Source organism: Amborella trichopoda, chromosome 12, assembly GCF_054954075.1.
Source record: "Amborella trichopoda isolate Santa Cruz 75 chromosome 12, AtrichopodaSantaCruz75HAP2 v2.0, whole genome shotgun sequence".
Lineage (NCBI taxonomy): Eukaryota > Viridiplantae > Streptophyta > Magnoliopsida > Amborellales > Amborellaceae > Amborella > Amborella trichopoda.
This window is the reverse complement of record NC_142347.1, coordinates 37727290-37788237: the sequence shown is the minus strand read 5'-3', so window position 1 is coordinate 37788237 and position 60948 is coordinate 37727290. Positions and strand designations below refer to the sequence as shown.

At 35.1% G+C, this 60948-nt stretch overlaps 1 protein-coding gene and 1 non-coding gene across 2 annotated transcripts; one reads left to right on the top strand and one right to left on the bottom strand.

Moving 5' to 3' along the window:
- Positions 1-964: 964 nt before the first annotated feature.
- Positions 965-1046, top strand: TRNAS-UGA (transfer RNA serine (anticodon UGA)). Its single transcript has one exon. It is a non-coding gene; the product is annotated as a tRNA-Ser (tRNA).
- Positions 1047-5641: 4595 nt separating this feature from the next.
- ALATS (Alanyl-tRNA synthetase) lies at positions 5642-33981 on the bottom strand. The gene is made up of 23 exons (XM_006826608.4): positions 33700-33981; positions 31455-31693; positions 24132-24272; positions 22529-22675; positions 22289-22441; positions 21924-22053; positions 20872-20968; positions 20243-20363; positions 19758-19817; positions 19380-19430; positions 19179-19274; positions 13481-13582; positions 11627-11749; positions 11007-11147; positions 10784-10855; positions 10623-10698; positions 10157-10299; positions 9967-10075; positions 9192-9379; positions 7812-7901; positions 7323-7508; positions 6396-6572; positions 5642-6017 (listed from the first exon to the last, which is right to left on the bottom strand). The coding sequence occupies exons 1-23, from the start codon at positions 33974-33976 to the stop codon at positions 5946-5948; spliced, it is 2991 nt and encodes a 996-aa protein (XP_006826671.2). The 5' UTR covers positions 33977-33981; the 3' UTR covers positions 5642-5945.
- Positions 33982-60948: the final 26967 nt, after the last annotated feature.

The window sequence follows — 60948 nt, the reverse complement described above, 5'->3', positions numbered from 1 at the left end:
TATGGACAAAATTTAGTCTGAGCACATGACCTTTCTTGACAGGAGTAATATTGGGCCCCACCATCTTTATTGTTCTATGATTTTCCTACTATATGTAACTTAAGATGAAGTTAAGGAACCTCTTACAATGATTAAGCCTAATCCCAACATCGTACACACATGATATACCTTGTCTTGCATGCAAATCGAAATTAGAGGACATCCACTCCTAAGCGGTATCGATCATCTCCTTGTCATTTTTTGCCATTAGGACCTCTGGCAATTGTAGTGAATACAAGCCATCTAGATTGCCTCCTATCATGCAGTCTCGACCATCCTTCCTATACTATTTCACAATCTAAATGGCTCATAAAATAATTATCCTTAGTTTCGCAACCTTTCTATATTTCCCCTCCTTATCTAGCCGTCCGATCTAAATGAGCTGAGATGGATCCAATTACCATGTCATCCCTCTACACTATTTTATTTTTAATATTTTTTTTACGAACCATTTTAACGCCAACTTTTGGGTGTCCACTCCTCTCTTAAACTCATATGTGGAAAAACTATAAAACAAATATTCCCAATAAAATAAAATAACCACAATACCTTTGAAAGTTTTATGGGAAGTTTGGTCATTTTATTTTATTGAAAATACTTTTTTATATTTCTTTTAGGTGTCTCCCAATGAGATGATGGTACATACCAAATTTCACATTCATATAATTTGTAAAATAAAATAAAAATACTTTGAGATATCGGATTTAGATCAAACAGCCATTGACTTATTTGCTTGGCTGGATGGGGAAGTATAGAAATCTCATCCAATAGCGAAAGTAGATAAGCCTTTCTCTTTACTATTCATAAATATCTTGAATATTCTATTCCGAAATATCTTGAACATGCTAGTTGAGTGAGTCATAAAATCGCTGTCTATGGAGATTAAATGATATATATAAATAAGCTTGCCAGTTAAATTACATATGTCGATATGTCCGAGTGGTTAAGGAGACAGACTTGAAATCTGTTGGGCTACGCCCGCGCAGGTTCGAACCCTGCTGTCGACGTTTTTATTTCTTATTATTTTATTTATGTTTGCTTTCATTTCGAGTTTCGAGCCGTCCATATGGCCATAGATTTTTATTCCTTTTTATTTTATTTATGTTTGCTTTGATTTCGAGCCGTCCATATGGCTATAAATAAATGAAAAAACAAATCCATATGGCTATAAATAAATGGAAAACCAAATCTCCACAGTTTGGTGTAAACAACACGCGCACCTCCAAATTTAATCGTAACATATAATTTTGGTGTAAATTTTTTTTAGAATTATCTAAAAATATATTTTTATATCTAATTATAAAAATTTTAACTTCAAAAATGGTTTAAAAAACGGATCGGTGACCCAGATCGGGCACCTAAAAACCGATTCGGATCTGGAATCAACGATCCGGATAGGAAATCGGGTGAATCGGTCAGAATAAAGCTTCAAAAAAATCCAAAAAAATTATTAAAATTCATTATAAATATTATTTTTTAGGAATTCAATAAGAAATGAAGGTAAAATGGACACTATTTATGGGACTCAAAATCTCTTCTTTCTTTCTTTTTTTCTTCATATTCATACGTCTCGATGTCGAGATGATCAATTAGAGGGTTTTTCAACTCTAAAACAACCCTTTTTGATGGATTTTTGAGATACATATGTAATTCTATATTTTAAAATTACAACTTTATATGAACTTTTTTCGTATTTTATTTATTTATAGTTGTGCCCAACATTCAATTGACCCTCGTCGAATGTAATTGTATGGTTGCGTAAGTCTCAAGAATGACAAGAAACCTTTACTCTCGAATAACTGAAAATGCGAAAGAAGATAAGATGAATATGGAAGGTCTCCCTTTAACGTGAGATTTATAAGGTTGTCTCCTAACACTATAGAAGTAAGGTGTTAAAATTTGCTTAGAGAAATCTTTGTTGGATATGATGGCGTGAAAATCTATTTCTGTCCCAAGTTTTAAATTTTAAAAACGGTATTGAGTAGATTAATAAACATTTGGAAATCTTAAAAATAGATGGTCCAAAAAACTTGTTATAAGATATACTACTTTTTGGATTTGAAATTCGTTTTCTTTTTCATGTCCATAAGATCAAGATGATTAATTTGGAGGGTTCTCCAACACTGGAACCAATGAGTTAAAATCATATCGGTGATCCAGATCAGGCACCTCAAAAACCAGTCCGGATTGTTGGATTGGCCAAATCGATTGGATTTGGCTTTAAAAAAATTCCAAAAATATATAAAAAGTGTTAGTGTACTTTTGGAAATCACATTGTTTCTTCAAACAAAAAAAAAAAAAAAAATATATATATATATATATATATATATATATATATCCTAATTTCACATTGAATTTAAAATACATCTCAATTTTATAAATTTCAAATTAACAAATTATAAATATAAGTTTTAAAACATACTTAGTCGAGCAAAGATCTCATTTTACAAGATTGCTAAAATCATTACGTTTTAGGAAAAATAAGTTAACATTATTTATCTATTCTACATGAAATAAAATCATTAGTTTTTAATCAATTAAAGATAGCACATATAATACCTATTGGAAAAAAGAGATTAGGAAAGGTAATCTACAAAGTTCATAGGAATGCACTATGAGAATGGGTTGAGGCCTTGGTGGTAGTAACAATGAACTCTATGATGGAGTCTTTGACTTCATTCTCACCAAGGGGTAGGGCCCAAATCCCCGCTGACTTTTAACCTTTATACTTACCAAAACAATGCAATGCATATTTCTTGTTTATACTTACCAAAACAATGCAATGCATATTTCTTTTTTTTTTTGGGGGGGTTGATTAGTCCTAAAATGGTCTTGGGTAGGGTAATACTCCATGTTAACCTCATGGTCTTGAAGTTATGGGCAACATATGGGCTATAGAAAATAACTCACAAGAACTGTGCAATATCAATTGTAGACCCGGTTTCTATACGATCAAGCCTGCATATGTAGAAGTGCAGGCCTCTTAATAAATCTATTTTAGAGATGGATTTTAGGGCTCAATTTTTAATGACATGTAATCTCTAACATAGAGATCATGAATGTGAAAAAATTAATAAATTTAAAAACTAGATATAATAATTCTAGTAAGAAAACATTTGAACTGTTAGTTTCCATTGTTTTTAGATGGAACACGTACTTGCATCCAACTTTAAGATAGATGCTTTACATTTTCTAGACCGCATATATAGAAATGCGGTCCAGCCCGCATGAAACAGTTTTCCTTTCAATATTGAGGAGAGATTGAAAAGATGAAAACAAATATTACTATGGTTACATAGCGGTATCCTATGAGTCATATGATCATTGTCATAACTATAAATATGTCTTTCATTTATTGTGCAATCAATGGGTCAAATGTTGATGGAGGAGAACGCCTCATCCTCATTGGGTTATGATGAAAAATATAAACTGTATAACACAACATATAGCTAATAGAAATTGCTTAGTGTTGAAATATGAGTGAGGGAGAGAACTATAAATGAGTGGAAAATTACATTAATCAATTCCCTAAAAGAAAAGCAGCACATAAATTACCATCAAGAGATCAGCTCAACATCAGAAGTTCACATGATTATGTAAGAAAGTTCTCTAAAACCTTGCAAGTATTCAAGCTTAGATGTATACAAACTTGCCCAATTGCACATCTTCTCATAACCCTTGCAATTGTTCGAAATTTAAATATAGCATGTGCTAAACTATAAGGGTGGCTTTCTTAGGTAACTTTAGAAAACTGAAGAAAGAAGGGAAATACATAACAAAGAGCAAACGAAGAGAAAAGAAAAGAAATTTTCATGATATAATTTATCAGGATTTCACTATTGAAGATATAGAAAGAATAACATATATATATATATATATATATATATAGAGAGAGAGAGAGAGAGAGAGAGAGAGAGAGTATTTTCTAACAGATGGAAAGATAATCCTGAATGCCCTTTAGCTTTAGCGCTTATTAGATTATATAGAGTATTTCAGATTTAATTGTAAAACATTTATAACCATGTAAAATACTCACTTAAGAGCATTTGTCAAACATTTTGCGTTTTTATTAGAACACAAGAATTTTATTGCTCCTTTTATTAATGAAAGTAGCCGTTAGCATTCCAAAACAAAAAAAACAAAGAATTTAAATAAAAATAAAACTATAAATCTCTCTTTGACAATAATTTTTAACAGTGTATATTTTTACCCGAAAAAACAACACAGGTTAGAACGTGCAGCTCACTGCTGGTTTCTCAAAAAAGAAAGAGAACAACTTGAATATCTTGTGCTTGAATTTCCCGGAGTACAATGCAGCCACCGTAAAAAAAAAAAAACCAGGTATAACATCATATGAGACGGGCTGGCCCTAAAATGGTAATGGCTGTTATATTGGGAAGATGGGCATTTAAACCCAAAAAAAAAAAAAAAGCGTAGAGTCAACGCAGGAAATAATTGAATAAATGGAAAAAACCACTGAAAATGCTTCACAAATTATACTTCTAATTGTTAAATAAGGCTTTCAAAATAACGGATATGTATCACATTTTGCAAATAACAGCTACAAATTCATTCAATTTTTGCTGTCAAAGTATTTTTTTTTATGAATGAAAGCTGAGAGTCACCATCATCGGCATGAGATCAAACAATAACAGTTATTGTGTGTAAAACTGCCTGCAATGGCTTGAATCGGAGAACATCAATTTACGGGTAAAAAACAGGTCAAGTCAACCCGTTAGACAACCTGGGTCTAGGTTCAGCCCGGACCTGGCAGGTCAAATCCGAGTTTAACGTGCCTGGATCGGCTCCCTGATCCTGCTGGGTCGCCCATCTTACCCCCGGATTCCACTACCATGAAGTGGGTATATAAGTTGACACAAACGTAAACGAGTCAAAAGATAGCAACATTAAGGACTCTTTGTTAATCGTGAAAGCACTTTCCAGAAGCCCTGGGAAAGCTCGTTCGCATTTGCTTGGGAAAGAGCTCTGGCACAAACTACATACGACGCTGATTTCTCTGGAAGAGATTGCAAAAAGGGAGTCCCTAGCTGCTCACTTTTCAGATAAACATGCATGTAAACTACCTCACTTTTCCAAAAAGGTCAAATGATGAGCAACGGGGGAACACATTTCTACATTTGCATCCCCCTGGGCATAAACTATCCATCCAAAGATGGGTGGAAATGATAGTTCCTCAAAAAAATAAAAAGACAGTAAAATCAAGAGTTTAATAATTTTCTTCAAAAATTATGCATGTAGAACACCGAAAACTAGCATCTCACATAGCACTTTCTGGCAAAACCAACATGCCCCAAGTTGTGTAGGTACATATGCAACTGCGTACATATATTATTCCAATATTTTTCCATATCAAGTACATCACAAGAATTTAAGAGAGAGACTGTGTGTGCGTGTGTGATTGTGTAACCAGAAACGAAGTTCTACAAAGTATAAAAAACAGACTATCCATGTAGAGTGAATGAAAAAGAAAGTCATAATTTATAAGAGCAACAATAGCCAGGCTGGTAAATGAAGCTGAAGAAAAAGAAGAAACGTAGCACAAACAAAAAAGGAAACGTCTAAAGCCATTGACAGTTAGATGGGGCTAACAAGATGAATACAAATTATATTGTTAAGCAATACTTTTTGGTATCAATGATGCAACATAGAGACTTAAGAGAGCTCATAAAAGAATTAATAAATGGCAGTATAAAGACTTGGCACAACCCTAAATGATGTATTCAATTATCGTTATCAATGTTTCCTTGCAAGGACCAAAAATTCGTTAGTCAAACAACAAAAACAGTGGAGGCATTTGCCTCGATTTGATATGAAATGTTTCAGCTTCTGCTCTTTTCTTCCCTTTCTTCTCTATATAAATACTTCATTAATCACTATGTTTAAAATTAACTGAGCTTCATTTTTGCAAAGTTCTCCGCGGCCTCCAAGGCATCCGTAACCCTCGAAGCATCGCTTCCCTGAAATGACGACACAGAAATTGGCCCACATTAAATGCAATTTCATAGAATTTTTTTTTTTTTTTGGGGGGTGTGGGGGGGGGGGGGGAAGGTTGGAAAACAAAGCTATTTTCTTCTTTAGGGGGTTGGCTGCAAAAATAAATAGTAATTGGGTTAGTTGTGTTGTGTAGTTTTAAAACTATTGTAGGGTCCATGCCTAGAAAGTATGGTCCAAGGGAGTATGCATAGTTTTCCCTAAAACTTACTGGTATGATGGCTTGCATATGGATACTGACCATTACAACCAGGTTTCTGCTGAAAGTTCAATGACTCGGACATTTATGAGCAAAAAATTAAAAGAAATGGGAAAAACAAAAAAGCTACACTCAAGCAAGACACCTGTCCTTGAGCGATTCCACCCTTTCCTCCTCCCCCCTTTCCTTTGAGAGGTTTCAAAGCTGTCCTCAACCACTCCAATGGGAGCAAACCTTTCTTTTCTACAGTGTCCGGTACCCCTGTATAAACCACGGCCTTGTTGGATGTTGCATCAGTGCTTATTATCATGATAGGTATCCCCTGCAAATTCACATTGAAGATGTGACAATATAGTTACATTTCACATGATAAGGGTCATAGCAATAGCAGTTGTACTAATCGTAATATTTAAGTATATACAGTAGTATTAATAGTAGTATTATTTAAATATATATAGTAGTCCTAGGGGCTGAGGTAACCTCATTGAAAATCAGGTCGTCACCATCCAACGAAACGATGGACACTACTGAACATTAGACAGAAAGTGGGGCCCACCAAAGAGCCCCAAATAGTCACTTGATCCTCCATTTCATTGTGTTATAGACTATAAGGTATAGAGTGTAGACTCCAGAGTATAACCTCCTCTCCCAGGGTCAAAAGGGCTTTTCTCTAATATTGCGTATGGAGTATAACCTTGTGCATGGAGCTACTTTATAATGTCCTCAACAATAATAACAAAAACAATAAATACAACTCCGGTTTCCAACAGCTGACTGGCATCTAGTCACCCATCAGACAGTTGGGTTGTATCATTCCTCAACTCAGTCCATCAAAAGTGAATTGTTGCAAATTTAACATGATAACGTAGCAAACCAACATAATAACATAGCAAACTTTAGGTACAACAAAAACAACAACAATCATCACCATCAACAGCAACAATCATAATCATTAGCATCATTGTCATCATCTACGTATTTGAAGAGGCAAGTAACAACCATCAACAGCAACAATCACAATCATCAGCATCATCGTCATTATCTATGTATTTGATAAGAGGCAAGTAACAACCTTTTGCTTTTCCAGGACTTTTACAACAGCCTCACGGACCGCGCTTGTATCCAAACCAACATCAATTTGTGCCACACAGAAAGGCTTTCCCTCAGAAGCAGCTGTCTCCGCAATTTCAATGGCAGCCTTGATTGCCTTCTGTAGGTTTCCCTCTGCTATCTGCTTTTGTGCTTTCCTAACTTGGTCCTGAAGAAATACATATAGTCCACATAGTCCGTGTCAATTTCACAAATGAACGACTAAGAAATGCGAATGACCCACTTGCAACTAGAAATGACAATGACACTTGCAGCTTCTACTTTTTATCTCTTTCATTGTAATGGTTAATTTCTACTTTTTATCCTTGAAATAAGGAAGTTGAATAAAGTACTCGCCACAATGATATTCAGAACTTTTTACACAAAATTATTATTATAATTCTTTTTTCTTCAACTAAGACAATTCTAGAAGATTTTGTTAAAGGCTGGTGGTTATTTGTGAAGGATATACCTGAAGCTGAGAAATTCTGGCCCTTAAATCAGCTTTCATAGCTGCCGGAATAGCAGCTGCATCCAACCGGCTTTTCAGAGAAGCTACTTTCTGAAAAAAGAAAATGAAGTTTAAATATGAAAATCAATGGTTTACCATAAAAGAATGCTGAAAATATGGATGGGTAAAAATATTTGCAGAAATCTTCTCACATGTGTGAAAAAGAAAACATCAGATTTTGTTGAGTATGACACAAATAACCCCGGCAGAAGCTGGGAACCATCAACAATGAACAGCCAGAGGGATAACAAAAAGAATAATGCTACCAATTAAAAACCAAAAAGAAAAAAAAAATGCATTACTCAAGGACTGATATAAAGTGACCCGTATCTTCTAGCACAAACTTTAAGAATGAATGGATGTTGCATTAAATTGTTATAAGAGTAAAAGAGCTAAGCGTTTTGCCAGCTTGAAACTCAGGATTCAAGATAGAACGCAATGCTAAGCTCTTTTACATTCTTATAAAGTGACCCACATGTTCTGGCACAAAATCAAAGAATGAATGGGTTTTGCATTAAATTGTTAAGAGAGTAAAAGTGCGAAGTATTTTGCCGGCTTGAAACTCAGGACTCAAGATAGGATGCAATGCTGCAACTAGATAAACAATAAATTGTTAAAACGAGGATTTTATAATAGGTGATGCATCAACTAATTCTTTTGTTGCTTGAGATCTTTTCCCTTCAAATAATTAAAGAAGAGTAAGGTAGGTGCAATATAGAGAGTACCAGCACCAATGTTTTATCCATTTTTTACCAATTTTCAAACTTGAGCATCGCAAATAGGACTTTTGCAGTTGAAAAAGCATTAAAAGAACTGAGTCATGAAATATCTAAATAGAACTTATGGCTGATCCATCATATCATTTTCTTTTATTGATCAGCTTAACTTTGGGAATGCAAACTAAGCTATATGTAAATATGGGAAAAGTTTACATAGAGCCGAGGTTCTAAACAATTAAATTAGAGCCCACCTCAAAAATATCACTAGAAGAGATTGTTTTCATGCACAAATATCCTCAAATTGATAATCTCGACATCAAGATGCATGGACATGAGAAAAAAGAGATTTCAAGTTTTGGAAACTGTGCATTTTGTAATGCATTTTGGACTGTCAATTTTTAAGTTTTTTCAAGTTTTCATAGATCTGCTCGATCTACACTATTTTTGAAGCTTTATATTTTATAATTGAAGATTAAGATATATTTTAAGGCTATCACAAGGATTTTCAGTATTCAAACTACATTTCTCGACACTATTTGAAAGTGGGCTCTAATTTGATTGTTTAGAGCCTCGGCACTATACAAACCGCAACCATGTAATATAAGGTTCCAGATAACTGTACCTTCTCTAGTAAACTGCCTTCTCCCATGGATGCTTCATTTATTTCTTCATCAAGGGACTGTGCCGTCTCCATAGCCTTGAAAGCACATTCAGTTGTAACAGCTGTTATCCTACGAACACCCTTCGCAATTCCTTCTTCAGATAACAATGCAAATGCTTTGGCTTCTCTTGTGTTTGATATATGAGTGCCTATCACACAAAAAGAACAAAATCAGAAGTGTGAACAAAAAGGAACCAGCTATAAACAAAAAGCAACCCATAACACCTATTATCCTAATTTGAGAGAGAGAAAGAGAGAGAGCAAGGGAGACATGATTGGCCTTGGACTTAATTACTTAAGACATTGATGATTGCAACACTGCCTCACAACTTACAATCCCATAACTGCCCAAAGAAAAGAGAGAGAGAGAGAGAGAGAGAGAGAGAGAGAGAGAGAGAGAGAGAGACGATAGGATCGGGCTTGGGCACGATTAGTTAAGGCCTTCATAATTGCAACACTGCATCCCAAATTCGAATCCTATAGCTGAACTACCTTAAAAAAAAACAAAGAGAGAGAGAGAGGATAGGATCGGGCTCAGGCTTGGGATTGAATAGTTAAGGCATTGATCATCGCCTGCAGCATCCCAAGTTGAACTAGAAAATAAGAGAAGGGGGGAAGTGGGGGGCGGTGTGTGTGCTCCACTGGATCTTGTTATTGACACGATAAATTTTTTTTGATGAAGTTAACTGTTGTTATTGACACGATAATTTACCACATAAAAGGAAAAAACTATTACCCCCACAAAGTTCAGTAGAAATTGATAGCCATTCTTTGTTCCCTGGGTCAACCAGGATCTCCTCCACTTTCTTGCCAATTGATACAACCCTCACGGGATCAGGATATACCTAGATAAAACAAGCCAGTTAGAGGTTACTACAAACCACAAGAGAATGAGCATCTTGCAAAACATAAGACAAGGAGCTCACTTCTCCAAAGACAGCCCGCAACCCATTGATGCGCTTAGCATCTGCAAGACTCGTCTCACTTGCAAATACATCTAATTCATCTTTGATCTGGTCATTTACAATTGACTCGATCTTTCTCAAATCCTCGGGATGAATAGGTTTCCCTGTTCAAATAACATTGCTATATAGGAGCTGATAAACACGATTTACAGATATTTCACAGTAATGGACATAAGAAGCTAGAAGTAAAGTATATTTTGATATGATGGACCGGGAATAAGGACAGCTCATAGCCCATAGGATCAAAGCCACTCCAATAAAATGATGGACATTAATGGAGAGAGAGTGGGGCCCTCGAGGAATGACTCAGGGTCAATCCAGCAATCTCTCCCATCAGTGTCAATAATACTATTGTACAGCGATGACCCAATGAATGTTGACTCTCCATAATCTCTTGAATTATAGTACACTTCCCCTAAACCATTACCATGAGAGAAATCAAACCGCAACTTTTCAGGAAGAACAATAGAACCCTTTTGATCGACATGGTCACCAAGTACAGCCTGCATGTATAATGCAGCATCCGTAAGCTCTCCAGAAGAATGGAAAAGGTCGGCTAACTTCAAAAGTATAATACAGGTTTCCCACCCTTAGAGCAAAGTTTAACATGTGAGTGCAGGTATGATTAGGTGCAATGAGGGTCCTCCTACCATAGTCAACCTGTTCATACCACAAAGCACAAGTTTCAATGACCATTATAAAGAGAAACATTCATTTCCAATGACCCTTAACAAAAACATAATCTCCAGCGACTACAATTGCAAAAACACATCTGAAGTCAAATAGAAAAGGAGGCAACCACAAGCATTACCTTACAAACTACTTTATCTCCTACACTGAATGTACTTGATCCACCAAGAGAACCAATATGAAGAACAAAGCCTCCAAATATCTGAACATTACTAACTTGAAATGATCCAGATGAGCCTTCAATGGATCCAGTGTCATATATCTGCATATTGATTAAAAATATAGTCAAGAGATCAGTGATATGGACTCAAGTCAAAGGTCACATGAGCAAAATGCAAGATGAATTTAGAACACAAATATGAGAAAGGCATAAGAACAGCGGGGATGGTCAAGTTCATCTCTGAAACCTATCAATAGAATCATTGGGATTGTAAGGTACACAAGAAGTAATAATCGTAACAAAAATAGCTTGAGATATATCACAATAAAGAGTTGTGAAAACTGAATTTATCAACACTGTTTCAGTTTCTACAAAAACGTAGGCATCCATTGACTCCTAACAGGTGACTAATGTCCACAATTCCTTGGTCAATTGAAGTTTGAATGGTTCCCATCATCAATCCTTTGTTGCCCATGGGGGGCTGACATTACTTCTAGCCTGCTGAATGGAAAGTACAAGACAAGTATCTACTTTCCTATTTGTTATTTATCCTGTCCCACATGTAACAGTTGACTTCGTACCTGACCACCTTGTTCTGCATAGAAATTTGTGCTATCCAAAACAATGCCAACTTCCGCACCAGCAGATGCACTCTCCAAAAACTCGGCTCCAGTATATATTGCTTTGATAGTAATCTTGTGATCCTGCTAGTAAAAATAACATATTACTAAATGATTATGTATTTAAAAACTTCCATCCAAAGCAAATCAAAATTTTAAAAACCATTAGGTGCCTATGTGATGCAGGGGGGAGGGGACCGTGAGGCAGGCCCTAACTGTCTAAGCAGGTGCCTTGCTGAATATCATGTTAAATTTAACTGCTTTTCAAAATGATTTCCTGAAGTTCCGAGTTTACTTTGATCTTTCAAAAATAGAATTTATTTAATTTATTATTGATGTTCTTATCTAAAGAAAACACTTACACACCGGGATAAGGAAAGGACCGGGGAGGGGGGGTGGGTGGTTTAGAATATACTCCCACAATCCCCAATGTCCCCCTATTTTTTTATTTTATTTTATTTTTTGGCTGGAGGTTGGGGGAGACCATTTTGTCCATGGCCCTGCATTTTCTACCCTCAGGCCATGGGCTGCCCAAGGCAGGAACCTTGACTAAGGTCCAAGATGCCCATATAGATGCCACGTCCAGAGCCTAGGCAAGGGGCCATCTAGCCCTGGAAGAGGCACCTAGGCACCCACCCTGTCTCGAGGCACCAGGGTGGACGCTTTTTAAAACAATCAGCATTTTATTAAGGAAAAAGTTTATATAAGGATGCTACCTTATAATGTAGAACTACGGATGCCCCTCAAAAATCCATCGGAAAAGGTAGTTTTAAAATTGAAAAACCCTTTGATTGATCATCTAGACATCGAGATGTATGACTATGAAAAATAAAAAGATTTTAAGCCTCAGAAATAGTGCATTTTACAACATATTATCTACACCGTCCATTTTCAAGATTTTCATATGTTTATAGATCTACTTGATTTTAACCATTTTTGAAATTTAAAATTTTATAATTACATATAAAAATATATTTTGAGATGATCCTAAGAACATTTTACATCAAAATTATATACCATGATAAAATTTGAAGGTCCACTTTACCTCTACATCTACGGATGCGTCCGTATGCAAACTGCACCCATTTTATTAATCACTCAATAAAACTGATAATGCAATAGAATGAGTGATGTCCAGGAAAATCGTCTAATAGAAATATAGAGCTGTAAGCTTGCAACTACATAATCGATACATGCCATATAAAAATAAACCAACTTCATCATTTTGGTGGGTGATGTGAAACTAGAGGATAGGGAACCGGGGGTGGTCTATTTTTCTTTTTTTCCAATATCAATAATAGACATTTAAATCAAATCGATCATTTATGAGCTAGAGATTCCTTTTATTCCACCTATAAAAAATTCATAATAGACAAACCATAAAAAGTTTACTTTTTGAATTTTCCTTTAATTGCTTTTTGTCTATCGAAAAAGAAATTTAATTATTTTTCGATGTTTTCAGGTAATGCTTAACCTAACCTAGGTTCCTATGCAAATTAATAATAAATAAATAATTCATAAATAAAACAGAACTTACATTTAATGGATTGAGAAACTTAGTACTATGATTCATCTACAGAAATATCCACTCTACAGCAGACTTAAACCCCTTAATCATAATATTCCTATGTTAAGCATTTAAAACTACAGCAGAAGCATCAGAAAGGGGTGTCTCCTTGATACATCTAAATCCTAGGGAGACCATGGCCAGGGTCCAACCAATCATTAACTTCACACCAGTTATGTCACTTAAAAACAGATCAAACTGTTGAGTACTAGAACTACTTTGTTCTGAGAGAATGCCTATATTCAGACCTGAAACCATATAAACTTGCTGCTATCATCAGTAGTAGACACTCCCCTCTTGTGCAACTCTGATGTTGCGTCAGCTTCCATTATTATGGCATCCCCACCTAGCTGCCAAAAATAGACAAGATTCAGAAGTCAGACATAACTAAGTATGAAGTAAAACATTATGTGTATGTGTGTGCATTCATATGTGTGTGGATAAAGATTCCATAAGCCAAAGTACTTATGCTATAACATAGGCCTGAGGAGACGAGGCGATCTGAATGGCCAGGAATGCTACACACTGTTTGCCTCACATTTCTCATGTGTATCCATTTATTTTATTTTTATATTTAGAGTCTGGATGAAGCAGACAACTGCACAAAATTTGGGGTCCATCTAACCCCTACTCAAAAAATAATAATAATAACAATAATAATTCTAGCAGGCAATTTTTGCCGTTCATTTCTGGATCATTACATCTGGCTCGCCAGGCCTAGACTATTTCATAGTATATATACATATATATAAAGGCCCACATTAGGGGTCAACGTTGAGCCCGTACCCCTTTGTTTTAGTTATGGACGAGTTAACTAGACACCTACAAAATGAGGTATCGTGGTGTGTGGTGTATGTTGTTCACGGATGACATAGTTTTTATCAACTAGACTAGAAGCAGCATCAACATAAAGTTAGAACTTTGGAGGGATACTTGAGAATCTAAAAGTTTTGAAAAGCAATTGGACTAAAACAAAATATATGGAATGCAAGTTTAGAAGTATTAGGAGTAGAAATGAAAAAATGGTTAAGATTGTTGGCCAAGAAATACCTACAAGAGAGCACTTTTGATACTTTAGGTCGATAATCTAAAAAAATGGAGAAATTGAGGAAGATGTCGCATATAGAGGGCTTGGTGGGCGAAGTGGAAATGTACGACTAGAGTTTTATGTAATCGCCGCATACCGATGAAGTTGAAGGGAAAGTTTTATAAGATAACTATGAGACCAGCTTTGTTTTTATGGGACGGAATGTTGGGCAATCAAGAAACAACATATCTAGAGGATGAGTGTAGCTAAGAAGAGAATGTTGAGATGGATGAGTAGCAAAGAACGGATAGAATCCGAAAAGAATGCATTTGAGGAAACTTAGGTGTAGCTTCAATAGGCGACAACGAGGGAAAGAAGACTTAAGTTGGCTGACCATGTGTAGCGTAGAAACAATAAAGTACCGGTTAGGAGTACAATTTTGTTCAAGTGGAAGGTTCTAAAAGAGCTAGAGGAAGTCCCAAAAGGACATGGATGGAAGCAATAAGCAATGAATGAAAATTCAGCCGCCTTGTTGACTAGGTGGCCATTTTCTCAAACCGCCTAGCAATGTTTTAAAAAGTGAACCGCATCTGGGCGGCCTCCAAGGCAGTCCAAAAGACCTGGGCGCATCACCCAAGCCCAGGCGGCCAAATCGGGCGGATATCCCTGGGCACCTGCCTGAACCCTCCTAAGCGCCCGCTCGGGCGGCTGCCCAAAGGCGAAAATGCAGCTCCTTGATGGTATTTTTTGGTTATTTTTTTAATTCTAAAGGGGTAAAATTGTGGGTTTTAGGTTCATTTGAAACCTAAAACCCATTAGAGACTATTTTAGAGAGAGAGAACCCTAAAAAAAAAAAAAATTCCATTGGGCCGCCCAGGTTTTTGGCGCCCGCCTAGGCGATGGGAGGCCTGGACCCCCCGACCGCCTAGCGCTTTTTGAAACACTACCGCCTAGGTGTGGACTAGGCGGTATGCTTCAGGCGGGTGCATCTAGGTGCCCACCTAGGCGGCATAAAAAGCAGGCGCCTAGGCGGCATAAAAGGCAGGTGCCTAGGCACCGCCTCGATCAATCGAGACCAAGGGTGGAAAATGCCACTCATCTATTGGGTAAATTCATCATTTCCCCCCCTAAAAGATGGGAAAATTTGGGGCCATTCTTTCCCCCAAAAACATTTTAAGTAATGTTTAGAGTGAGAAAAGCCTTGAAAAAGTAAGATTTGAATTTTGAAGATATGTAGAGATATCGAAAATTTCAACCTCCTCGAATGCTCATGAAATTCAAGGATATTCCATCCCCAATCTTTTTTGGGCTTATAATAGTTGTAAAGGAGGAGATTTGGGAACCAAAACTTTCCAGTTTGGGTCGATATCAATTCCATTTCAAGAAGGTTGGTATATTTCAATATTTTTTATTAGGTTATGTCAATGCCTTATGATTTTATTCTTAACTTTTGTATTTTCTTTTTGATATTTTATGATATATATTTGATTTTTTGTCGCCTATTTGAATTATTATTCGCCCAAAAAAAAACTATTATTTCCCATTTTGATATTTAGTTTGGGTCTTTGAGAAAGCAATTCGATGGAAACAGTCCATTGCCCCAAAACCCAATGAATATAATATTTTTTAAAAATTTTATGCATGAGTTTACTTGTATGATCCATAAACCATAACTTTTATCCCCATAATTTTTTTTATGATTTAGTTTAACAATTTCGTATCAAATAACTGCATGAGTAATACGTTTTTTTATTTTATGTGTTATTTTATTGCAATTTTTATGTGTAGGTTTTACCTAGATTTTTTTTTTTTTTTTTTGCCTTGTTCATGCTTTCCTTGGACTGTTAAGGACTAAAGATATTACGGTCAATGTAACAATTCTTTCTACTTCATTTCCTATTTGTAATTTTTTAGATGACCATTTTTTAATATTTTTTGGATTAATTTGAAATTTCAAATATTTAGACTAGTAGTTGTAAATTAATCTTCTTGCTTTTGTGTATGTATTTGCAATCTTCACTTCTTATAAATGTTTTCAAGTTTGACTATGTGGTTTTTGTGTAATTTTCAAGCTTAGGTGATAAGTTGATACTTGATAGGTAAGGGTTGTAGGCGAAATGTCTTCCTCGGGTTCAAGTAAAAAAAAATAATCCAGGTTGGAAATTTGGACATTGTCCCAACCCGAGTGACTTGTGAGATTTAATGGATATCTTGAGTTTCTTCTATCTTTTAATGTTGCTTTTGAGTTTTAACTATTTCATTTACTGTCTAAAGTCGTGCATGTTTATGTTTGATCAGTACTTATGACTTTTGAACAATAAATTATATACAAAATTTATTAAATAAAAAAATTCTAATTTTATATGCAATAAAAAGGGGGGAGGTGTGGGGGTCCAACAATCCGCAAGGATCTGCCACTCCCCCCAATGCAGGATGCCTTTTTGTCTAGGCGCCCACCTAAGAAGCTCAGACCCCTGGCCGCCTAGGCAGCCGCATCCGCCTCCTTGAACATTGGTAGCGAGAAAAGATATGAGGACTTATGGTCTTACTAAAGGTACGGCCCTTGATAGAGCATATTGGCGGCACATGATTTGTGTAACTGACCCCCAATTAGTTGGGATAAGGCTTTGATGATGATGATGATGATACACACACACACACATCAGCACAAAAAGTAAATCTTCAGGGCAGTATCATAAATCAGAATTCAAATCTATGAATCAGCACCCACCCTAGAAAACTAGCAAATAACACCACTTGTGGGAGTCCAATACCAAGAGCAAAGAAGGGAGAGGAGCTATCCATAGAATTTAAGCGAGTCACAAAAAAAAGAGAAAAAGAAAGCTTGCTTATCTCACTGGAAGCATTGGGTGGTCATCAGGAGCCATGTTTTCGAATTTTTTGAGTTAGGTGGTCATCAAGAGTGATGTCTTGGAAAACTCTAAGAGAAATTCTAAAAATAGAGCAACAATTAATAAGGGGATGAATGCCACAATTATCAATCTTGTCCATAAAAAAGATGGAAACAAAAATAAGAGGATCAGCTTGGTCATAAGCCTCTCCAATATACTAGCTAATACAATCGAACTAAAGCCTAGTGCACTTTAGCTCTTGATATTGCCTTTATGGGGAAAAAAAAAAGCTCTTGTTGTTGCCTTTAATTCACAGATCAAAATATCATACTTGTGTGAGTTTACTGAAAACACAAGTAAAATTTCTAACAGATTTAGTTCATGGATCTGAACTTGCAACCTAGAATGCAACAATAAAACATGCAAACTACAGACCACTAGACAGTGGGTTCACCCTTTTTCAGTGCTTTGGCTTTAAATGTTGACTATCTTTTTCAGTTCCTTATAATAAAAAAAAATGACAATTTTTTGAGAAACTCCTAGTGCAATAGTGGTGGCGAGTTTTTCTGGATGAATTTTGGTAGCTTCAAGTCCGATAAGAGTCATATCAGGGTAAAAAGTTTATTCCCATAGTCTATTAGCTGAACGTAAAAACAACCTCAATAGATTTTTTACATTACTTGAAACTCTTTCATATGTGGGCCAACTTCCTCACAATGCATAAATCTTATTACGGACATGTTAACCAACGAACGAAAATTCGACCGCCCAGCCGCCTAGGCGGCATTTTTTAAAAAGCGCCTAGTTGTGGACTAGGCAGCCTGTCCTAAGCAGCTTTTGCTAGGCGCCCAAGGCGCCGGCCTAGGCAATGTAAAAGGCAAGCGCCTAGGCCGCCTTGACTAGCACCACAAAATAGTATTAAACGTAATTATTAATTTATTGGTAAAGCCAAAAATTTTATTAATTCAGTTTTAATTAATATATTGAAGGATTAGACTTTTTATGCCACATGTCATTTTGCATGTAACAGTAATTATTAATTTATTGGTAAACCAAAACATAGCATTAATTTGTACTTATTAATTTATCGAAAATACTTTTTACATGTGACGGTAATTATTAATTTATTGGTAAATCAAAAAATAGTATTAATTTAGTATTAATTAATATATGGAAGGATTAGAAAGTTGTCGAAAATGTTTTTTGCATATAACAATAATTATTAATTTATTGGTAAACCAAAAAATAGTATTAATATCAAATATATTTTTTGCATGTGATAGTAATTATTAATTTATTGGTATATCAAAAAATAGAATTAATTTGTAATTATTAATTTATTGGTAAATAAAAAATAGTATTAATTTAGTTTTAATTAATATATGGAAGGATGAGACTTTTATGCCACTTGTCATTTTGCATGTAAAAAATAGTATTAATTCATAATTATTAATTTATCAAAAATACTTTTTGCATGCGATAGTAATTATTAATTTATCGGTAAACCAAAAAATAGTATTAATTCGTAATTATTATTATATATTATATACAATAAAATGGGGGGAGGCGTGGGGGATCCAACTTTTAAAAAAAAGACAACACAGGCGGCCTTTGGGTCTAGGCGGCCGCCTTAGCACCTAGGTGGCCCAAAGCCCAAACCGCCTAGGCGGCCCGCCTATGCCTTTTTGAACAATGATGTTAACTTATTGTAATAAGTAGTAGATAGTTACAACAAGAAGTTATAAGAGGCATAAATCTTATTATTATAGGACCAACATGAGTCATGAGTGATAACTGGTTACATGCTTATGCTATTTTCAAGCAAGCTATGGACAAACATGAACTTCTGAGTTAGTCCAATGAATCAAAATATTTTATTCTCTTTCGGAGCTTCTAATTATAGGAGAAACAAGAAAAAATTTAGCACAGCATTGCATCCACTGCTAGACAAAATTCTTATTTCAAAGATTATCATCAATACTTCCCTTACAGAGCAAGTATGGTAACCACTAAAGGAGCGAAAGCAAAGGAGTGAACAAGAAAAGTGAACAGCTTCAATAGCTTTACCTTATTCCTGGCATTTCTCGCCTTTTTCCTAGCTTCTTCCATGGCGACATTAAAACCCTCAACATCTATTGTTAATCCTCTCTCTTCGGCCATCAGCTGATAGAAGTGGTGACAGCAATAAATAACAAAGAAAACAAGCACCAAATTGGATGTACCAAATATATTTCAAGTTTAATATTTAGCATGAAATGCAAAAATCACCTGCGTCAAATCCATGGGAAACCCATACGTATCCCACAAAACAAAAGCATCCTGTTGAAATAATGATAATTAAAATAAATTGAGGAACAAATATCTAAACAAGGAAAGAAGATAAAGTGCCAAAACGACATGATCCAATAACATTATCGCCATTGCAAACTCATGAAATGGGTCCATAAAACCATATATATAGGGCACTAAGACCATAGTCAAGAACAAGATATTCACCAAGAAATGGTACTCAGTGCACTGTATAGGCCAGATATACATGAATCATGCATAAAGTTCCAATATGATACCTCTCAAAATTAAAAAATAAAAATAAAAATAAACTTTCAATATAAGAGACACAATGATAGCATATATCAAGAAACTCACCTGTCCACTCAACTTTTTATCCTGGAGCTCCTGTACCGCCTTCTTAAATTTTTCAATTCCCTACGGACAGAAATCAAAGGCAAGCAATAAACACAAGATAAAATCTAGAGCAAGCATTCCTTCAAACTTCCTTGATTAGCAGTAAGACAAAGGACCTTTTAGCATGTTATGAAATTCAAAGTTGCATGAGCGAAATTATAATACCAGGATAGTGGCTGTAAGCTCATAGTAGGGTGGATTAGATAGTTTTACATATGAGGTGGAAACCAGAATTTAGATACAAATCAACTGAAATAATATTGTTCATGAGCAGCTTCCTAGATATACTAACCAAAAAATGGAAAAAACCTGTACTCCGGTTCTTTACATGCACTAAGATGAACAAAAATAAACAAAATAAAATTCATATTTAACAGTCCCCAAAAGATCAACTGAAAAAGTGAAAACACGCCCAACACATTGGAGTGCTAGAGTATCCAAATTACCTTGACTAGTGTTCTCCCAAAACTTGCCTCCTCCTCTGCAATAATATCCTGGATCTTAACCTCATGCTGCTTCAATTCTGGAAAGATATCCCCCATCACTTTCACAACAACATTGACAAGCCTATAAATCAACATAATCATTAGATATATTCCAGAATGAATGAAACCATTTAACTGTCATAAAAAAAAAAAAGAAAGAGTGAACATCATTCTGACATTCGGTGCTTGAAGAATTGTACTCCGAGAAAGATAACAGAAAAACTTTGAAAGAGAAGCATTGTCACAAGTTCATGCGAGATACTGTGGTGAAAAGCAAAGGGAGTGTATGCTACAATCCTAACAAGTAACAACTATGAATAGCTAGAGTCCATTGGTCATCAATGTCCAAGGACTGCAGCAGAAAGAAAGGGACCCACTGGAAAAATACATGACCCCAATGGCAGGTGCCGTTGCCCTCCACATTCCATTTTATTGGACGGAGATGTCGTAATTGAGCATGGCTTCCGAGCCCATAAGATCTTTTAGTATTACACTATTAGCAAAAATAGGAGCCATAACTCAAAAGAGATAATGAATCTAACTCAGGTATATGGAAAGAGTGGGAAGGAAGCCTATCATATAATTCTCACCCATTAAAAAAACCTTCTTCAGCTTTTAGAACTTCCCTTCCATAACGAACAGCTCTCCGAAGGATACGCCGCAAAACATATTCACGACCTTCGTTCCCTGCAAGGCACAAGCAAGCAACTTAGAAGAAAAATAGCAGTGAGGTAGTTCAGATATAAACATTTCACGAATACTTACTGCAATCTAAATAAGCAACAAAGAAATAATAGTAGGGCATCAAAAATGCCATTTTGTGTATAGCTAAATGTATCCCACCCCAATGTGGAAGCATTATTTGCCAAACCCAGTGAATCACCTTCTTTAATCCACACTACTGGTACAACGACCAACTCATAAGCCCTGCTCTAGATTTTATCAAAGGGTATTGTGCAGTTGTTTGACCTCTTTGTCAAGAACAAGGGACCATTGACTGGGATTGGCACACAAGAATACCTAACATTGACCAATCAATTTCCAAAGTAAAAGAAAAGGCACTCTCTTTTCTCCCCAAAAAAGTTCAAGACAATCCGCTCTCTTTAAGATCACAAGTTTTGTTCTGCAAGTTGACTATGAATTAGGTGTCTAAAAGTATTTTATCACACGTGCACACAAGCTTGTGGACACAAGCTTACAAGCAAGACATCTTTTAACTAGGAACAATGTGCATATATTGAGGAAGCAGAGGTCTTGCCAATCCAAGGGCAAGAACATGTTTTACAATGAAAGAATGGTAACTCCAGACTAATGGTGGAACATCCCAGCAAAGGGAAGCTCAAGGTTTATTGGTTTAAAGGGCTCTTGGACGTAAGGTACCCCTAGCATCAACAGAACCAAATACGGAACAAATGCTATAAAAAATAGGATAAGCAAAATTAAATGCATTTAAGGATAAAAAGAGCTGTTTAAAATACATAACTCCATAATCTAGGACAAATCCACAAGAAAATTACTGGCACATAAAATAAGTGTAATGAAATGCAACCCAAGCATAAACAACAGGGAAAAACAAGAAGTACTACAAATAAATAAAGAACTGCATGCTGATAAATTTGTAAGAAATGTACTGTAGTTTCACCTGGACGAGAACCATCAGCAATTGCAAAGGAAAGGGTTCTTATGTGATCTGCCACAACCCTGTATGCCATGTCTACTTTGTCAGTATCATCTGTTCCAACTTTCGCTGAGTACGGCTGGGCTCCTGTAGCCTGTGAACGATTAACGAAATCATGAGCTTGAGCCATGAGGTGACCAGGACATTCATCTTAATTAGTAAAAGGAATGCCAAGCTCCACTTCTCTTCCATTGATTTCATTTTTCATACAGATGACCACCAAGAGAAGAGAGGGGCGGTGGAGCGCGAGGGGGGAGAGAAAGACTTTTCCAATTACTAAAATGAGGAACAGAGAACCAATAAGAAGGCCTATTGCATCATAGTGATACCTGTTGGATGGCATCAAATATTGGTAAAAACACATCTGTGTCATAATTGCTCATTTTCTTTTGAAGAACAGAAGTAAGTCGTTCAAAGCCCATTCCTGTGTCAACATGTTTTGCAGGTAAAGGCTTCAAACACCCATCACTTTCCCTGTTAAACTGTATCATATTAAGTGGTAAGAACATGGCAAAAAAAGACCAGATAATAACAAAAAGAAAGATAGGATAGATTTAATGCTTATACACCTGAATAAAAACAAGGTTCCAGATCTCAATGCAAGTAGGGTCATCATTATTGACCAAAGAAGCTGCATCTCGGTTACCAATTCTATCAAAATGGATTTCTGTGCATGGTCCACAAGGGCCAGTATCACCCATCTCCCAAAAGTTATCCTATCCAATGTCCAAAATCACACAAATCATTAAGAAACTTACATGAAAATGATAAAGCAGTTAGTGGGTACTGCATCTCTATAAATCATGAAAGTAGTAATAGAATATAAAACAATTATAAAAAGATCGTTTTGTATAAATAACAGATAAAGAAAAAAAAAAACCAATGAACTCTAGATCATATTAGACAATAGGTAACTGACAGGTTATCATTGTTTGCTGACCAAAGAAAACACACATGAAAAAGTTGTTTGTTAAAGAAGAAAACACTGGAAAGATGATAGAAGGCATAAGAAATCAACCCATCCCTCAAGGCAGTGCATGAGAACGCCCAAATGAAATGGCCCATTGGCTACCTGAACAACTACATAAGGTTAATGAGAAGCAATGCATTTTACACAGCCATAACATCTGAAATTTCCTTGAACCAACTCCAAAATGCCAATGAGATTCATCACCATTGAAACCCCACCAGTCTAACAAAAGTACTGGAGTCATCTCCTGAACCTTTTGGGCTTTATTTTTTTTTAGTTTTTTGGTTGATGTCTTCTACATCTCTGTATGAACACACAAAGGGCAATTTGTTGCATACATATCATTTAGACATAAACAATAAACTGTAACTTATCAATAGAAAATGATAGGCATGAATCAAGTGACTGAAGGGCAAAGTTTCAATCAAGAGAGTCACAAAAAAAGAGTTCTATGCTGTCTCTGTTCAACCATCATGCAGCAACTTGGTAGACAGAGAATCAAAGAAACCATCAAAACTAAGAGATATACAGAGATCAGAAATTAACTTACTTAATTATCTCGTTCTTCCTCTTACACATAATACATTTCAAACTTGCAAGTAAAAGCACATTCCAAGTTATTACATCCGTATGCATTGTCCATAAATAATAGTCTCAGATATTTTTCTTTCTTTTGCAATGTGAAAGCTGAAAATAGAGTTGGCTTCAACTGTATATAATAGACTTTATGCAAGAAGTCCTTAATGCATTAAATCACACATTTAACACCTAAAAGAAATACGCATTGTATATCATGAGACCATTTATCTTTGTTACAAGGAGGTCACAATTACTCCTACCCATTAGATGTCAAATTGGATGGCTTGAGATGCGTCACAAAGTTCGATAATTTTTTTGTTTTACTTTTGACTCCAGTCAATAACACGTTTACAACCACCAAATTTGAAATCTGAAGGACAAGAGTAATTGTTACCTCTATGTACCAAAAGTACATGGTCTCTTGGTATATTTTGCCAAAGTAATATTAGTTTTCTTCTATAGACGATTACATTCCTGGTATAGGAAACTTATTCATGTACTACAAAATCAAAAGCAACACAATCTCAATAAGATAGATTGCCAAGGACAAGTTCCAGTTTGAAACAATATGCTAAATGCATATCATGAAAACAATAGAGAAGATAAATCATCAAAATACATACCTTACAACCAAAAGGAAGTACATGTCCAGGTGGCAAAAACTGCAGCCATATATCTCTAGCTTCAATATCAGGATCGAGACCCAATTTCTCATCTCCACCAAAATAAGTGGCATATATGCGGTCTGTAGGCAATTTATAAACCTGCAGAACAATAACAATTATCATACTGCAGGAATAAAAGTTATTCAGCCAATGAAACAACATAATATCATCTTCCCAAAAGAGTTTCTCAAAATCTAATTATTGTCCAATATTTCTTAGTCTGCAATCTATCCACAATTTCAATTCCTTTAATCACAATAATGTCATTGTGTTTTCCTTTTTACAGTACAATATATCATATCTTCTAATCAAATACTGTGAGGACCTAAATAGGAAGAAATGGCATTGAAAAGCTATGCTTTATCACATTGACAAACAAAACTCGAAAGCAATAAAAGGATCCCCAGAACCATGGACAAATCCATTGAGACCTAGCACGAGACCTCAAGCATATAAGAAAACTATAAAGGATGGATGAACACATTGATTGCCTAAATGAATTAGTAACAACTTAGTGAAATCTCAAGTTCTAAATTTTTCTCTAGGGTTCTGAGGAAGAAGAACAGTACAAACCTAAAAAACAACAAAAAATGAGGGAATGATGTATAAAAAAGAATAGATCTTCGAAATTTTTTTCTCGAGTTATGAGGAAGAAGAGATAAGTGACCATGAGTATGCGATATGCCCAAAGAAAGGGCATTCAAAAGCAACGTTCGCAAGTTGGGTACGATAGGAAAAGGTTACAGTGTTGCATCAGTAAGAGAATGGAGGTTGAAAAAGGAAATGGGAAAGACTGGGGAGGATCAAGGCCCTGGAAATGAGTATTGAGGTCAATAAAGATCAGGAAATAGGTGTCTGAGGTGAAAAGTCTCAATCCTTTCAGTCTTAAGGAAAAAAATGACACTGGGAAGCCAAAAGAAGTTCGTGAATTCAAGGCTTGGTAAGGCCGATATGAGAGGAAGAAGTCAGACAGGCATGTTGCTCCCTTTGTTCAGTGGTCAATGCAGGTAGTGAGTACATCCCTGGAAGGTTGGAGTCGAAGTGTATACTTTTAGACAATGATGGCGACAAGGGACTTAGACTACATTCATGTGAACAATCCCTTCTGTAAAATAAGCCATCCCTATTTCTCAAAACAAAAAAAAATGCCATCCCTAGATTTATATCCCTCCATCCATGGAATCAATGATCTGACAAAGAGGAAGGCACTACAAAGAAATTCGTGGACCAAACTGAGGTCAATTGAAACAACTTATTGAAGACAGGATGGATAACCACTAGGCTTTCAAAATAATCCAGACAAAGCCAAGGGTAGGATAGGAACAAAAAGAAAACCAAAAGGTGAGAATTTAGCAACCCACGTCCACATTTTCCCCTCCATTATTGTTGAATTTTTGCTTGTTTAAAATCGAAAGAAGCGAAAGAAGGCCGGATTTAATTCCTAGACTCCTTTTGCATCATTTGATATCAGAGCATGGTTAAAGGGTTAGTGACTACGATGGATGGTCGTGGAGGTTGCAATCATAGGAATGCCGAGCATGACCAGATACACAAGAAAATCGACAACTTGACGGAGATGGTTAAAAAGTTGTTGCAAAAAGAAAGATTGCAACAACGTACATTGAACAAGATGAGGTCTACGGTGTTAGATCCATATTGTGCGAGTTCTAGTGGAGATCGGCATAGATCAGAGCGCGAGTCTGAGTTGGAGCAGCTTGATTTATGCTTGATCACACTTATGGGTTCGATGCACGACGGCAACAACGGGAGGATGAATGCAAAAAAAAGTTGGGCAACCGACAACCCCAAAGCCGATGTCATTGGCATAAGGGAGTAGACCAAAATCAGTGTCGAGATGAGTAAAGAAAGAATTTCCTACATCCAGATCGACCCCTAAAGTTGGATCATCCCAAGCTAGGAAACTGAGGCCTCCAACTTGGGAAGTTGTTGTCCCTACAGCACAACCTGAACATCACACACATAAACAAATAGAGGTATGTAATTTCTTGATCAAAGAAATCCCTAAATTTGTCATTAGAGAGTTTGATACATTGGAAGGTACAAAAGGCCCCAAATCTCACGAGAAAAGAGTGAGATGTAATTGTAGATTAATCTGCTGAAAAAGAAGAGATAATTAGGGATAAGCCTAGTACTTTTATTGATGAAAGTATGGAGGATTCTCAATCTGATAATGAAAAAATTCAGCATTCTATTGATCAGAAGGAAATGTAGACTTTTAACATTATTTCTATTGAAGACAATGTTAGTTTTGTAAATGATTCCTTCCTAGTGAACATAAAAGAGTAACCCCTGACTACAATAAAATGGGATTTGGGATTGGATGAGAAAACAAAGATAGTGGTTTATGATCAAACCAAAGTTTTGATGATTAGACATGAACCATCTTTGTTGTCAATGAGTGAGAAGATTCCACCTAAATCTTCCAAAGAGGAGGGTGTGGCTCAATTCTCAATCCAACTTCCTATCACATGTAATGGAGATGATGAACATTATGTTATGAACATGGAGAGTCGTGACTGGTTGTCTATTTCGAAAAAGCCTACTCATGATGCGTGGAATGGTTGTGATGAATTCGACTGGTTTGGTCGTTTATTGGAACCATTTCATAATCCGAAGTATGGTTTCAACAACATCATTTTGTGTGGCATCCGCTCATTAATGTTGCTGATTTGGGATGTTCAAGAGATGTGGGGATGATAATTTCTGCTGGGAGTATATTGATGTTTAGTCAATGCACTAGAATTAGATTTGATGATAATTACCAAGAAAAAAATCCTCCTAGTCAAATACGAAAACCATTTGACGGCATTTGGCTCATGAAAGAAGTTATTAAATTGTTTGAGAGTTTTATTAAAAGGGCAAATGAAGTTATTATACATGTCACACGTGCAACACGCACCACTCCCACACATGTGTACGTGTGACACAAGCAGTACATACGTGTGTACGCTCACGCGTGTGACACGCACCACTCCCACAAGTGTGTACGTGTGACACGAGCGGTACACACACTCCCACACGTGCCACACACTCCCACACGTGCCATACGTGCGACACGAACATGCACGCGTGCACCGGTTCTAGCCGATTCAGGCCTCAAAAACACTTTCACACGTGTGTACGTGTCACACACCACTCCCGCATGTGCCACACGTGCGACACGCACATATACACGTGCATGTGCACGAATGCCCTAGTGTTTTCACACTTATGTTTGTCTTCCAATTACATAGTTATTTATATAGCATATTTGAATACTCATCTTTCGATGTGGGATAATTTCCAATCATTAAATGAAAACATAATGTAAATATACGCTATTAATAGGCAATTTTAAACACATATACTGAGGAAGCATGATGATGGTTATCACTTATGTTATTTGCTTTGACTTCTCAAATTCGAATCCCCCCTTGGGCCATATAGTAGTTTATCCCTTCTTGAGCTAATTTTTGTTTCCCCTTGGGCATATAATAAATTAAAGTGTTGTTTTCAAAATTTGTACGTATTTTATTAAGTTTTACATTGATAACCAAATCTTTTATTTTATTTATTAATTTTTACATTATAAATCATGTAATGTACTATTTTTCTTACAATTGTCAATAATACATTTTAAATTAGATAATATTATAAAATATTTTAATTTGTTATTATTTGTCTAATAAAATAATTATAAAATGTAAACTAAAAATTTTAATTTTAGTATATAATATTATAATTAGTAAAGTTGCAATAATTTTGGATTATAGTTAGTTAGGCGGTAATAATTGAAGTTTTTTTAGCTGATTAGGGTTTTTCGCCACAACGAGATTTTAATGGCCATTCTTTCATTGATTTAGTCTACTCTTTATTATAGTCCATGTATAATTATATATTTCCATGATAATTCTATGATTTTTCTTTTATGTGATGCAAATTTAATACTTAAGTTTATACAGGGAAAGAGCATCTCAATATTCACAAATTGATGAAAAAAATGAAACTTAATAATGTAGTACCCTCATTTCTTATCGGATTCCTAAAAAACAACATTTATAATGAATTTTAATATTTTTTCGAATTTTTTTGAAGCTTTAATCCTATCGATTCAGCCGATTCCCGATTCGGATTGCCGATTCACCGATCCGGATCCATTTTTGAGGTGCTCGATCCGGGTCACCGATCCGCTTTTTAAACCATTGGTACGCTATTAATAGCAATTTTAGTTTACATTTTATAATTATTTTATTAGACAAATAATAACAAATTAAAAATATTTTACAATATTATCTAATTTAAAATGTATTATTGACAACTGTAAAAAAAATAGTACATTACATGATTTATAATGTAAAATTAATAAATAAAATAAAAGATTTGGTTATCAATGTAAAAATTAATAAAATGCATACAAATTTTGGCAATAACACTTTAATTTATTATATGCCCAAGGGGAAACAAAAATTAGCTCAAGAAGGGATAAACTACTATATGGCCCAAGGGGGGTTTCGAACTTGAGAAGTCAAAGTAAATAACATTAGTGATAACCATCATGCCTCCTTAGCATATGTGTTTACCTATTAATACCATATATTTACATTATATTTTCATTTCATGATGTTTGAGAATTATCCCACATCGAAAGATGAGTATTCAAATATGCTATATAAATAACTATGTAATTGGAAGATAAACACAATTGTGAAAACACTAGGGCATCCGTGCACATGCACGTGTGCATGTGCGTGTTGCACGTGCGACACATGTGGGAGTGGTGTGTGCCGCATGTGTGACGCGTACACATGTGTGAAGGTGTTTTTAAGGCTAGAACCGGTGCACAAGTGCACGAGTGCACATGCGTGTCGCACGTATGGCACTTGTGGGAGTGTGTTGGCTCGTGTGGGAGTGTGTACCGGTCGTGTCACACGTACACACGTGTGGGAGTGGTGCGTATTGCACGCGTGACTCATACACATGTGTGAAGGTGCTTTTGAGGCTAGAACCGGGAGGGAACCGTCTAGAACCGAGAGGGAACCGCTAGAACCGGGAAGGAACCGGACAGAACCGAGTGGGAACCGACGGTTCTGCTAGAACCGTCGATTCCTAATTTTGCGCTGAAACCGGCACGGGCTGTGCCAATTCCCTAGTCGAACCGGGCGAGTCCGGTTCGACTCACCGATTTTTAAATCATTGATTGGAACTGAACAAATCTTATATGGCCCTACAAGTGAAGGGACTGGTTTTGTGATCAAAGTCTTGATGTCCTTGGGAAATAACATGAAAGGTGCTTATGTAGAGATTGTGAAAATTATTGCAAAAGACAATGATCTTGCTATTGTAAAGATAACATCTCCATGTGCCATGCATGATTTAAAAATTTCTCTTGATGTGTTAAAATTTTTCCTTGGGGAAGCATGTTAGCTTAGGCCCAATCGTATGAGTTTTAAGCATCTACTTTTTTATTTGCGATGTGAATGGGAAGGGTTTATTGGATATGTGCTTGAAGCCCTTAGTGTTGATCGACAAAGTATTTCTACACATACCAGTTGTATGATTGGAGAATGCAAGGAGGATGTTGGTGATAACTTTCAAGGGGGGAAACTCACACAGTTTTTCCATGTTATTATTCTCCACAAAACATGGGCTTAATAATTGCGAAAACCAAAGATGGTCATGTGATTTTTATGCTATCGTTGCAGGGAAAATCTATTCTAGAAATCACACAAGGGAATTCACAGCTTAACAAGCTTTCTAAGACGATTGATGTGATAGTTGGCTACACAGGCTTTAGCAAAACTATGCCGACTATCTTGAAAGCTGCATGTCTTGATAGTAATGTTTGCCTCGTGGCAATGGGATACAATGAAATAACAAGGGTCATGTCAAATCTACAACAAGAGTTGCATCCTTCTAAGCAAATTGATGACCTAAAATTCAAGGCATGGTTATCACAAGAGTTCAAAACAACGAAGAAGCCTCAGAAGAAGAAAGCCAATTGGAAGGAAGATGTTTCTTTCATAAGGAATCAATTAGCCGATACAATTAGTCGAAGAGTATATTCCGTGCACCCATATTTGAATGTAGTTGGATGTTTGTCCTGAAGTTGGCTAGATGGATGGAGAATTTCTTTATTATTTAGAGTGTTCAATCTCATGTCTTACAAAGAACATTTGCGTGGGGATGTTGGACTTCACCATCAGCTAAGGGAAGTCGATGATGCCGCAGCAAAAACTCGAGACAAGTTTTTTTCCCAACCCAGGGAGTATGATGCAAATTGTATGCAAGATATTTATTTATTTTTTATTTATTTATTGCTGGGACTGAAGTTTAGGGATATTCATATGGGGGTTAAAAAGGGATTTTTATTTTATTTAGGATGGATTTCCTAGTTTGTAGGATTCCATGATCCTATTTTGGTAGGATTGTTAGATAATTTGAAAGAGAATGATGGGAGAGGATTGATCACGTGAGGAGTAGAGAAATTTCCTAGAAAAGAGGATCTATGAGAGAAAATATGAAAGTTTGGAAAGAACTTGATTTGCTTGAACCAGAGAGATTATGTGGGATATGGATGAGGAGTTAAAGATTTAAGAGAGAGATTTTTATGGGAGATTTTCATAAGAGTGAAGATCTAAGGAAAGATTTGATGGGGGAGAGATTCACGTGAAAAGGAGATGCGCTAGAGAGAGAAAATTGTGGCAGCGAGAGAGGACGAGATTAACATGGGGGACAGAGATTGGTGTGGGAGAGAGAGAGAGAGAGCTTTTTTGGGTTTTTTTATTTCTTTTTAATTGGTTTGTATTTAAGGTGGAACTTTCCCCTTAGAAAGGAGACTGGAATATTTTTGTAGAGATTTTGTTTTTGAATGAAGAAAAAGATAGCTTCTTCTTCTCCATGGCTTAATTTACGGCCATATTTTCCCCTCCATTATTGTTGAATTTTTGCTTGTTTAAGATCGAAAGAATCGAAAGAAAGCCAGATTTAATTTCCCAAACTCCTTTTGCATCACAAATTCTTGTATAATCAAGAGTGTAGCTTCTATATGATGGAATTAGAATATTGTTTTCGCAAATTTAATTTGGATAGAGAGCTCCTAGGCCAAAAACTAGAAGTTCAACTTCACCCTATAAAAACAGGGTAAAGATCGACTAAATATAAACTAGAGAAATATGCTCTAGGAACATAGAAACAATGAAATGAAACAAAGATGCATTCTTTGCAAATAAAACAGCAGACAACAGTACATAATAAGGATATCATAGTCCTGGTGCTATATACCTGTGTGAGAAGCTCCCAAGCCCAACCAATGGCTTCTTTCTTAAAATAATCTCCAAATGACCAGTTTCCAAGCATCTCAAAGAAAGTGTGATGGTATGTGTCCTTTCCCACATCGTCGAGATCATTATGTTTCCCACCAGCACGAATGCACTTTTGGGTGTTGCAAACACGCTTCAGTTTACCCAAAGGAGTGCCAGGGTGAACCGTTCCAAGGAAAATTGGCTTGAACTGGTTCATGCCTGCAAAAAATAATATTGAATCAACTTTCTTCATATGCAGTCCTGACATGGTATAATTCAGATTGACAAGAGGTAAGATATGATTTCAACTCATTCAAACTGGTCAAATGTTTTTAGGGGAAATATCATTTCTCGAAGTCCACATAGTTATTCATAGCATTGGCATAACAAAAACAAAAAGAATGGAATACGAAGTAGAATACACATTTGGTAAACTATATAATATCTTCAAAAAGTACAATGATACAAAGGAGAAGTGCTAAGAAAAAAAATAAAATCTCATAATGCCAAATGCCAAACAAAAACAGTTTTCCCAACAAAAAGAAGAGGTGAGCCACTATTGTCTAGAAGAGATATTAGTCCTCACACTTCCATTGGTTCAGACCATACTTCCTAACAAGTTGGATGCAGATGCAATTTTGTATGTCTTATTCATAGCCAAAGACCAGCAGTAAGAACTGCATAAATCTAGGGGAAGTGCCCTCTTTTTCTGGTGTATGGTCCCACCTTAGAAAGGCAACAAATGTAGATATGCATGATTTCAGTTGTTTATCTTGGATTGGTAACTAGGTTTATATGTGGGTTCATTCCCATGCGTTGCTGTTAATTTCATACCAACTGCTCTCCCTGGGTTCATTGAAGGTAGGTCATACCAACAGGTTCCTCGGAGTTCTCTTCACTAATTCCAGATACAATCTAAAATGTGTTCACTAACAACCTTTTGTAGTTAATAAGCCTGGAAAGGGGAAATGCTTATGATAATAGGGATGAGGACTGTCATTGTTATATGATATTTTCCAGAAAGATTCCACCTTTATGAGATAAACAGAGTGAGGTTTGGCCAGAGTTGGTTTTGAGCAGATTGAAGCTTAAATGCTGATGTCTAGAGGCCCTACTACACAACAAGTGGGCACCTGAAGGGAAGCTTGAAGGAGCCTCATCACTTTTGCCTCACCGCTAAAGATATTGCTCCAATCAAGATATTGCTCCAATCAAGGGCTCAAGTGGAACATCAAAAGTTTCGTCTATTTCTTTCAGCCCTTTCAGGAGAACACATGAACTTCACGCTGTCAGAATTGTGCACCACTGTTATTCTTTTTCCCTTTACGATGATTCTTCTGCTCCAAACTAATCCAAAAGAATGTGATCGTACTTCACACTGATCAAATTATTCATCCATAATATTGTGACTCCTTAAAGATTTAAGCATTTAAAATTTTTTCGATTGGAGTTACATGGTACTCCAAATATGTTCTTGGCATCTGCAAGCTTCAACTATTTGCTATAAGCAATCTTAGTCAAATTTACAAGAGTACTCAATGCGTAAGGAAATACAGCATAAGAGCTAAATTATCGCTATTCTGCCTTTAACAACCAATGGTAGGATAAAAGAAATGACCAGAAATATCCTGGAGATATATACGATAACAGAAATACGTCCCTCAATTTGTGCCAGGTACATAAAACCAGTCACTAAAAAAACAATGACAGGGTACTGAAGAAGACTAGTCGAGCACTACTACATAAGTAGTAACTACTAAACAGTCATATCCACGATTCTCTACGCAACTAGAACAAACCAAATACAGGACATTTTTTTACATTTCCAAACTTAAAATGCAGCTACCCTATCAATTTAAAAGCATTAATCATATTCCTAATATCTTAGTTTTAATTGAGCCAATACCAAAAAAAATACCTACAAATCCAATCCAACCACAACCGGAAAAAAAAAAAGGAAGGGGGGGGGGGGGGGGGGGGGGGGGGGTGGGAAACAGCAAATACCCATAACAAACCCCCACAAAAAAACCCAGAAAAACCATTAAACCCCCAAAAACACCTCTCGCAATTCAAAAACTCCCACTAGACAAATCCAACCACCTCAAACAAAGTACAACAAAATCAGACCCATTTTTCCTCACAAAAAGACCCATTAAGAAACATAGAACCAAACACAAAACATCCATCACAATCTCAAGATCTCAATTCCAGGGCTCAGTTCTCACCTGCGTTAGCAAACAGCAAGGTGGGGTCATCAACTGGTACAACCGGGCTTGACTTCCAATTCACATGGCCCTTTTGCTCAAAGAAGGTAATGAAGGTCTCTCTAACCCTATTGGCCGGCCAATCCATGGCGGCCTGCGAAGAAAGAGACGAGTTTTTGCAGGTCCAAACCCTAGAGTGGCCGGAGGGCCTTGTGCTTAGGGAGATGGCGTCCAATCTCAGCGCAAAAGAATTTACAGCTCTACGCCAATAAAGAGTGCACCACCTCAACCAAGCCATCGTACGCCATCTACACTCTTATTGCTTAATACCCGGCAAATGCACGTGTGCATGCAAGTGTGTGAAATCGCATTTTATGGAATTGAAAGCATAGCTAAGCTGCATTTGGCATACGATTTTCTTTTATCTTTTAGATGGTAGATTAGGGTTTGGGATTTTTTTTTTTTTTTTTTTTGGTAATTATGTGGGGAAGACAAGCCCTACCGTTTTTCATAGATTGGGGAGTCACATTTTGAAAACGTTAATTGGGGGTGTCAATGGTAAGAATAGATATCATGATGTCGCATCTTAGTGTGGGGATGCTACCACCATGACCCAGCCCCTTTTCCTAGGGTTTGGGTTTTTGAAATAGGATTGTGTATCAATACTAGCAATTGTGTTTCCTACAGTACCTAATCAACTTGTCGACAAAGGACTGTCATGGTGAGTCCATTGTGAAAAATCCATGAACAATTTTTTGGCAGATTTGAGCGAAGCGGGATAGCGAACCTATCAAGTTGTTGTTGACATCAGACGGTTGAGGAGGTGATAACAAAATGTAGGAAACCCATAATGCTAGCATAAAGAAGCACTGCCTTTAATTTATCATTAGAGATTTAGAGGTATTTATGAAGTGGGAAGCTATGTGGTGGACAACTTTTATGCATAACAAACTGACTGGTTAGTAAATGGGGCATCGTCGCGTCTAAGCCTTTATACTTTAGAGTAATTTATGTGCACTAAAGCTCTGTTATTTAAGAAATATTTCACATTATTATATTTATACTTAAATTTTCAACATTTCTTTGTAATTATGACATTACCCCTACTTTGGATCCTGAAATTTTAAAGTTTAATATTTGTAATAAACACGCTTGGACATCTTTTTAGGTGGTTATAAGGCTTAAAAATACTTCATACCATGAAATTTTGAAGTTCTCTAAACTTTATATTAAAAACAACTGAAATTTTCTCTGCAAGAGAGAACTTCAGATTTCAAAATCTGATGTTTTTTAAAATAATTGAAAAATCCAAAGTTCTATCTGCATACAACAAGCCTAAAAACTTGTTGGATGCCATAGAGAACTTCCACTGAGAACTTCAGATTTAGGAAAGTTTTTTAATAATAGTAATTTAAAGTGATATGCACATAAGACGCTCTATATTTTGTGTCATTGCTATCCAAGGCACGGGATGCACTCCAATGGGTAGCCTATGATTGAATCTGGTGTTTTTTTTTTTCACACACATCATGCATAGTAACTTTCTTAATGTGTAGGTAGTTTATATTATTGTGAGAAGTTAAAGATTGTTATTGATTTTTCAAATTATTTTGATAATTTATTAGGTTGTCATCAAAATAATTTCGAAAAACAACATTAGTCTTTAACTTCTCACAACAACATAAACCACTTGAGCATTAAGAGAGTGGGTTGCAGGTATTGCTTAAAATTATGAGATGTGTGGGTTTTGAAAGTAAGTGGTGTAAGTAGATTTCTGGTTGTTTCTCTAACTCACATTTCTAAGTTCTCATCAATGGCAGTCCTTAGGGGTTTTTCAAGGCCACGAGAGGCTTAAAGCAGGAAGAACCTTAATCCCAATTTCTCTTCACTCTAGTTGTAGAGGCGTGGAGTAAATTACTATAATGTGATTAAAAAGGGACGAGTGGATGGTTTTTAATTGCAGTTAGGGGCCCTTATGTTCTTTGATGCACATCCACAACAAATCATCAAATATTGTTTGTTTTCTCGGGTGTTGTGAGGTGGCTTTGGGTCAAAGAGTTAACTTTCAGAAAACTTCCATGGTTGAGATGACATGTGATGATATGCTAATTAGTTCTTTGCTAACACATTTGGCTATAAAGTGGAGAGTTTCCCCCATCAAATACCTTGGTTTACCTATTTTGGCTTCAAGGCTATCAAGGGCAGTGTGGGATCGGGTTATTCAAATATTTCAAGTTAGGTTGGATATGTGGCAAGGAAACATCTTTCATTGGGTTAATGCATCACTTAGATAAGGTCTTCATTGGCACATCTTCCTCTTTACCTGATATATTTGCTCCAGATTCTTAGCTCGGTAGCTAATTATATAGAGAAATTGATGCCAAAATTTCTTTGAGGTTCTTGTTAGGATGGCATAAAATATCACCATGTTAGCTAGTATAAAGTATGTACTCCGAAGAGGGATAGGTGTCTGGGGATTAGAAAAATTAAGCAATTTAAAAAAGTGTTACTTGCTAAATGGTGGTGGAGATCAGTTCAAAATGATAAGCACCTTTAGTTGGAAGTTTTGAAAGCTAAATATGGTGTCAATCAGTTAACACAACTATTACAATACGGTAGAGGACGTCAATACCAATCACAAGTTTGGAAAGATATATCTAAATGTAGAGATATCATGGATAGAAACATTCGCTAGTTGGTAATTAAAGGGGATAATACACATTTCTAGTTCCATAAATTTTAGGAGGCATGCCCATTGTTGTTTGCTATCCAGAATTGTTTGTCAGAATCTTAAACCCTTTCATGAAGGTTGATGTGGTGCACCGGGGTAATCTTGGTTGCACATGGAATATTCAAGGCTTTTATAACAGAGTCTCAAATGTTGTTATTTCTCAATTGTCTTGTTTGCTTTCATATTTGAAAACTTTTATATTTCACGAAGTGGGGAGAATAATGTAGCTTGGGAGGTGGAAAGCAGTGGACCATTAACAGTTAAATTTGCTTACTAGCTGCTATTCAATGATCGAATGTGTTGGGGGGGGGGGGGGGGGGGGGGGGAGCAGGCAAAATGAGATTTGGAAATGGCTAGTCCCAAATAATATTCAAGCATTCCTCTGGATGGTTACGCAAGGGAAAGTTCTGAAAAAGAGAGGAAAGATTATGGGTAATGTGTATTTGATGTGTAAGGAAGAGGAATAAACATTGGATCATTTATTCTTACATTGTCACTTTGCTTCACATCTTTGGGATTGGGCTTTTTTGAAGTTAGGTTGCTCTTTGCTGCTCTTCCCAAAAGCCACAAAAATATTTTGTAGGACCTTCATATTTCAGGTATTCCTAATACATGAATTGGTATTTGGAAGATATTTCATGCATCAATCCCTTGGGAGATTTAGAAGGAGAGAAATAGGCGAACGTTTGATGGAGTGTAGATGGATGTCGAATGAAAGCTAAAATCATTCATTATTAATGCAATTGGTTTTTTTGTTATCAAGGAAGAATGGGGAATTTCTTATTCTCATGTTATTTCCAACCTCGTAGATGTTTTTAATCAGTCTGATTACAAAAGTAGAGCAGTTGGAAAGTGGTTGCCACCAATTATGGGTAGTGTTAGACTTAACTTTGATGGCAGCTCGTTAGGCAACCTGGGCTAACCGGTATTGGTCGTATTTCTCAAAGATGACAGTGGATCCCTGATTTTTAATTTTGCAAGTCCTTTTAGGGTTCACACAACTAATTATTCTGAACGTAAAGTGCTCTTACAGGATCTTCTGATTATACAAGAGAGAGGATTGAATGGCTCTCTGATGGTGGAAGGGGATTCTTTGCATGTAATTAGGTGGTGTAGCAGCGAGCAAGAGGTACCTTTGGAGTTTGAAGTTATTATGGTTACAAGTTATGAATATTAGCCCTTCAATTCCTATTTTATTTTCTCATGTGTATATAGAGGTGGATTTCGTGGTGATGGGTTAGGCAAAAGGGGAGTGTCTCTTTCTAGCCATACTATATATGATGCTTCACTTCTTTTTTTGAATAAATTAGATGCTTCCCTCTTTTGAGGTTTAAATTGTAATTTTCCTACATTATAAATAAATTCCTTTAACATTTGCCCAAAAAAGAAAGAAACAAAGACAATGTACTATTTTAATGTTTTTGCAGGATGTTTTACTAGTGGCAATGTACTTGTTGAATAACCATGAACCCTTTTTTTGCACATGACATGTATAAACTTCATATGGTATAAAACAGTTTGCTAGCATTTTCTAGTTTTATTTATTCAAAAATATCATATTATTTATTTATTCAAAAATATCATATTATTTATTTATTTATTCTTAAGAAGATTATGGTCAAAGGAGCTTCTCATGAAATTTGGCAGGGTGATATTCATTGAACATTTTTAACACGTTGGTGAAGCTTTTAGCATGCATCATGCACACACTTCTAAACATTTTTTTCTTTTATGTAAATGTAGCATACTTATAAATGCTGCTCCCATACTAGGCTTCAGGAAAACTTCAATTTTTTGTGAAAGAAAGATCACTATAACTCTTAGTGAAATTTACAAAAAATGATCTAACTTATTTTAAAAGTAGTTCCTATATTTTATATTTATACTCAAGTCCCATTTTTAGAGCACATATCGTATTTTATTTTTAGTCCCCCTTTTTTTTTCCATACATCGGACTAAGCTCATGTGTTGAATTTGAATCCCACTAACAATTTAGATTGTGCATTTGATTGCGTGGGGAGCACAATCCATTATTGCACTTTTGGCTCTGCATTTCTCCATATTGTTTTCTAGGAAAATGCATTAAGCCCATATGGAAAGGCTCCAACTTTAGGAAAAGAGCTTGGGATTATTTGGTTAACACTTGATAATTTGTAACGCTACAACCTAGGTTCAATTCTTACTAAAGGGTAGGGGCCCTCTCCCACTGACTCACCCAAAAAAAAGAAAAAAGAGAAAAAAAAAAAAACAAGGCTCCAACTTTATGCAAGACTCATGGGAAAGCACCCTCCAAACCCCTTAAATACTCATGAAAAGAAAAACACTTCAAGCCCCCATAAAAGTGCAAGTTTAAATGGAAGCTAATCTTATAGCAAAAAGCCAAGATAGAAAGCTGGGTATGCCTTGTAGAGAATTGAGGGATAAAATTGAAACTTTATATTTAAATATGAAGGATTGGGATTTTATTAAGGTTTATTAGAGAACAAGTTATGTTTAGGATTATCTTTTTTATAAATCTGTAACTATTAGATCAGAAAAGATAACAAAGAAGAGATGATGAATTTATTTTGGATCTTATAAAGAGATCTTTTGGGGTGGACTTCGTTGAGGAATCAGAAAGTTGGTATATTCTATTAATTATTGTTTTATATCTTTTACTTTTCATATTTATCTATATCCTTTCAGCTTCCATTTAAATCAAATTGGTATCAGAGCCTTAAGATCAAAGCATTGAAATTCAAATATCATGATGTGATCACAAATATCTACCAATTCAGCCATAGAGTGTTAGAATCAAATATTTGAGAGACTTAAAGAGGACCTTATGGAACACATTGGTAGAATAATACAACAAGGTCTACATGTCTATAGAATAGATTGAAATATAAGGAACAAGAACATGAAGAGGTAAATCTCAGCATTAAAGATGTTGACAAAAACCCAAAAGTACTACATAATTTGATAATCAATTATAAACAATCAGATGTACTAGTTGCAACCTATGAAATACAATCATTTGAGTTCAAAGAAATAAGATCATGCCTGAGATCCTTTAGTTCGACAACAAACTACACACAAATTGTTTAATGAATTAGTTATTCAAGATGAATTCAACAAGCTCGAGATCAAGCTTTCCAACCCCAAGAGAATGATGAAAATAAGATTTTACTTTTTGTTTTATTATTTTTTAGGAGATAAAAAAATATGGTTTAGGTTATTTTTGGTTTTTTGATTTCTGTAGGTGTACTGGTGTCTTTTTTAATTGTAGAGATTTGATGGGTAAAATTGAAACTTTTTTTTAAAGATGAAGTGTTAAGATTTAATTAGTGTTTCTTAGCGAACAAGTTAGGTTTTAGGGTTATTTTATTTTATAATCATGTAACTATTGGATCATAAAATAGAAAAGAGAAAAGAATAAGAATTTATTTTCGACCTTGTGAAGAGATCTTTTAGGAATGGACTCCCTTGTAAACAGAAAAAAAAAAAACATATTCCCTCATATTTTTTATTTTTTATCTTTTATTTTCTGATTTCTTTATTTTCTTTCCTATTCCCCCTTCTCTCTCTTGAAGGGGCAGGTTTTAGCAAATTTATTTTTACTTTCTCTATAAAAAGGATTGAGGGCCAAGATACAATGGAAAGGAGGAGGCAGAATGAAGGCCAATGCAACAAAGAAGAAGATAAAGGTAGCCAAAAGGTGAGGAAGAGGGAAAACGGCTTGCAGGTCTTACTCTTTTGCTCGTTGGGGAAAAAAAGTGATAAAGATAGAAGAAGAGAAAGCATAGCATGATGAAGACAATGGGAATCGTTTTATGATGATGATTGATATGAGTAGAGAGAAAAGCATGGCAAGTAGAGAGGGAAAGAGGGAATAGACGAAGGTAAGTAGGGCAACCAGAAAATCATGAGATTTAGGTTTTCATTTTTTCCTTCAAAAATACCCTTTGAAATTTATATTAGGATAATTTTGTAAAAAAAAAACATTTTTTTGGTAAATACACCATTCGCACTACCTTCTAAAAATCACCTATTGTTTTATGACCCATGTGGATGGTAGATTAACCATGTATGTTTGTGCGCAAGAACTTCTTCAAATAAAGTAGAACCAAGTAAAACATTTATGCTTGTTCAACTCTTAGTGAGTAGTGGGTTCCTACTATTTTGTATATCAATATTTAGATAAGGATTTTTGATTGATTCAATCAAGTATTTAGTTATAATCACCATTTACAACATAGTTTAAAATAACACAAGATTACAACAGATATATGACCACAAATATCTCTTAGGATATTCTCTCAACACTACTCTCCTGCTCCCCCATCGATCTTTTTCTCTCTCTTTTTTTTTTTTTTTTTTCTTTGTTTCCCCTTCTTCATGCTCTCCATACATACTATCATGCTCCCCTTGTCTCTATCTATCTCTTTCTCAACACGTTATAAAAGGAGACCTCTTTGTTGGGATTTAGTGGCCATTACAGGTCTTATGAGTTCATGTAATCAGTATCTAATATAGTAGAACAAAGAGCTCAAGTGGGAGTGAGTTCATGTAATCAATATCTAATATGGTAGAACAAAGAGCTCAAGTGGGAGTATGGTCTAGGGGGCCCGCCCAAGAGAATGCAGTCCAGATGGCCCAAGAGAATGCGGTCCAGAGGGACCAAGAGATTATGGTCCAGAGGGACATAGATAGGCAAATGTTATTTGTCGATATTAAGACTTGGCTTGACATGTTATGTCAGTTGAGTTGGAAAACCCCTATTACCTGGGCATGGAACAAAACCAATGAGGGTTTTATGGGTCATCTCTTGATGAGATCGGACTTACCCAGATGTGTTAGTTGAGGGACTGTGTGTGATGGTTAACCTTTAAGGACTAAGGCCAAAGCCTCATCACGAACAATCACACGACATGTACATATGACAAACGTATTGGGAAACTGAACCACCATTGAGGTTGAACCGTGTACATGTACAAGAGATTACCACTATGCACTATAGAGATGTGGTTGCACCAGGTCTGTGTGACATTATACTCGTTTATAGGGGAAAACTTATAGTCCACAAACTGAGGTTGTGTCCCCTTGCCTAGTGGTTGATTGTGGTAGCCCAATCATGAATCCTTGCAGTGGTATGTTGGTCATGGGAATTGTTGGGTCAGTTTGAGAAAGCAAGTGAGGATTACAATCCATAGTAAAAGTTGGAGTGCTTCAGCGATATTACAATTTCTAGACATTATCAAATCTGATTCCCATCAAAATTATTTAATTTTAATTATTTTAATATTAAATGATTTTTAGATTGATTATTTGAATTTTTATGAGTCTCTGGATATTTTATTTTTACGAGTCTCTGGATATTTTATTTTTACAAAATGGATTTATAAAATAAGAGATATTCATGGGGCCCACTAAAGACCATTCTTACAAAATGGATTTATAAAATAAAAGATATTTTTATAAATTTTATTTATTTGCAATAATTTAATAATTTTATTCTAGTTTTTTTTAATAATTTTACAATTCATATATATTTGAAAGGGCTCATGAGGGCCCACCTCCGACCATTGTGATGTACGTGGGGCCCACATAGGGGACACATGGGTGGCACACCCCACTTTGTCGGGGTACTTTCTTATTTTCTAACCTTATGAATCAAGGCAATCAATCAAGTTGAAAATTTATAGAAATTGTTTTTATAATAATTTTGATTGAAATAAGAATGGAAGGTTTTAAAATTAAAGAGATTTGATTTCAATAAAAAAGTATGTGTAAGAAGATTGTAAGATTGATAATATTTTTCATATTTTATTATTTAATAGGATTATGTTTAAAAAGCTAAAGGATAAGGTTCTAGTATATTCTTTTGAATCATGATGACTATTCTAAGGATTGGATGACTCAGATCTCTCACCCCACAGGTATCTTATGATTAATAATTTGGATCTAATCTTATTAAAGGTGGCTAATTCTAAAGAAACCCTAACGCTTGGAAACTCTATAAATAAGGGTCCTCTCGCATAATTCTTTACACGTCTCATTTCTTCTATCTTTACTCTCTCTCCTAGGGTGGCACACCACCTCCTAAGGTTTTCTCTCTCACTCTCATCTCACTAAGTTAGTTCTCTCATCTCTCTCTCCATTAGTATGACATAGTAGGTGGCACGCTCCATTACTACTAGACACTAAGGTATATGCTCTGCTCATATATATTTCATTGCTCTTGTATTGATAAGGGTTGTAGTCAAGGCTTTTCCTTATTTTATAGATCTGAGATAAACTATTGATCTCAAGCTCCATTGGAGGTGGAGACCTGGTGTGAAGTGTATTAAGTCCGGTTGAGATAATCTTCTGGCATATGTACTTTGTAGTCTGCAGTATTTTATTTCTTATGTTTTCTTATTCCCATAATCATTGTGTTGATTTTATTCATTGAAAAAGAAGAAGAAGTTGTAATTAGAGGTAGCAAATGAGAACCACTTTTGGTTATTTATTTGTTCATTTTAAATGAGTTTTATTGTACTTGGACCTTAGTAAGCGTTTCAGTCGGTGAGAAAAAAAAAATACAATTTATATATACCATGTTAGATCACATTGTTCAACTGTCTCTCTCCTTTACAACACCCACCAAATGTTCTCTCTCCTTTACAACACCCACCATATATTCTCTCTCTTCATGCCCATAGAAGCGTATCATACATAGTGGAGATATTTGTTGAAGATCTAATTCCATTATCTCTCTCTCTAAGTTAGAGATTTGATTTAAAATGAGGGTAAAATAAGGCATGATAATTAGGATTTTTATTTTTTCTTTTAAATTTTTTAAATGACTGTATTGAAACTTAGAGAAAATTACATACATATACATTATAGTTTTCATTATTACGGCTCTACCGAATAGTTTCTGTTATTACAACCGTGACTGTTTTTTTATGTCAAAATGAAAAATTAAAAAAAAGATGACTTTACCGTGGTTGTTCAACAACTGAATTCAAAGTATTTTCGGTTGTGAAAATACACTTCTTCAAGAATTGAAAATTTAAAATTTTTGGTTAATGAAGAATTGAAAATTTTAAATTTTCTGTTCTTTAATAAATGAAAAATGTTTTCTCTCTCTTGTGACGTATTTTTTCTACCTCCCTGAAGTCATAGTATCGATAAAATCAAAGGGGAACAACTAAATTGAACCCCTAAATTTAGGAGAAATCTTAGGAATTAGGAGATTAGAAGATGAGGAGAAATCTTGTGTCATATTATCTCTTGTGCCTTATTCAGTAGAGCCGTAATAACGAAAACTATAATAGATATGTATGTAATTTTCCCTTGATTTTATTACCAAAATTTCATTGATATTGATTATTAATGTTTAAAAAATTGGCTCAAGGTACCAAACAAAGGTACCCTGCTGGTTTCAAGCCAACTTGGTCAACTCAGTGAGCTGGCTTAGGTGACTCAATCTGCCAACAAAACGAAAAAAGAAAAAGAATAAACAATGATAATAAATCTAAAAAAAGATGATAAATTAAGATCATGCTGTAAAGAAAATAAAAAACGCTCAAATCCACCTTTGGCCTAGATTTGAACCAGGCCAAAAATGAAAATTTGAAAATGGCTAAATTTACAAATTCTCAAAAAATAATAATAGAAGGAGTACTTTCTTAGTAGCCTGGATATAAAAAACAAATGCAGCATTTCTTGGCATGGTTTAAAGACAAATCTATCCCAAAAATGGAAAAATTTCAAATCCATCCAAGAATATTTATAAAAAGAAAAGTTCTTTCTCAAAAGAACGCAAAAGAGTAGCTTTTTGTTGGAAAAAATTGAGAAGTTATATTACAAATATGTAGAGGCTTCCAATATAGAATTTTTTACACAAATTTTATGAAATTTGGTTGAGAAAATTAGAAGAAATTGAAGAAATGGCACATGGACGACGGTTTTGAGTTGAAAATGATGAATTTTCTATCTGATGATCTTGGCCAAAAATGTTTTTGTTGCAGCAATTTCTTTTTGTATCTAACAAGGGACCAGGAAAAGAACAATCTATGATATTTTGATAAAAAAAAAAGTTCAATCCAAGGGAAGATATATCAGTTTCTCAACTTTGTGTAAAAAACTGGAAAAGGAATTTTTTTTTTCTAGGACTCGTGGCGGTCACCCTCGGGTTTCGAGTTGGCTTAGGCAGTTATGAGTTGGCTCGACAATTTTTTAAACACTTTTAATTATACTATTAACATTTTTTATTAAATTGATCATGTACTTTGGAAATATCCGATCTACGACTATGCTGAAAGTTTGGCTGATCCATGCCATATGAGTTTCATTATTGTTCTTCTATGTTTTTAATTTATGGAGTAAAACAATCAATGCCATATGAGTTTCATTATTGTTCTTCTATGTTTTTAATTCATGGAGTATAACAATCACGTGCATGAAATATTTTTCTTACCAACTTTCAATACTCATTTTTAAATTTGTTGTATCTTAAAAAGAATAAGATCAATATTTGCTCAAAATCATATACTAATGCGTCTCATTTTAAATAGGGAAAAGTTTATATAGAGCCGAGGCTCTAAACAATCAAATTTGAGCCTACCTAAAAAATTTCACTAGAAGAGGTTGATTTGATGCTCAAATATCTTCAAATTGACCATCTCGACATCAAGATGCATGGACATGAGAAACAAATAGATTTCAAGTTTTAGAAATAGTGTATTTTGTAACGCAATTTTGGACCGTTAATTTTCAAGATTTTCAAGTTTTCATAAATCTATCGATCTACACTATTTTTGAAGCTTTAAATTTTATAAATAAATATGAAAATATATTTTAAGGTTGTCGCAACGATTTCCAATAATGAAACTACATTTCTCGATACTATTTAAAGGTAGGCTCTAATTTGATTGTTTATTGCCTAGGCTCTATACAAACCGCACCCTTTTAAATAAAACAGTTGAAACGTTGATAACAATTATATATCATTTTACTTAGGAGGCATAATTATATATCACCATAGAATATTTTGGGATTATTGTATGTACTTTAGATAGTAATGGACCATGCAATCAATAGAATAAATATATAACCTAGGACCATAATATATTACGTATATAGGATTAATTTAGATAAGGGAAAAGTTATATAGGGCCGAGGCTCGAAACAATCAAATTAGAGCCTACCTCAAAATAAGGTTGTTTTGATGCCCAAATACCCTCAAATTGATCATCTCGACATGCACGAACATGAGAAAAAAATGGATTTCAAGCTATGAAAATAGTGTGTTTTGTAATGCATTTTTGGACCGTCAATTTTCAAGATTTTCAAGTTTTCATAGATCTGTTGATCTACATTATTTTTGAAGCTTTAAACTTTTAACTAAAGATAAAAATATATTTTAAGGCTATCACAAATATTTCCAGTATTGAAATCATATTTTTCGACACTATTTGAAGGTAGGCTCTAATTTGATTGTTTAGAGCCTAGGCTCTATACAAACCACACCCTTTAGATAATCATAGGATAATTATCATTGAATACAAATTAATTTGAATAGTATAATACCAATTATTCTTTATTAAACTCAAATTAACTCCGAGAATAATATTCGTCACTCGTAAGCACAGATATGACAATTCATCTAATAAGTAGCATACCTTAATACTTACATAGGGGTATCAACCCCCTTATGCTACGACATGTATATCTAAAGGCTTGAATATTTATGAAGGCGAATTGGACTAGCAATGACTGAGGTGCGTGAATAATCAGCATACAATCATAGAACTCTAAGAAAATAGAAGGGACCATAGTCATAACTATGAGTCTCTTGTATCATATTTGAATTTTTTTTTTTTTAACGTTGCATATGTTTTATTTCTCTTTGAAGGATATATATCTTTGATTGTGTAGTTTTTTTGTGGACAATACGGGCAAGAGAGTGGCATAAAAGGCCAATAATTCAGTGAATACCGCATGACGCAACGGAGTCTGAAAAACAAGTCGTGCTAGCCGTTGCTGCGTGACTTTCGAGTTGTAGTTTGCTGAGCGCACTAACTGCCGTTGCTGCGTGGCTTTCGAGTTGTAGTTTGCTGAGCGCGCAAACTGCAAAAAAAACAACGTATGATTGTCTTTTGCAATATGATGTTGCATGTGATGAATATGAATTATATGTGCTATATTTCTTTATGAGGATATCATAGAGGTGGATCTACAACACTTTCATAATGGTCACTTCTACTGCCTTTATGTTTTGCAACATATGTATTCATCACAATTTTGCATAAATGTAGTTGGGCAAGCATGCCCATGACCTAAGTATAGGACCAGAACTTTGTGGAATTTAGGAAGTATAACTAGCTTTTCGGGTTGGGAGGCAAAGTATAATAAATTTTGATGCACCCTTCATTGACACAATGCCATTAAGAGACAGTAAACGAACTAATGAGGCCGGTTGCAAGACATTTGGTGCCTAGTTTTTCCCAATATTGGCCTGTGAATGAACTAGTGGAACCGCCATCAGGTCATACTGAACCTCCTCCTCCACCCATTCTAAGATGCATCGAGACAAAACTCCTAATAGGACATGGTCGGGAATTTACCTGGACTCGACTCGAGGCCTAACTACTTGACCCCATTCCAGGTCCAAGATTTGGACCTAGCAGGTCAGTCAGAGTCCAACTTTTGGACCTGAATAGTAAATCGGGTCGGGGCAGGATCCAAGTGGACCCACCCCCAAAATCGTCCCAGTTATTTTAAAATATTATATAATATTTATATATGTAAATTTATAAAGGTTAATATAGTAATATATACATACTCTTTTATCTACTTTCGGCACTTTTCTTTTTATATATATAGATTATACATAATATATAATAGTTATATGTATTAATATATAATAATAATATACCTTATTTTATATATAATAGTTATATATAATAGTTATATAGAATAGTTATATATAATAGTTATATAATAGTTATATATAATAGTTATATGTATTAATATATAATAATATACCTTAGTTTATATATATTTTTCATTTTTCTGTTACTAATCTGCTTATTAGTCTTAAAATGTTAAAATTGATGAATCATTGCCAAATCTTCTATCGATATTTACAAGCTTTTGGTAATTTTTTATAATTTTTGGGTAAACATTTTTAGGTTTTTTTTAGCTAATTTTCATTTTTTTATATATAATCCATCGGGTCCAAATCCAGGTACAGGTCCTACAAATAAATCCCGGGTAAGGGTCCAGGTCTAGGTATTATGAACCCAGTCGGGTCTAGGCGGACCTGAACTCTTCCCGACCCATTCCCACCTCTAGTGGGAGACATCCAGAAAAGAAGCAAGTAGATGCTAATAATGGGTTAATGAATGTTAGATGTTGAAGTTGTAGTTAGAAAAACATAGAAGAGCACAACATATATAGTTCGGCAATGGTGCCTACCTCTACGGAGGGTCAACCCATATTTCATTCATAGAGATTACTTTGGTTTACCAGATATATATAGAATTACAACTCTTGCCTTTTAAGAAACAAATCCTATTACAATAGTAATCCCACAAAATAGAAAACTCAATATATGAAACTTAATATCTTGTAATATACAAGATATGAAACTCAATATCTAGTTTCTATAACTGTCAACACTCCCTCTAAAGTTGGTGTGTAGATATCAATGGAGCCCAACTTGGACAATATTTGATGAAGCTTTGTCTTTGTAATAGCTTTGGTAAACAGGTATGCAAGTTGGACTTCACTTCGAACATAAGGAGTACTAATAATTTTTTACTGAACATTTTTTCTCACAAAGTGACAATCAACTTCTATGTGCTTGGTTCTTTCGTGAAAAACTGGATTCAAGGCTATAGGCATAGCTACTTAATTGTCAAAAAACATCTCCATTGGATTGACTGTTAGGAACCCCATATCTCGAAGTAGCTATTTTAGCCACATCAATTCACTTGTAGTTGAAGTCGTAGCTCTATATTCGGCCTCTGCACTGGATTGAGCAACCACATTTTGTTTTTTGTTTTTTCAAGTCACAAAGTTTCCTCCGACCAATGTACAATAGCCGATAGTGGACCTCCCGTCAATTGGACTATCTGCCCAATCAGCATTAGAATAACCAATAATATTAGTGTGACCATTCGGTTACATTCAAACATCTTTGTCGGGAGACGACTTATGATATCTGAGAATCCTGTCGATAGCCTCCATATGATATGATTTAAGAGCATGCATAAATTGACTCTTAAAATTAACTGCATACATTATATCTGGTCGTGTCACAGTCAAATAAATCAATTTGCCCACAAGTCTCTAAAAGCGACCTACATCTTCAAGAGGTTTTCCATTTGTTGAATTAAGCTTGCAATTAATATCAACAGGGGTGTCAATGTGTTTGACTCCTAGTTTTCCACTTTCTTTCAGCATATCTAATACATATTTCTTTTGAAAAATGAAGAGTTCATTTTTTTAATGTGCTACTTCAATACGGAGAAAATACTTTAGTTGACTAAGATCCTTGATGTCAAATTTCTTGTGAAGATATTTTTAAGCTTCGTGATATTTTCTTTATCATTACTTGTAATGATAATATCGTCAACATAAATGAGTACAACTGTTATACCTAAAGTTCTCTTTTTTGTGAACATCGAAGAATCAACTGAACTTCTAAGAAACCCAATACTCATCAAAGCTGAACTAAGTTTGGCATATTGTTTAAGTCCATACAAGGCATTATTTAATTTATATACAAGACCTTTTCCCTTTTCTTTAGAATGACCTGGAAGAAGACTCATATAGACTTCTTCTTCAAGGTTACTATGTAAGAAGGCATTTTTTAACTTCCATTTGATGTAGCGACCACCCACAATTAACTACGATAGACAAAAGAACACGAACAATATTTATCTTGGCAATTGGTGCAAAAGTGCCTTTATTGTCGACTTTATAAGTTTTAATAAGGCTTGGTCTTATGTCTTTTAACAAACCCATCACTATTGCATTTGATTTTATAAACCCATCTACATCCAATTGCTTTCTTTCATTTATGTAGCCTGATAATGTCCCAAGTATGGTTCTTGTCAAGTGCTTCAAGTTCTTCTGTCATGACATTCCTTCACATAGGTTGAGAAATAGAATTTTGAAAATTGGTTGGCTTAGAATTATTAGAAATAGAACTCAAAAAAGCAAAATATCCATGAGAGATATTTTCATAAGAAATATGATTTTAAACATGATAAGAAACTGCATGGTAAGTATAAAAATCTTGAAGTCTAGATGAAAGTTGAGAGATACGAGAAAACAGGCGCAAGGGGGGATCAGGAAGGGTGACAACCACATCAGAGTCTTCTTCTTCTAAACCAGTTTGGTGTGTTCTTAAATGTATATTCAATTTCGACTTGATCATCATGACTTGTTCCGGGTATGTTAGACACATCACTTGTACTAATATTAAGCAAGGGAAAACGACTTCTTGAACACTCTCCCTCAGTCCTATTTTCCAAATTATTATCCAATGTGCAATGAAAATAGGACTTTGTTTCAACAAATTAAACATCTCTAGAACTATGGATTTTTTTAATTGTAGGATCATAACATTTGTATATCTTTTGAGTAGAAGAGTATCTAACAATAATACATCTACTGGAACATTTATCAAGTTTATCTTGGTTGTGCCCAGCTACATGAATGTAAAATACACATCTAAATACTCGTAAATAGGACAAATCAATTTTTCTATATTTCAAAATTTCAAGGAGAGATTTATCCTTAAGAATTTTACTTGAAAGTCTGTTGATCAGATACCAAGCAGTTAAAACAGCTTCAAACTAATAAATTTTTGGAACATGCATCTAAAACATCAAAGACCTTGTAGCTTCCAAAATGTGTCTATTTTTCCTTTCAGCACCTCCATTATGCTGAGGTGTTCCAACACATGATGTTTGGTGTATAATACCAAGATTCAATAAATGCTCAAAAAAGTATTTGTTTATATACTTTGTGCCATTATAAATCCGCAGAATTCTAGTCTTGCTATTGTATTGAGTGGAAATCAATTTGGAAAATTCTTTGAACACAGGAAAAACTTCTCTTTTTTATTTCAATAAATATACTGAAGTAGCACGAGACCAATTATCAATAAAAGTAACAAAATATTTAAAGCCTACATAAGAATCAACTACAGCTGGTCCCCACACATTAAAATGTATCAAATAAAAGTGTTCATTCGAAACATGCATTGAAGACTAAAAATGAAGTCTTGTGTGTTTTGAGAATTTATAAACTTCACAAGAATGAGAATTTAAAGATAGAGAGGGCATTAAATTTTTTAAAACTTTATCTGAGGGGTGTCCAAATCTCCAATGACATAATTTATCAATATCGAAATTATCTTAACTGGCAACTAAAGTCTTATTCTCATGATTAAATAAGTATAGCCCATGAGACACTCTTCCTTCACCAATCTTCCTCCCCGTGGCCCGGTCTTGGAAAGTCACAAGGTTGAGAGAAAAAATAACACTGCAATTCATGCTCTGAGTAATTCTACTAACAAACATCAAGTTAAAGGGAAATGATGGCATAAGCAGAACTTCATAGTTATAAGACTTGGAGAAGAAATTGGTCTTCCTAACTCCATGGGCAGAAATTAAAGAACCATTAACAATAGATACAAGGTTCATATTTGTATTATATTTAGGTTGGATAGACACTGTAAGGTACCAATAATATGATATGTGGCCTCTGAGTCTATTATCCAAGAAAAAGTGTCACAAAAAAACATGAAAGCATAAGGGTTACCTATATCCGATAATGAAGATAAGGTACCAGTCATATAATCTGTGGCCCCTGAGTCTATTATCCAAAAAAAAAGTATCACAGGAAGACATAAAAGCATAAGGGTTATCTGTATCCGATAATCAAGAAGAATGACCCTGTATGGAGGAAGAACTAGTGTTGTTACTTAATTGCTGATAATGATCACAGTTGCAGTAATGAGTTTGAGTAGTTGCAGCCTGAGCCCAACTATTACTACGATTCTTTCCACCATCGCGATACTTGTTAGGGCCTCTATCTCTAGCATTATTTTGAGGAATTTTTGTTTCGTTTTTCTCATTATTAGCAATCATGAAATATTTATCAACACTTTCTTCAGAAGTTTTGAAATCAAGATTTATGATTTTCTTCCTAGTGTCAAACTTTAGATTTTTCAAAGAGAGAATGAGAAACATCTTTCGATTAAGTAACATAATTAAGTTCATTCAAAGGAACAATTACAAGTTTCATGTTGGAGTTATTTTTTGAATTTGCCATTATAAAAAGATAACAAAAACCATAAGATTGACTTGGTCGACAGAAAGGCGATTAAAAAATAAAAGATGCCTCAATCAGAATCAACTGAAGATCCCAATGAGAATTACAAACCAAACTGTCGGTGACTTAAATGCTCAAAATCTCAATTCTGGTTGTGTTTTCTTCACAAAATAACCTTTGGAAATAACGAACCCGTAACCTTTGAAAGAAAACCGCGGCTGCAAAATAAGAATCCAATGCACCACAAGCGCCCAAAATAATAATGCCAATGCAACACAACGAGCAAGATCCCTTGCCTCACAAGAGTAAAATCCAATCATTACGATCTTTTTACTGCAAAGAAAGACCAAATAGCTGCATTTAGGTAAGGGCGGACTACAAAAGATTTTGCAACTTGCAACAAAGAAATTGTAAGAGATTGTAACAAGGATATTGCAAATGAGTCAACAAATAAATTGCAAGGTTGTTGCAACTTGCGGGTTTGCAACAAAGACATTGACGGAACTTGCGGCTTGCGGAACCTTTCCGTCTTTGCAATAATGAATGAAAAACGAACCCCAAGAATCTGCTCAACCCGTTTTTGGAGTATCTAGAAGATCGATCTTCGAATATATCGATAATAGTGATTTTCTACACTGGTCTCAAGACTTTTACTCAGATACCACGTTGAAGTTGCAATTAGAGAAATAGAGAACAGAAGAAAGGAAAATAGACTAGCACAACATATACATGGTTCAACAATAGTGCTTAGAAGGTAAACCAACATTTCATTTATAGGGATTACTCTGGTTTACCAGATATATATAGAATTACAACTTTTGCCTTTTAGAAAATAAATCTCATCACAATAGTAATCCCACAAAATCGAAAACTCAATATAAAAAATTTAATATCTTGTAATATATAAGATAAGAAACTCAATATCTGGTTTCTATTACTGTCAACACTAGAGGCGATCAATTGCTTCATGAAAACTATGACAAAAGTGGTGGCGACTCCTTTAAAACTTCAAAACACTTCTTGGAAGCCATGGAAGAGATTTACCAGGACAACTTACATTTGAAACTCTGACAAGACCATTTCATGGATAATTTGAAGACCAATTTATTCTCCGTAATGAATCTCAAAAATTATATAGAGTATGACTGGTGATGCATCTTGATCTTACTTAGGTCCTTATTGTCTATCTATCATGAATGTTTGAAAACTATGGATGACGAGTCCCTTTGTAAGGGCAGTTAATATCTATGTGTAATGTAAGGAAAATTGTTTCACGAGGTGGGGGACGAATTTCTACATTTGCGTCCCACGAGGTCCCACGAGGTATAAAGCATCCATTTTAAAGATGGATGCAAATGGCCGGTCCATCTAAAAACAATTGAAACTAATGGTTCAAATGTTTTTTTTATAAAACTATTATATTTAAATTTTACAATTTATTTATTTTTCCATATTTATGATTTCCATGTTAGAAATTATATGTCCTTAAAAAATTGCATCTCAGAAATAGATGTCCTCAATGCAATTGTTATATTATCCAGAAATAGATGAACTCATAAACACGGTGTCCTCAATGCAATTGTTATATTATCCATGACTAAGTGATAATATTTTTTGTTTGATTGACATTTTGTTTACAAACTACAGTATGCGATGACGGTTGTGAGGCTGATGCATTCTTTGATTCATAATTATAACTTACATTGATCTTTTTAGCAAGCCATTGTTATGGACTTATACACACTTATCATCGAGGGAACTGGTTCAACTTCATCTCGAACAAAGTCTGATTTGCATATAAAATGAATTCGCATTCTTGGAATTGTTTTGATTTGTTGCAGATGGAAAGATATGGTTTCAATAACCTATGTAGACTTTTGATGTCAAAATCTGTATTTCATGATCGAGTATGATATAGCAGAATATGTGACATATTCATGAACATAGTTTCATTTCACGAATGCAATTGGGTGATGGAAATATAATTTCAACAATATAGACAGAAAATTAGGGTATGTTTGGTACGCGTGAAAATACTTTCGTGAAAGTATTTTTTATTGAAAAAACTCCCTCTACGATTAGATATGGGAGTTTTTCCCTTTCACTGTTCATATCATGGCATTTTGTACCACCTTAACGAATTTGTCAGCACTCAAATCTCCGAGAATGCCAAAAGAGTTATGGAATCATCAGGATCATCATTGTGGAGTGTTATTTAATGAATATTTCGATTATGGAAAATACAATTTCCTATCCTAAAGCCCTGATTTTAGTATTTGTTCACTACCTAGGTCAATATTGTCTTAATTTACATGCATATTAAGTAACTTCATCTGAAGAGTTGTGATTATGAAATTGATTAAAAATTTAAGATTAAAATATTACTATAAATGGCATGAGAAGATGATGGATCCTTAGTGATTAGCTGAAAGAGTTAAATGACTTTTTGTTCAGTATCAGACTTAGGATCATGTATTTGTGCATATGTGTTGTAGATTCAGGATATATCTTTCTCTCTCACACATCTTTCATATATTCAATGGCTTAATAGTTTAACTCATGTGTGGCATTTGAGGTGGTTGTTTGGGAGGAAATTATTCAAGATTAAGTTCTTGGAGATAATTATTTAAAATAAAAATAGGATTTGCATATAAGAGAAGACTCTTACTTTTTTGGTTTTCAAGCCTAGGCCAAACCAACATGACCTTGACCTCAAAAGCTCTATTTACTGCCCACTTCATTTGCAAATATTCCCCATTATCTTCGTCTTGATTAATTGTACCATAAGAATGGCAAAAAAATGATTACCACTTATTATTTATACAAAAAACTCAAAAATCTCTGCCCCCTTTTTCTTAATATAATGCATCCAAGTACTTAGTTTAGGAACATTGAATATAAAAATATTGTTGTATGACTAACCACCTACCTAGCCTAATAACTACTATTGGCATGTACCCATGAATCACACATGTGCTTTCTCTCTTTATACATAGTAGAGTGGTATAATATACATCTTGTGCATGGCTGTATCTGTCTACAAGTTTATAGGCCGGAAATGTGTACAATAAGATCATTTATTTTTTGCATAAGAAGATCACAATCATTATTGACCGTTAGATGAAAATTTTTGTGATGAGAGATGTGTCATTAATTGGGCATAAAGTTCAGACTAAAATTTCTTAAATTTTGTGATACACTTTAATCTATGGGATTTTATATCTAATGACTAAGAATGATTGTAACCCCTTTGTACAAAAAAATTAATGGTCTCATATTATACAATCTGGTTTAGACTATAGTGATGTTCCCTAGGGCATCTATCTTTATCAGTTCTTAGACATTGATGATGCAATATTTTACTATTAGCAGAATGATATCATCTTGACTAACCGACACTCTTCTACTAGCATTGAAGGCTAGATCCCCCTAAGAAGTAGATTTACAATATACTCCCCTAGTATAATGTAAACTCTTATTTTGAGAGGTATCAAAATGCACCTAAATTATCAAGTATTTTAACATTTCACCACTTTTCATCTATTCTAATTCATAATCATATGTGTTTTGATGGGTATTTTAAAAATAAATCAAAAGATATGGATAAAATGTTAAATAGCTCATTCCATCGGTGTATTTGGATAAACTTCCCTTGTTTGATTTATTCATGTCTTCTTTTTTCCTTAAATGATTCATTTTCCAGTTATGTCCTGAATTCATAACCTTTCGTGGAAGCATCTTAAACATTATACTCGACGCATATATAATCTAAATGAATGAGCCACAATCTTTAGTAGTAATGGTTGACGAACAAACAAAAAAAATTCTTATGGATTAACAATATATGCGAGAATTATGAAAATTGGGCTTGGGCTTGGGCTTGGGCTTGAATAGTTCAAGTGCTGATTTGATTCATTAAGGTGCCGGAAGTTTACAACACTATGTTAGAGGTTTGAATCTTACAGCTGAACTACCCCAAAAAGAAGGGAACAAGAAAAAAAAAAGGAAATGCAAGTTTTGAAAACTTAGAGTTATTTGTAATTACTTACCCTTTTATGTTTTTGTTTTTAGAGTTACTTGTAATTTAATAAGATATTTCTAAGGATACTTGCTAGTAAGGTATGTTAACAACTTAGAACATGCTAAGATTTCTGGTTATAGAGTAGGACACGGTTTCTATGAGTTCCTTTTTGAAAATGTATTTTTGTGACATATAATCTCTAATATGGAGATCATGAATATGAAAAAATAAATAAATTTTAAAAATTTAAAATACTAGTTTTATAAAGGAAATATTTGGACCGTTAGTTTCAACTATTTTTAGATGAACCGTCCATTTACATCCATCTTTAAAATGGATGTTGTATACCTCGGGGGGATGCAAATGTAGAAATGCATCCCCAGACTCATGAAACAAGCTTCCATTGAGTATCTGTATCCATTGCGCATGTTTTCTGGTCGTGAAGCATTTGCCAGAGGCAAAACATACCACATTCAACAAGAGCAGAAATCAGGTTAAAAATTGAGTAAATAAATGGACCTCTTCATGTTTTAATTTTGGAGCTTTTCTCTTTTTGGATTAATATTTATTTGCATCTTCGGTCCGTTCGTCACACGTGCATATTCACTGTCACGTGTAGTTTCATTGTCCCAATCGTCATATTTTACATACGTGTGCAAATGAGCCGGGCAGGCGTTGAAGGCCTGCCTAGCCCAACATGGCCCTAGTTTGGGTCCCTTGATAGGGCCATTGCACTGGGATGTCCTTGAATTCAAGGTTCTTTATGCAATAGGCAGGGTCTAAATCTAAGGTATTTTGCTTAACGAGTACTACTAGTGTTTTCAACAGAAAAAATTATTTGGTCCGGGCCAGGCCTAATAGGCCTATTTGGCCTTTCGGCAGGGCCGAGCTTCCGCAAAGATTCTTTTGGGCCTAACCAGGCTTATTGCGAAGCCTTACAGGCCGGGCCAAAATATTTTGGGTTTCCCGGGCATCGGGGCAGCCCTAACTAGTGGGGACCAAGCTTCGTATTAGAACCTGACACAGACCCTTTATGCACCACTAGTGTTAGGTTTCTATCAAGGTGCCACCTTAGTGTGACACAACTATTCTTCTCATGTTTTCTCTCGTTTCCTGGGGATAAACTAGTGGGGATCATAGGCTTCTACCCTTTTTGGAAAGAGTCAATTTTTTTAAAGCATCGATGAGAAAGGACACTACAACTTTTAACTAGGGCTCAGATGGTACAACCACCATGACCTCTGCCCATTGTTGGTTTGTTCAGATAGTCGAAATGGGCTCTCTTCATGTGTTCACCATCTACTTGTCCAAATTCTCAAATACTGTGTATCCATTCTCCCAAATACGACACAAAAATCCAATGTCATTTCACAATCCTTGTTGTCTTTCTTCTTTGGTGCATATGCGATACCACCCACCCCGAGTAATAAAATCTGGGCTTGTTTACTTTGCATAAACGGCAAAATGGCCACTTAGAAGTATAATTGTTCAGGAATTAGGAAACCAGGAGTTCAATTAAAGAAGTTGTCTGCCTATTTTGAGTGCTTTTTTTAGGAATTAGGAAGCCAGGAGTTCAATTTTAAAGATTGTTTGCCTGCTGTTTCTGTGAGGACATTGATGGACAGAACTGGGATAAAGCATGATCACTCTCTCTCTCTCTCTTGTCAAGGGATTGTGTTTTACCCCGGAACCAGGGAGAGAGAGAAAGACCGCCGCATGTTCTCAAACAGTGTATAAACAATCGACTCGGCGGCCATGGGCCGAACGAAGTAACTCAGTTGAGTCCCCAGGATGAGTGGTGTCCAACACAAGGCTTTTGGCCTCAAAAAACAATAAAAGAAAAAGGAAAAATATTGAAAGATAACAAATATGTATTAAAAATAAATTCAAACACCAATCACTTTTAAAAAGTTAAAATAAGGTTAAAAAGTAGGGGAAATATGGATTAAAAAAAGGGGCCAATTTACTATTTGGGATATTCAAAGAAGATGAAGTTTCTATAGGGTCTAGGCTTTATGAAAACAAAATAAAACCTCACCTCTAATCCTCATTTAGAAAGAGCTTTGGGCAATGGAAATCTTCATGATGGTTTTAAAATTTTGTTGCAATACCGACTATAAATTTTGAAACTAAAAAAATGGTATTGATCTTGCGGATCTGTGAACATGTTTAGGGGAAAATTACATACATATCTGTTATAGTTTCTATTATTACGGCTTTATCGAATAGTTTTGGTTATTACCACCGTATCCATTTTTTCCATGTTAAAACTAAAATTTAAAAAAGACCACTTTACCCTTTTTCTGTTGTTGAAAGTATTTTGGGTTGTTCAACCATCGAAAACAGGGTCTCTACCTCTCTCTCTATATTACATGCGTAAAAATGATATATTTTTTTTAAAAAAAATCTCTCTCCCCTTCAACAGCGTCTTTTTTGGGTAAGTTCATAATCCTTGATATTTCTCTTAAATTTAGGGGCTCAAACTAGCTGTTTCTCTTGATTTTATCCGATAACCACGACTTCAAAGAGGTAGACAGAGAATACGCCGCAAGATTTCTCCTAATCTTCTAATCTTATAATCCCTAAGAATTCTTCTAAATTTAGGGGCTGAAACTAGTTGTTCCCTTTGATTTTATCGGATAACTACGACTTTACAGAAGTAGAGAAAATACGCTAAGAGAGAAAACATTTTTTGGTTCTTGCAGAACTGAAATTGGCGTATTTGCGGTTGTTATACAAACAAAAATATTTTGAATTCGGTTGTTAAACAACCGAATATTTTTCTTTTTTTTTCTTTTTTTTTTTAATTTCCATTTTGACATGAAAAAAATAGACACAATGGTAATAACGGAAACTATTCAATAGAGCCATAATAACGGAAACTATAACGGATATGTATGTAATTTTCCTATGTTTAAAGCAAAATAAACTGTCTAGATGATTTATTAATATGCATTATTTTTAGAATTTAAAATTCTAATTTTTCTACACAAATCATAATGCTCAAGCTGAGATAATCGATTTAAAGCTTTTTCAACAAATGAACTGCAACTTTTGATGAGTTATGAGGCGAGGCTTTACCTATTTTGATAGGGTTGAAGCCCTATCAAATTATTTTCCTTTAAAAAAAAATCTGTAAGTGAAAAAAATGTGATTACGTTAAAAAACACTTATTGATCATTCCAAATACATCTAAATCATAATAAGAGGTACTCACCCAAGTCCCAGTACACTGCTACTGTATTCACATTATTTGAAAATCTTGAAATTAATTTTGTGTGGGCATGGCAATATCATGGGCTTGTGAAGTTGCATTAGTGGTGGCATCACGTGGGAAACTAAACTCGACCACGGGACTCGGCCCTTGTTTAGCTAAGCAACTTGACTCAACCTGAGTTACTCGGCTTGAGTCCGGTCAGGTCGAAAAATATTAAAAAAAAATAATAATAAATAAAAAAATTCCAAAAAATAAAAAAATATTTAAAATAAAATTAAACAAAATACATCCAAATGAGGTTAAGAAATTAAAACGCAGTGAAAAAATGGATTTTGAAAAAAATCAATTTGTGATGGGGGCATTTTAAAAATAATCCAAAAAGAAGGAAGATGTAAAAAGAAGCATTCATGGCCAAAACATTTTCCAATCTTTGCCAAAACAATGGAAAATATAAAAAATATATTACAAATAAATTTCTTTTTTTTTTGGATATTTTATAATTTGTTTGAATTTCTTTTAAAATCCACAGGTCGAACTACCTAAGTCAGGGATACTGGATCGGTGGAGGTGGCGAGTCCGATTTATGGGGTGAGACCAAGTCGGTTCGCCCGAGTTTACCCCCACTGGCGGTGATAGGACACAGTAAATTGCTCATAAACCCACTGTTCGTTTTGATGACGGACGCTAGAGATTAACCCTTGTACCCGGTTATGCGTATTAGTGAGCCGGTCTCCATCTTTGCCATTGGAAACAGGATGTGTATGTTCTCGTAACTTTCTCGGGAGAAGTTTTTCCATTTGAACTAGATTATTATTCAAAAAAAGAAAAAAATTTAAATTTGAGGTTCCTAGATATCACCCCTAAACTTTTTTTTTTTTTTTTGACAATGTTATAAGCTCTTTATTGAATATATGCTTAACAAACATCAGATTACATCGAGGAAGTTAATGCATTAGAAATAAGCAGAGAAAATAAAGAGACTCCATGCTTTGCAAGATGGTTTGCCTCATGATTTGCATCACAATATGCATGAGAGAAAAAAATCCTGAAACCCGCGGTAGCACAAGGATAAGTGATTTTCAACCATTTAATGATATTAAAAGAATCCCTTTCAATAAAAATATCTCATGAGAAGTCTCCATCAATAATAATATGTAATCTTTGTAGAAAAGAACAGATCTTTGTATTAACCGTGGTAGAACTGCAAGGCCCAACATAAGAAAAAAGAACAATACCATTTAAATATTTGACTATTTTTATTCAATCTGGAAATATTATTATTTTAAAAGGCACAGATGGTGATATTATGAATTGTTTTTCTTGAAGCTAATTAGGGGTTGAAGAGGTAACATCCCCAAAATTTGGGATCTACTCGAGGGAGTAAATGGATGTCCCCCATGAGAATACAATATTTTATGCTTTTTATGATTGAAAGTAGGTCCAAAATAAGGGCGGCAACCCACCGGGCATGGGCAACGACAGCCTTGGCCCCTGGCCTGGCTAATCTAGGGGTTTGAAGGGTTACATCCCCAAATTTTGGGATCTATTCAAGGGAGTAAATGGATGTCATGACCCCATGGGAGTACAATATCTTCTGTTTTTTATATTTGAAAGTAGGTCCAAAATAAGAGTGGCAAGCCGCCGGACCTGGGCCATGGCAGCCTTAGCCCTGGCCTGAACCTTGTCAGTATCGGGCAACCCAAGCCAAGCCCAACAGGGCTAGGGTGGGCCCAAGCTTGAACTCACAAGGTCAGGCTGGGCTTAAAAAAAAAAAAAAAAAAAAAAAAAAGAAAAAAAAAAAAGAGAGGAGTCGGGCTAACACTAGCCCTAGCTCCACCCTCAGGCCATAGTGGCCCAAGCCTACTTTTTTAGGGCCGCGCCAGCGAACCTAGCCCCACTTCCTGGCTAATTGCCAGCCATTATCCAAAATTTAGGGACCTAGCACATGCTTTCTCTTGTTTTTTTTTTTCACATTAATCT

Excerpts from the sequence above, each read along its gene's own strand:
- ALATS (XM_006826608.4), bottom strand. The coding sequence starts at position 33,976 with ATGGCTTGGTTGAGGTGGTGCACTCTTTATTGGCGTAGAGCTGTAAAT. Across the intron at positions 24,273-31,454 it reads CTTGGGAGCTTCTCACACAG|GTTTATAAATTGCCTACAGA; the intron begins GTATATAGCACC and ends ATTGTTCTGCAG. Across the intron at positions 7,902-9,191 it reads AAGGCAGTTTACTAGAGAAG|AAAGTAGCTTCTCTGAAAAG; the intron begins GTACAGTTATCT and ends TTCTTTTTTCAG.